At 35.6% G+C, this 72,089-nt stretch overlaps 3 protein-coding genes and 2 pseudogenes across 8 annotated transcripts; 2 read left to right on the top strand and 3 right to left on the bottom strand.

Annotated features, from left to right (window-relative positions):
- Positions 1–4,092: 4,092 nt before the first annotated feature.
- Positions 4,093–4,946, top strand: LOC107612442 (uncharacterized). The gene is made up of 2 exons (XM_016314142.3): positions 4,093–4,405; positions 4,854–4,946. The coding sequence occupies exons 1-2, from the start codon at positions 4,093–4,095 to the stop codon at positions 4,865–4,867; spliced, it is 327 nt and encodes a 108-aa protein (XP_016169628.2). The 3' UTR covers positions 4,868–4,946.
- Positions 4,947–6,537: 1,591 nt separating this feature from the next.
- LOC107613601 (chaperone protein dnaJ GFA2, mitochondrial) lies at positions 6,538–14,196 on the bottom strand. 3 transcript variants are annotated; one of them, XM_016315678.3, is made up of 18 exons: positions 13,923–14,196; positions 13,714–13,804; positions 13,431–13,517; positions 13,116–13,198; positions 11,896–11,979; positions 11,732–11,770; positions 11,356–11,445; positions 11,158–11,208; positions 10,958–11,045; positions 10,774–10,838; positions 10,601–10,675; positions 10,284–10,356; positions 9,549–9,640; positions 9,255–9,326; positions 7,481–7,537; positions 7,349–7,397; positions 7,132–7,198; positions 6,538–7,002 (listed from the first exon to the last, which is right to left on the bottom strand). In XM_016315678.3, exons 1-18 carry the CDS (start codon positions 13,989–13,991, stop codon positions 6,903–6,905), a joined length of 1,332 nt encoding a protein of 443 aa, XP_016171164.1. In that variant the 5' UTR covers positions 13,992–14,196; the 3' UTR covers positions 6,538–6,902. The 3 variants fall into 3 exon arrangements, with proteins under 3 accessions (XP_016171164.1, XP_088352376.1, XP_088352375.1); XM_088496250.1 differs by having other exon boundaries at positions 13,623–13,804; positions 13,923–14,149; XM_088496249.1 differs by having other exon boundaries at positions 13,729–13,804; positions 13,923–14,149.
- A 22,493-nt stretch (positions 14,197–36,689) lies between these two features.
- On the top strand, positions 36,690–40,850 carry LOC110270122 (beta-adaptin-like protein B). Of its 3 annotated transcripts, none has more exons than XM_088496799.1 (6): positions 36,690–36,975; positions 38,479–38,561; positions 38,724–38,823; positions 38,963–39,110; positions 39,563–39,643; positions 40,281–40,850. In XM_088496799.1, exons 3-6 carry the CDS (start codon positions 38,789–38,791, stop codon positions 40,644–40,646), a joined length of 630 nt encoding a protein of 209 aa, XP_088352925.1. In that variant the 5' UTR covers positions 36,690–36,975; positions 38,479–38,561; positions 38,724–38,788; the 3' UTR covers positions 40,647–40,850. The 3 variants fall into 3 exon arrangements, with proteins under 3 accessions (XP_088352925.1, XP_088352927.1, XP_088352926.1); XM_088496801.1 differs by having other exon boundaries at positions 38,914–39,110; XM_088496800.1 differs by lacking the exon at positions 38,479–38,561.
- Positions 40,851–41,266: 416 nt separating this feature from the next.
- Positions 41,267–49,269, bottom strand: LOC110266008 (uncharacterized; annotated as a pseudogene). The gene is made up of 6 exons (XR_015896378.1): positions 48,305–49,269; positions 44,444–44,576; positions 43,513–43,630; positions 43,033–43,204; positions 42,783–42,923; positions 41,267–42,685 (listed from the first exon to the last, which is right to left on the bottom strand). The product of XR_015896378.1 is annotated as an uncharacterized LOC110266008 (transcript).
- A 6,809-nt stretch (positions 49,270–56,078) lies between these two features.
- LOC110266007 (uncharacterized) lies at positions 56,079–60,493 on the bottom strand (annotated as a pseudogene).
- Positions 60,494–72,089: the final 11,596 nt, after the last annotated feature.

The following is a 72,089-nucleotide window of genomic DNA, read 5'->3' as shown; positions in this document are numbered from 1 at the left end:
TATTTATTGGGTCAGGGTATGAACAATTGTATATACTAAAAATTAGCTATTAAATTAACCATTGTATATTTATGTATATTCATATATAGGTTCATATATATATTTTCTCACTGAATGAATAATTAGTTATAAGAGGAAATAACCAAAAAAAAAAAAGACTCTATTATTAAAAATGATGACTAAGTAAATAGAAAAGAGATTTTAAAAGAGTTCTACCAACAAAAATTTATTGTTTGCTTATAAAAAAAATAAATTAAAAAAAATCCAACTTCTATATTAATATTAATATTTTTATAAAAATAGCAAGATTAACGTAGAAGTCCCGAAATGATTTTATATATGAAATATCAAGTAGTGTAATTTAAATATCATATTTTTTCCTTTAAATGCTAAAATTGATGAACATAGTTAAAATAATTAAATTCTATAAGTTTTTGTGTGTTAAAATATCTAAATTAAGAATAATATTTTATTGAAATTATCATAAAAAAAATTCTATTAGAAAAATAGCAAATTATTTCTAATAAAATAAAATCTTTTTTGTTTTTAAAATTATAAATAATTTAATTCCTCAATAATATTATTTTTTTTAAAAAAAATGAGAATTAATTTATACTTTATAAAATTTTACAACAGATTATTTTTTAAAATAAAAATCTTAATTTTTAAATTTGTATTATAAAAAGGTAATTTATATTATCTATATTATTTATTAATTTTACTGTACATACTAACAAATTAAGAAAGAAATGAGTATTTCAAAAACACAAACTACAAAATTATAAAACAACAAAAAAAATCACTTTTATTTTTGCATGTTATGTAAGTAAAATCATATAGTAAAAGATATTCTAATCATAAATTTTAATAAAAAATATTTCCGTTTGTATTTAAATAAAATAAAAAGTAAAAACTAATACAAATTAAAATCTATTTTTTTTAATCAAATTTATTTATAAAATTATGTTTTTTTATAAATTTATAACTTTAAATTACACATTTTGATTTTAAAATAATTTATCTAATAATATATAACTTTTTAAGGTGGCACGGGAATTTAAACTTAAGAGTTTAGAATAACAAATAATTATAATAAAATAAAGTAAAAATACTAACTAAATTTATGCAATTATGATTTTGAAAATAATTAAAGCATAACATTAGTTAAATTACTATTTAATTTGTAAAATAAATATAGTATAACAAATATTTAGATATTATTATATATTAGTTCAAACTCTAAAAATTTTAACTTTAAATTTATATGTCATATGTAGGATTATATGTTAGGTGTATCTATTTAAAATAAAAAATTTTGGTAATGATTCCATGGATGATGATAAATTAAATGATGATTTATAATAAAACTTAAAAAATCATTATGAATTTGTTTTAAATTGATAAACTTATAAAAAGTATCATTTTTAATGAATTTGAATTAAAACACAAAATTTAGCTTTTTATTATGTAAGGTCTCACAACGGTTGGAGAGGGGAACAAAGCATGCCTTATAAGGGTGTGGATACATCTCCCTAGCATGACGCATTTTGACGAGTGAGTGTGGGGGGCTTTGGCCATCATCCCTATCGTCAAAGACAAAACCGTGAGGCCTTGTGTGCCAAAGCGGACAATATCGTGCTAGTGGGTGGTCTGGGCTGTTACAGATGGTACCATAATATAACACCCTAACTTTTAGCACGTCATGATCGTACCAAAAGTGAGGCGTTACTTATTATATTTTATTTTTATATTTTATTTAAATTCAAATAGAAGTATATATTTTTTTATTGATATTTATATTTTAAAGGTTATAAAAAATAAATGTTTAATTTAAAATAATATTTTAATATAATTAAAATTTTTTTTATGTGATTTTACATGTATAGTCTGTGAAATAAAGATGAATTTTTTGTTTTAATTTTTAATTTTGCAGAAAATACTACTTATGAAATATTTTTTTTTTAAATTTATCAATATATCTCAACAAAATAAGACTGTTTGTTAAATAAAGTTACCCACAAAATTAACAAATAATATGCATAAGACTATAATAAATTTGTTCTTTTTAACACAAATTAAAAAATATTTTTTTTTAAATAAAAACTCCTAATATGTTTGGTATTCTAAAAAATTAAAAACTAATTTATTTTTTTTATTAAAAACTACTTTGTACAGAAAAAATTTATTTAAAACCAATTGAAGTATTACTAAAAAATAAATGAACGAATTAAAGTCTTAAAATTAATGTTTTCTAATATAAGCCAATGTTATTTTTTTTATTGTGTTATGCAAATTTTGAATATTTTATCAATTGAAAGTGTTATTATTAGTCTATGAAGCACGAACACTTCGCTGAATTTTCGTGTTCGCGTGTCGGACACATTTTGGACACGACACTCACCGACACTCGTCCGACACGCGTGTCTGCTGTGTCCAATCGTGTCTTAATAAAAAATAAAATATTCTTCTTCGGACACACTTAGACACACCTAAATACCGTGTCAGCGTATCCAGTCTTATTCTTAACATATATTCTTAAAATAAATTTAGATATAGTATATATTATTATTTATTAAAATAAAAAGATATTTTAAATATTTGATATAATTAAAATAAGACATTAAAAATTATTAAAAAATTAATTTATATTTTAATATCAATAAAATATTAAAATATCATTACGATTTATCTAAAAAAATACTTTATATTTATATGTATACGTGTCTCCGTGTCTTATAAGATTTTAAAATGTGCGTATCGAGTGTCCCGTATCATGTAGTGTTTCATGTCCGTGTCAGTGTCCGTACATCATAGTTATTAGTTGATAAATTGTCAATATGTGTATAATAAATTGAGTAAAGATGCAAGAGTAATGGGAATTAGATGAATATGAAATTTGTGATAGATATAATCGAAAATTGGCTTAAATGGACAAAATTACAGATTTTTTCTGTGTGTTTTTAGGAAAAAAAAATTTAGTGATTTTTTTAAAAGGTAAAAATAATTTTATATTTAAATATTTTTTGCAAAAATATTTTATTCTTTGTTTGATACGGTAATATAAAAATATTTTTTATTTATTTATAATATTAAAATTAAAATATTTTTTAAGTCATTTTTTAAAAATTATAAATTATAATTTAAAAAATATTTTTAAAGTTTTTTAATTTTTATTGTTAAAATTTTATTAAATATATTAAAAAAATTATTAAAAAATATTTTTATTTAACAATTTAATTACAACCAAATAAATTTTGGCTCACCATTTCATTGTAAGCCAACTACAGGCACATGACATAAGTCATAAGCTAGTCCACATCATCACACCGTAGTGGATATTATGGACTTTTTCCATACCTATGAACTTGACAATGAAAAAACAGGTTAACGGTCCACCATGCACCCATTTATCTCATTTTCACAACATTCCTCTCTCCCATAATCTCATTCCTTTATATATTTTATATTATATCTTAATGGTTCAGAGGCATGGCGCACTAGACTTCCAATATAGTACAATGCCTCACCTGAAATGCTTCCTATACTATTTTTTAATAAATTCCTTATTCCTAATTTTTTTTTAAATTCTAAAATGTATATCAATATCTTTCCAAGATAATCCGAATATAAAATACCAAATAAGTCTCTTAATTTACACTAGGGTATTGCCCATTTTCTCACAATTATGCATTCAACTACTGTATTGAAAGACTATGGTAACCAATCATAAATTTAAAATAATAGATCTAATTGGCACTATATCCCCATCTTATAAGTGGCATCACAAATTTGTTATATATACTTAATCCATATATACCTTTAGCATAATGTTCCCAAAATTCAATGCGAACAACTTTGCCATGGGAGAAATCATGTCATCTGAATCTTCTAACTGCAATCAATAAAACACCAATTGCATTGATGCTGTTCTCTCTCTCGATCTCTGCCATATAATGAGCATGAGTAGCATGATAACTTTCTCTGTTAGAACAGCTACGGTGCATGACTAAAAACAACTCTATAAATACAATAAGTGAGTGGTTCCTTTTTCGGTGGCGAATTAATTATATTAGAAGACAAAATAATTCAAAGATGAAGCTTTTCAGTTATAGAGCTTTTTCGCTGGTATGGTTTCTTGTTTTCATGGTAGCATTGGTAGTAGTGGCACAAGTGGATAGCACTTCATGCACAAGCACATTCTTCTCGGCGCTTGTGCAGCTGATTCCTTGCAGGGCAGCGGTTGCTCCGTTCAGCCCAATTCCACCAAGCGAGTCGTGCTGCAATGCCCTTAGAGCTCTTGGCCAACCATGCTTGTGTGTTCTTGTCAACGGCCCTCCAATTTCAGGTGTTGACCGTAACATGGCCTCACAGCTACCAGAGAAGTGTACTACAAACTTTGAACCATGTACTACTTCTTTCTCTCTACCATTTCTTCTTGACAAATGTTCAATTTAACTCTTAAAGTGTGATTTTAAAGATGCCACAAATCTATTTTGTCATTCAATATCTCAATTTGTTCCTTAAAAGATGAATCACACCTCAAACTCAATTGATAGATGATATATGAATCAATATTAAATAAAAAAAAAGTAAATTTATTTATTTCTTATTTGAATCATAATATTTTTTTCTAAAAGTCAAACTATAGAAATTATTTGATACGAAGAAATTTTTCATAAGTTATACGTGTAATTTCATACATAAAATTTTTAAAAATAATTTTATTTTGAATTTGATGATAAGTTGTTAGAAGTGTGTCTCATTCAGCATCGCCATCCTCACATAAATCCAAAACTGGCTGGCTTATATAGTGTGCCATTGAAACAATGATTAATATTCTTTATTTTTTGCAGGTGTCATTATATGAGATGAAGTTAGAGCGCGAAGCTAAGTTACAATTAGAAATAAGTGTTATTAATTGAAGTGTGATTTATATATTGCAGGTCACAGTAAGATTACATTATCATTAGTAGATGACATTAATATTCAATCTATATGTAATTTTTAATTGTTCTCAATTTCAATAGTAAATTGTTAAATTAATAAAACATGCAATTGCCGTATGAAAAGCAATCAATTCTCCAGTATGATAGACCAAAGAATTTTAAAAATGTTTCTAAATAAAAATTTCATATAAATTAGAAAGTGTAAAAATGGAAAGATTTGCCTATTATATATGTCCTGCTCAACTAGAATGAAAGGAACTAACCTTGTCAGAAATGGAAGTAGGATAAACTATAAACCACTTTATTGCTATATGAATGTGACGTACCCACAGTAAACTAGGATGAAATATGAAAGTTAAAATACGAAATCTTCTATAATTGCTTTGACAAAATGAAACTCTTCAACGATTCCTCGAACGTGAGATTATGGGTAGCCAACGACTCCACGAACGATATATTATGGGTAGCCAGCATCTAAAATCAAGCCATAAATCAAATCATGGTCAAGCTTAAGTTCATTAAAATATAACTACAAATTTTCAAATCTACACCCAGCACGCACTAATCTATGCTTCAAGAAAGAGAAATATGTCATAATGATCCAGTTGCCGAAGGGGCACATATATAAAAGCACAACCAAGTTAGGGAAGTATCACACATCTTTAATCTAGTTCAAATGCTTTGGATCTTTGGACATACCTCAAGCATCCCGACACACCACAGAAAAACCACATAAATTCTCTTGTTAAACAAAAGAAGTCTAGATAATCAACATTCTTTTCGGCCAACATTTTAAAAAATTAGCTAGTTTTATAATAAAATGCTGAACAAAAATAAAATTTCAAAATTATTGAAAAAAATATCTAAAACTTAACAGAAAAACATCCAAAATTATAGAAAAAAAAGCTAAAATTTAACAAAAAAAACCATCTAATATCGTTGAAAAAAACATTAAAAATCTAACAAAACAAAAAATCTAAAATCATAGAAAAAAAAACAACCAAAACCTTTAAAATTTAAATATCCAAAATTTAGAAGTATTGTTTGTTTTTTACTTTTTAATGTACATTTGCCGAAAAACATAAAAACCTCTAAAATTCAAACATCTAAAATGCAGATATAAGAAACATCTGAATGATACATTTTTTTTAGTAGTTTGCTATTATTTATTTTTTATTGTACATTTCCAAAAAAATTCTCAAAACCTCTAAAATTTAAAAATTTGAAATCTAAGTATAACAAACATCCAAAAATGATGTTTTTTTTGTTACCATAATTAAAAGAGTTATTGTGTTCAGATTTAGGATGTCTTTCGGCTAGGTTTTAGATGTTCTTTTATAATAATTTTAAATGTTTACTTTTATTATGTTTTGAATATTTTTTTTGTCCAATTTTAAATATTCTTTTTACAATAATCTTAAATATTTGTTTTTTTATTTGATTTTAGATTTTTTTTATATTAAATTTTAAATTTTTTTTTTACCTAGCATGATTGTAAAACAAAAATTTTAATGTGGTAACAGAAACAAAAATGGTAACAGATGACTCCATGATCTACTCAATACAAAAGGCTCCTGAAGAAAAGAGCAACAAACGTAAAAGTGGTAATATTTTTATTCCAATTGAAGAACTATCTCGTTGGCGTATAGCCCCGGATTCAAAGATGAGTAAAGTTTTCTTGACTTGCACCCATTCTTATAGGGTTTTATTTACAGACTAGATTACTATGGTCTACATGTGCTTCAAGAGCTTGTATTATAATTCAATTGAAATTGTGAACATCACTTGTTATGGAAAAAAATGATATAATATTATATTACTACATACAATCAAAAGTGGATGGGATCAAAAAATACCAATCCTTAATTCTCCTACAAAACTTAAACGGCAGGTTGCTTCCCCGCCTAGTTGAGCATGATTTGTTAATAAATGACTAATTTTAACTCTGCAGAAGTTTCATCCAGAAGCAGAAGCAGCTCTCTCTTTGTTATCGAATTCCCCTTGCTCTTCCTTGGCAAATTCCTCAATCAATTCCCGTTGTCTCTCTGTCAGGTTTCTGCAATCATAAGGAAGGTATTTACAGTAAAATAAACTTGTATCACCTGGGCCTAGGAGGCTTTCGTTCTTCGGAAGAAGATTTAACAGTTTATAAACTACACCGAGCAACATCAAATATAACACTCACGCTGGGATGCCGACGTTAAAATGAACATATTGATCCCCAAATGTATAAGAATTCCGGGACTTGATCCCTGAAGCGAACAAAACGGGTTAATAAATAATAAAAATAATGAAGAGACCATGAATTTTAATATCTAAGAAACAGTTATGGAATTTCAACATCTTCAACCAACACTTCCTTAATATGTCTCAATTTGCATAAATGATATCCAATTGCTTACCTTTCTTTTTTAGAACCACCTTTTGACCAGGTTGGGTACCAGGACGAACCTGCAAAGCATGGCCAGTCATTCAAGCTTCAGTTAGCAAAACAAAAATGATATAAGAGATGAAATTATAATGGCAACACAAACCTTAAGAACAACATCTCCAGTGAGTGTTGGAACATGGATGGTTCCACCCAAAATTGCCTGAAAAAAGTATTTTTTGTTAGTGTTAAATCATGAGTGTAATAGTACAAAATGCAATGACAGAAGCGAACTACAAGTATATTTGAGATCCAAAATATGGCAAGACAAATCAACAACAGAAGACCCAAGATCAGCCACAAACACCAAGACAAACCATACGAATATCATAACATTTACCAAAATCAGACACATTCATGATTGACAGAATCCCAAGTCCCCAAATCCTATTACAGGTCAATAGCCTAAAAGACAAAACCAGGAATTTCTGAATGACTTTAATTTAAACCAAAGAATTGAGATTATTTCTTCTGAATTTTTTTGTTAATAGCCATTTCATGATTTCTATAAATATCAAAGAAACAATCACATATCTACATTTCTTTTGGGTCATTTCTCTTCCCCAAAACAGGGTCCTTCCCGCTATCAAATAAAATCTTGAAGCATAAGACCAAGCTCAGATTTAGTAGCAGCTATATTTAATACTGAAACTAGCAAAGGAACAATATAAAAATGATTTTACGTATAACTTGTTTGTATTGAAAATCAACAAGTTTTCAAGTTGATCAAACAGACAACGTTTGTCAATTATGTATGAATTTGTCACACAATGGACTTTCTAGATTATGCGGCTTAGCAGGCCGTCATAGAATAAGCATTCCTTGCCTATTTTCTGCAGAAGAAAGAAGGGGAAGAAAAAGGGTGCACAAATGCAAACCTCAGATTGGCAGGCAAGGGAAGGGAAACTATCCTTTACATGGGGAATGGTGAGTTTATAAAAATATTGAAGAAATCGGACTGTGGCAAGGATCATTCCCCTTTTATCTTTGTTCAGGCACCTTGTTCCCAGAAAATTGGAGATTGCCTATGGAAAAATAATTCTAAAGTCTAGCCATTTCCTATTTCAATCCAAAAAATTAAACTTTCTATAAAGGTTATATAGATCTTGATACTTAACTCTAAAAATTTCACATTATTTCCTTATCAAAATTCAAACACAGGGAAGCTGACCTTTTCCCATCCCTTTGTTTCTATTCCCTTATCTCTAAAACCTCCAAACATATACAAGGGCAACACACTTATGGTTGAGCATCAGGAACTCAAGTCTCGCATTCAGTGGAAGAATACAGATGAAATTTGAAGCACAACAGTTTATTATGCACTTCTTCAAGAACACAAATGTTATTCTTTGCTGTAATAGTGTTGGGAGAAAATAATCTAACACAGAACCAATTGATCACTTTTGTAAAGGAAGCAAACCATATTTCACATACTAAAATCACAAAATATGTCAGTCAATGAATGCTCCCTGATAGTTACAAATTTAATTAATTCCTCTCACAAAATAATAATGATAATAATAAATAAATAAATAAATTCATATTATGGAAATCTTAATTGATATTTCCTAAAATGGATCACAATTAGGTGAAAAAATATTCCCTGCAACCTGATAGGTGAACAAACCATTACACCTGATCCTAAAATATAACATGTCTACGGAGGAGAAAAACAAAATCATCCAAGAGAAAAAAAAATAATAGAAGAAAAGCATATTAGAAAGGGGCATCTTATTCAAAAATTTTGTAAACTGAAGAACCAACCAATTTGCTCCCCATTTACTACAAACTAAAACCACTACTTAAATACACGCATAAGTTAATTGATGCAAAACCTCAACCATAAATTGGCACCGCATTTGTATTTTAAGGCGCATTACCTGAGTAATACTTAAAACAGCATTTACATGAATATCAGATCCTTCTCGACGAAAGACAGGATCTTCTCGGACCTGCAAGTAGTAAAAGAGAGAAAAAAATATTGGCTTTATAAAGAGATATTAAAGGAAAAGAACACTGTTCTTCAAGCCATTTAAGTTCTGAGTTGAGTTTTGGAAGGGAACAGAGGGAAAGGGAAGGCTTGTAAATTTTACACCACAAGCCCTCCATTTCCCTTCCCATCCCTCCAAACTCCCAACTCACAAAAAAACCCCTCAAGAGAATGAGTCTTTTACCTTGAGAGTAACATAAAGATCACCAGGGTGATCCCCATCAGGATCTACACCACCACTTCTACATATTTTTAGAGTTTCATTGTTGTCCATCCCTGCAAATGTATAAATATGTAGAACCTTCACCTTTTCATATAAGAACTAAGGAAAATGAATCAACAAGAATGAAATGCATCATTGCATCGTGAATAGCATCTACTCATGACTGTCCATTTACCAGCATCTATGGCAGACTTGATTTTAATAGAAAGGCATGATAAAATCCACATTTATCCAGATTATTCCAAACTATGTTCTAAATTTTTAAACTTTACTATGCTAAAAATTAATAGTTACTTTTCTGTGTATATGTTAATTTTAATATTATCTCATATAATTGATTTGATCTCTTCACACCAAAATTTAAGCTGAACAGCATGAAGTAATATGTAATGGAGTGATCTTTCATCCTTCCTATAAATATATATATTAACAATCATGCATTAGGATAAACTTCAAAAAATTGTCTAGATAGAAATAGAATAAGAGGTAGAGTGACATACATTGATAGGTAATTGACTATAAATTATGAACCTCAGTAGACAGTGAGACTATAATACAAGTGGCTAGAACAATTAAGAGGAGAATCCCAAGAATGAGAGAAGCTTTTTCATTTGACATTGTAACTTACTAACTTTGTATGCCAAAGGAACAGGATTTACTTAACTAAATCCAAAACTTCCAAACAATAATGCTTACCAGGCGCAATATCCAATTTGACGGACTTTGTTCCTTTAATTACTTTTGCACCTTTGCATGACTTGCAGAAATTCTGATGCCAATATGAAAACAAGATTTTAATAATTTTTCCAGAAAACAACTAATGCAGCATGTGGTAAACTTAGTGTGATTCATCACATGATTTATTGATAAAATTAAGGAGGAACTATAAGAAAATAAGATCAACTATAAGCAAGTTACATGAATCACAGCTAAGTACATCATATCTGAACCGTTAGATACTACAATGTACTAAAAGTAATAGAATTGATCTAAACACATTGTTTACATCATACCTTTACAATTTTGCCCATTCCCTTACATGTACCACATGTTTTCTCCATCCTAAATATGCCAGCTTGTACATATGTCTGGACATGCATATCGAAACAATCAGTTTAACAGGAAATTATTTAAACTTATAACATGATTGAAGAAGGTTACATTCAAATTTCAAAATGGTACATACCATTCCTGTCCCTTTACAGCGTTTACAAGTTTCAGGTTTTGTACCAGGAGGAACACCACTCCCACCTGCAAATGTTGAGAGAATCTGTGACAAGTGCACTAGCTTTACAAACTATGGTGGTGAATAAAGTGGTTACAAGGGGGAAAAAATTCCTGTATAAAAATTAGTGTGCTGATGCACATACCACAAGTTTGGCAACGCACATCTGTTTGATATGTAATAGTTTTGGTACATCCCATGACTGCTTCCATAAATGATAATTCCACAAAAGTCTGAATAAAAAGAAAAAAATAAAATAATAAAAAAAAAACACATTTGGACGCATTTCCTCAAGAAATTCCTTAGCATATAATAAAGACATCCAAATATGAAGAAAAACAGAACCTTGACATCCTCTCCACCAATATTCTGATGAAAAAAGTTCTTGACAAAATCCTGATCACAAGTCATCATTGACAAAATTGCAAGAGAATTAAACGAAACCAAATTAGATATCAAACATGGGGTATATAAATAATTCAGAGATATTTATATTTCTTTAATGATTGGTTAAAATGAGGGGAGAAACTAATAACGAATTACATGATCACGGAATATCTGCTCAAACGGATTAAATCCACTGCTATCTCCAAAACCAGTGCTTTGTTGGTTTACATAAGCATCATGACCAACCTACATAATGAGATTTAAAGCATATAAATAAGAGACAATAACAATACTCTGAAAAGAGACATGTGAATTGTTTCCCCACCATCCCAACCATCTGTTTTGTCAAATATCTATACATCAATACATGAGCTTCTTGTGCACCACAGAACACCCCAGTATTTCTTTGTAATACTAATACTGTTATTACTCAACAAAAATCAATAATATATCCTACAGTTTTTCCCAATACGGTATATGATTCAAAAAAAGTTCAAAGGAGCCAAAAGAGATATCTGGAAAGAAGTAATACCTCATCATACTGTTGACGCTTCTCTTCATCCTTCAAAACCTAACGAATTGCCAAAAGAAGGGAAGCAAAGGTCAGGAAATTAGTTCTCATTTCATTAGTCATGTGATCAAAAACTCTGTAGTCAGGATGATAACAAGAAATTTAAAAAAAAAAAAAAGGTAAACCTCATATGCCATTGAAACTTCTTGAAACTTCTTTTCAGCTTCAGGATCATCTTTGTTTGTGTCCGGATGAAGCTTCTTTGCAAGCTGCAGAACATGAGGAGAATTCAAGACACAGCAGAAATAAAGGTAAAATGATGAAATTTTTCAAGACAAATAATTCATGCTTATCGAACATGCTTGAAGAATTGATGTAAAGAGAAAAGGAAAGGTGAAGGGAACCAAAATATCATTCACAAACTGACAATAGTATTGCCATAGAACATGAGCAGATATTAAAAGAGTACATGGCGGAGCATATTCTGACAAAGAAATCATAAATATAAATAGACTGTAAAATTTAGACATCAAAAAGTGAAAAGCATATATGCATAATTGCATATTATAAAATAGATAAGTGAGTGCATACTTAACAAAATGCATGAGCAACATGACAAACAAATTTCACTATTATTTTCAAGTGGTGCCCCTAGGGAGATGGCTCAAGTATCTACTTAGGGCCCATTAGATAACTCTCTTAGGATAAAAACACAAAAACACCAAGAAACATAAATCTGTTTGGAAAAGGAGACAAACATATAAATAAACAAAAGGTCTCAGGTGTGGGACAAAATATTCCCAATTCTCTGTCCACCAAAAGACTAGGGACAGTAGGAACAAAAACAAAGACAACTTTTCTTCTATCTTGTCTCCTGTCTGTATATTTTAGGATTGGAGTTGTCATTAATTGAATAGAAGGGAAAGGGGAAGAATAGAGTTATATATCATTGGTTGTCCCAGCTTTTAAATGAGTAGAATTCAATAGGGTATAGTTTTATTTTCCAACTTTTATATGTATTTTTATGTATCAATGAAGATTAAAGAGTAAAATTGAATAGCTAACAACATCCAGTCTCCTCTTGACCCCCAGACTTGGGGTTACCAAAATTACTGTTCCCAGTGGCTTGGGACCTATTCCTAACCCTCTCAACACCTTCCTTTCCCTTGCATAAAATATCTCCCAAATGCATCTAGAGCCTATAGACAATGAACAGTTTCCTTAACACATGGAGAAGACATGAAATTGACAAACATAAACCCAAAAAGAAGGCATGATCCCACTTGACCAGGATACGCGTCTGAAACTTTTAGCTCGGAAATAGGCTACATGTTTGTTTAAAAAACAAAATTCATATTCTGCTATCTAGATACATTTATATTCACATTGGTAAAGCAAAACCTACCCCATAGTATGCTTTCTTTACTTCAGAAGCACTTGCATTCCTACTGACACCAAGAATATCGTAATAGTCTCTTGCCAATGAAGCTGTAAAGGAGTGAGGGAAAACGGAATGTAAATAAGTGATGGGGAAAGAAGAAAATGCATACTTCAGGCTCCTTCCATTTTAGAGCATAACACCACTGAAGAGTGAAAATTCAAATGCAAAATAAAATCCATTAATTTGCAAAATTAGAAAAAGTAATTTCCAAGTTTTTTCCCCTTGTAATTATTCCATTAAGAATTAAAAAAAAGTCAATCATAATCTAACAATTAGTACCCGTGCCATGAATGGTCCTAGATGTTCCCCAATATTTATTTGCTGCTCCCAGTGGCAACCAGTTCTTCAAATTAAAACCACCTGCAGCTGCAATTAGAAAAGGAAACGAAAGCTCAGAAAAAACAAAAAATATCTCACATTGCTTCCCAAAAAAAAAACGAAACAGAACCCTTAATTCAACGTTAAACAAACCAAGAGAAACAGTCATTGGACCAGAAATGACAATAAACTTTACTGCACAACCAAATAACAAAATCACAATAAACTTTGCGTTAACAGGAACCGTTTGGAGGATAACTTGCGATGACTCTAGATGGATTGCAAAGTCCTGAATTCAGTGTCCTATAACTCCTTTGGAACACTGTCCCATATATCTGGAACTCATCCAAAAAAAAAAAAAACACAAAATTGATAAATCACAGTTCACAGAAAAACGTCAAAGAAAAACAATCTGACTCCGTCCGAATCGAGGAGAAGAGAAAGTGTGCATACGGGTTCTTTTGCCGAGAGACGGCGACGAGAAACCAAGCGGAGGAGCCTGGCGCCATTGGAGCGTACCATTGGGAAGCTCTACACGGGTTGTAATCGGGAAATGGTTAAAGGTTCAGAACGAGGGTTTGGGTTTTGTGGTAAGTTTCAATGGCCCAAAACCCCGTCGATAAACCCTAATTCCGAAGTGGAAGCTTCTAGTGTAAGAGATTTTGAGGGTGTGCAGGTGTGAAGAAAATAAAAGTAAGAGAAAGGGACAAATAGTTCCTAACCTTTTGTCTCGCGGATATTTTTATTTTTGATCATTGAAAAATATTTTTAAGTCTTTGACCTTCATAAAATTTGGATGGATCAGTTCTTGACGGAGGCATTTGGATGGCATTTGGACGGAGGGACTGATCCATCCAAGTTTTGTGAAGGTCAGGAACTTAAGTATTTTTCAATAGTCAGGAATATCCGTAGGATAAAAGGTTAGGGATCTATTTGTCATTTTCTCTAAAAGTAAAAGACCAATTCGGTCCAATTCTCTTTCCAGAATGACAACGGGATCATGGATTTTTTTTTCTAAATAAATAAAATAAGTGTTTTAATTAACGAAATATAAATTTTGGAGCGATTTTATCAAAAATATCGTATCTTTTATCTTATTTACGGTATAAATGAAATAAAATAACACATATCTGACACATTATAAACAACATAAGAAAAATAAATACATATATATATATATATAGCCTTCAGTCAAATCATTTAAATTTCTTTTTTTAGCCTTTTCTTTCACTTTATCATTTTCTAATCATATTTTCTTTTTTTAGCCTTTTCTTTCACTTTATCATTTTCTAATCATATTTTCGAATTATTTGAAGAATATGGCCCAGTATTAACGCGATTTGGCACATTGTAGGGACTTCCGACTTTAAAGTTAGTATTGTTTTTCGTTTTATGATTATATTAAAGCATGTGTTATCATAATTAGGGGTACTTTTATGGAGGCAACATGCAGTATATGTTAGGCTAATGAATATGGATATGTTTGGCAAACACGTTGAAGAGAAAAGAAGTCTGTTTGAGCTTTTTAAAAGTTTTACTTTAATGTTTGGCAATTTTTATTTTTCTGAACGCATTCTGCCAGTGAACGCACGTTCAGGAGAAGCTAAGATTTGTAGCTTCTGCGTTTCACGTTCATGGTTGTTATTACCCTTACAAAATTAGGTAAAAAATTTATTTTTTTTTACTAACTCTACCCTTTATTTTCTTCTATAAAAATAATACCAGTAACTATTACTTCTTTGTAGTTCTTCCTACTTCTTCACAATTTTTCGTTCCAATTTTTTTTTCATCAAAATCATTCAAATTTGTTTCAATCACTAGCAAATTGAATATTTTAATTTTTTATTATTTTTAGTACTCATTTTCATATTTCAACTTTTATGTTTTTTATTGTATTTTTTATTTATATTTTTTATTATATTTTTATTTATATAATAAATATTTTTATATTATTTGTGTAATATTCTTATTTCTCATGTTATGTTTTTATATGAGTTTTTTTATCATTTATTATATTATTTTTTATATGTATATTTTTTATGAAATCTTTTTTTTTTATTTTTGTTTGGCTTTGTTCATATGATTTTTTATTTACTTTATTGTATTTCTTTTATTCATATAATAAATGTTGTTGACTTTTTCTTATTTTTTATAATGCTCTAATTTTTCAGATATTTTATTGATTTTTATGATATTTTTATTATTTTTTCATATGAATTTTTTTTCTATCCTTTAGTGCATTGTATTTATGTTGTGTATGAAATTTTTTTATTTTTTATTTGATTTTATTCATATGAATTTTATTTATTTTTTATTGTATTTTTTTGTTCATATGATATATGTGGTTGATTTTATAGAATTTTTATTATTTCTTATTTGTATATTTTTGTTTCTATTCTTTGATGTACTCTAATTTTATTTTGTATTAATTTTTTTTTATTCTGACTTTGTAAAATTTGTAACTGTAATTATTATATACTACGTTTATTATTAAAAATTTTTTATAATATAAATTATGATCCTATAAAAAAGGACAAAATAAATAAAAAATTAATTATAAGTAACAATAGAGCCATAAATAATGAAAATTTATAATCCAAAATAATACTAAATTAAAGAGTACTGACAACACTAGAAAAATTATATAATATTTTCTTTTTGTCTGACATTATAAAATTTATAGTACTCTCTTTTATATTTTTAGTTTTTATTGTTTATTTTATTTATATGATAAATATTTTTTATATTATTTTTTATAGTGTTCTGATTTTGCATGTATGTAAAAAAAATTATTTAAATTGATGTCTCTTTTAGTAATTTTTCATCTAAAAGGGATTTTAAGTAGTATAATTCAAACAACATTTATTTTATTATAATCAATTTTGATATAAAAATTGCCAAACATAAATCACGTTAACCCAAACTTACTTTTCATCAAAATTAATTTTACAAAATCAATTTTATGCAAACTCCCAGTTTGCAAACCGTCATTCAAACACACGTTAGGATTGGTTTAAATGCTAAGATATGATGTTAGGCATACTTTAAAATAGATGTTAGTTAAATATTGGTTAAGGCTAATTTTTCTTTAGTCTAAGTTATTATTAAGCATATGTTTATTAATTTAGTTATTAATTAAGGTTATTAACAATTTGTAATAAGCCTAATTAAGTAGCAAAATGTTTATGTTTGTATTTACTAAATATCAAAGTAAATTATTTTTTGTTAATTTTTTTTTGTTACTTAAACTAAGTTATCAAGTTGATGGTGTAGTTGTTGGTTATTCAAGTAAATGTTTTCACTTAATCTACTATATATAGAAGATGTGAAATGAATTTTGTTATTCATTATTTAGCTAAATAATTTGATGAGTTTGGAAAACTCTAAATTAAAATTAGTGATGATTAAATATTATTAATAGAATTAATTGTAAAATTATTAATTTGAGCTTAAATTCCAATTTCCTAATTAATAATTTTGATTACCTGCAGATTGTGTCTTGGGCCAAAAAGAAAAGAAAAATATAGCAAGCCCAATGAAATATAATTTTCAGCATTGATGCAAAAGTATTTTATGATGGCTGAAATAATGTTTTGTTAATTGGGCCAGAATCTAGACAACCAAGCCCAATACAATCAGCCTTGTTCAAGAAAATGTTTAAATTGTTAGTGTGAAAGTTGGGCCAAATTCAATTATTATTAGCCCAAATCTATTTTGAAGAAGAGATCCACTAAGCTTGGTTCAAATTGGAAAAATGAGAAAGAGGGAACCATGCATGCTTCCACGGATCCCATTCCCTTCTTATGGTGGATTTCAAAGTTATTAAACTTGCTTTAATTACATTGGAACCATGAGAGAGAAAATAGCAATTGATTTAATTGCTATCATTAGTGCTACACGCTACTCAGCAAAGAGAAAGTGGGAAACTTAATTCATTTTATCAATTCCATTGATTATTGTTCAAATTTCTCTCTCTTCTCTCTCTTTTCTCCTCTAGCTTCGGTCACTTCACAGTAACTATGGAAGAAATTTTAAGCTATCAAAAGAAGGTGGAAGAAGCTAGTGTCATGGCCATTGTGATGATGGCGGTAAGAAAAAAAAATCTTTGGTATGGAGTGGCTAAGATTTTTACCACAAAAGGTAAGATGTGGTGAAGTAATCTCAAGCCTTCCATAACCAAAAATGGAAGAAGATCAATTTGGTCAGAGGAAGAAGATCCTTGGAGGGATGGCTTGTCTCTGCTTTTGCTCAACCACTACAGGAGGTAGCCATTGTAGCTACGTGGTGGATGAGACAGAAGTTGGAGTAGATGAAGCTGTCATCATCAAGAACTCATCAAGGGCTAGGAATCCTTCTTGGAGTGCAAGTCAAGATGGAAGGCTCGAATTGATAAAGCTTGGTGCAAAGGGAAGACACAGAGGTAATTGCATGTTGGGTTTTACATTCGGTCTCCTCTCCTCTCTCTCTCTCTGGCCGAACCGATTTTTGTTTGAAGAAGAAGAAGTTTAGCTTGGTTCAACAGTTTCAACCGTGGAAGCTTCCCCTTCTATAAATAAGGGAGAACAGCCAGGGCTTGAAGCAAGGAGTGAGAGTGTAAGGCATAGAGTTCTCATAGCTACCTAAGCTAACAGAAGTTCTTCTCCTTCAATGTTCTTCATTTTGTATTTTTCTGTTTAATTTTGTCTGTCTTGAGTCTCATGGAAAAAGGCAAACAATGAGGTTTGTAAGAAAAAGCCATAAAGCGGAAAAAGGCAGAGAGTGCAAAATTAAAAGAAAAAAGCCATAGATGTCCTTAGAGGTCCTTTGTACATCTGTGTTGTATTTCATGATTCTGTGGGAATCCCCTAGCAAGTTGGGTTAGTACTTAGCAGTTGAAAGCTTGGCTGTGACCAAGTCAAATTCAGGATTGGGGTTTAGATTCTGGACTTGTTCTGGATAGGAAGGATAGTTCCTAGGGAGAATTGGTGTATGTAATCATGAAGATTATAGTGAAATTTCATCATTATTGTGATGAAGACTGGATGTAGGCTACATTGCACTTGGCAGCTGAACCAGAATATTTTGTGGTGTGATTCTCTCTCTTTCTTCTACTCCATTTCTGTTTCTGCTGCATAGGAGATAAAACTGAAAAATATCTCGTGCCGGGTTACGAGATAAAAAGAAAAAATCTCGTGGCTGGGAACGAGACAAAAATCAAAAAGTCTCCAGAAGTTGTTTCCAAGACCAGCAAGTTTTAAGAAGCGAAAAAAAGGGGCTAAGATTCAACCCCCCTTCTCTTAGCCACTGAAAACCATCAATTGGTATCAGAGCTTGGTCTCAAAGAGATCAAGCTTTGCAGCTTGGAGAAAAGATCCAGATGGCAGAGAACAGTGGCTCAAACTTGGTGTCCTATAATCTGACAGAATGACAGTCAAGCAACAGACCTCCTCTCTTCAATGAGAAGAACTATACCTATTGGAAGGAGAGAATGAAGATTTTTATGCAAGCTGTAGATTACAGACTATGGAAGATTATCCTGGAGGGTTCTCAATATCCAACCACCACAAGTGCTGAAGGAGTAGTCTCCCTTAAACCAGAAGTCAGTTGGACCGAAGAAGACAGAAAGAAGGTGTAACTCAATGCCAAGGCTATCAACTTGCTCAACTGTACAATCAGCTTCGAGGAGTACCGACGGGTATCACGATGCACAACGGTAAAGAAAATCTGGGACAAACTTCAAGTCACTCATGAAGGAACCACCATAGTAAAGAAAACCAGGATAGACATGCTGAACAGAGAATATGAAATGTTCTCAATGAAGGAAGGAGAATCCATAGATGAAATGTTTGAAAGGTTCAACATCATCATTGTTGGCTTGGATGCTATGGGATTAAGTATCCTGAATCTGTGGTTGTGAGAAGAGTCTTGAGATGTCTCACAAAAGAGTGGGAAACGAAAGCATTGATAATATCTGAGACTAGTGGTCTTGATTCCATGACATATGATGATTTGAGAGGAAACTTACTTGCATTTGAAAATACATATTTGAAAAAAGATACAAAAAAAGAAAGGAATAGCTTTCACATCTGTTACTAACCCCCTGGATGATGAATCCAGTGATTATTCTTCTGAAAATGAATTTGTTCTGTTTGCCAAAAAATTCAGGAAAATGGTGAAACTCAAGGAGAAAAGCAAAGAAAGCAGTTCTAGGAAACAAAAGAAAGATTTCAGCAAGGTGACTTGTTACAACTGTAAAGAGACTGGCTATTTTAAATCTGATTGTTCTAAGTTGAAAAAGGAAGAGAAGCCGAAGAAGGGAAAGAAGAAAGGACTGATGGCTTCTTGGGAGGACTTGAAAAACAACTCAGAAGATGATGAAGAATCAGAAACAAAGTCCCAACCATGTCTCATAGCGGATCACATTGAACAGGTAGTCTCTCATAACCCTGACACTGAAGATCTTCATCTTATGATAGACCACCTTTCTAAAAAAATTAGATGCTTCTTGCTTGATAACTAAGATCTTGAACAACAAATCACCATTCTTAAAGTTGAAAATGGTTTTCTCAAAGATAAACTGAGGGAGGCTGAAACTGCTGTTGAACTTGTTGAAGAAAACAAGCAGTTAAAGGCTCAACTTAAAGGCTGTGAAAGTAATCATTCTGTGGTTGCATATGTAGACTGTTTTAAAAGAAATGAAGAGTTGCTTAAAGAGGTCAATAAACTTAAAGAAGACTTAGCTAAGTTCACTCAAAGTTCTGAAAACCTAAATCAAATATTGGCTAGTCAAAAACCTCTTTATGATAAAGCTGGCTTGGGTTTCTTCAAATCTGTTGAGAAACCTTCTTTTAAAAATATTGTTTCATCTTTTAATGATACAAGGTTTCAAAACCCAACAAGCTTTAGCAAAACAGCAACTCCAAGATTTTGTAGACTTTGCAACCGTAATGGCCACTTTCCCATTCAATGTTTCTTTGGTGAAAGAATGATTGGTAACAAAGTGTGCAAAATTATTTTTGACTATAATGGTTTAGGACAAAGAAGATAGTTTAACGTGAAAGGATCCAAGAAGATTTGGATACCTAAGGTTACTTGAGCTCATTTTGTAGGTATGCCTAGCATCCATGCAGAAGGACCATATGTGGTATATGGACAGTGGATGCTCTAGGCATATGACCGGAAAGGCAACCTTCTTCATAAAGCTTGATAAGTATGATGGAGGGTTTGTCACTTTCGGTGATGATGGTAAAGAAAAAATAGTGGCCGTTGAAAAAGTTGGTAAAAGTTTTTCTTCCTTTATAAATGATGTTCTTCTTGTTGATGGTTTGAAACACAATTTACTAAGTGTAAGCCAATTATGTGATCTTGGATATGAAGTTGTTTTTAGAAAATTGGTGTGCTTAGTTATTTGTGAAAAATCTGGGGATATTTTGTTTGAAGCTAAGAGATGTAATAATGTGTATGGATTGACTCTTGAAGATTTAAAAGATCAAAATGTAACATGCTTTACCTCTCTTGAATCTGAAAAATGGCTATGGCATAAGAAATTAGGTCATGCAAGCATGTACCAAATTTCTAAACTTGTTAAGAAAAACTTGGTAACAGGAATTCCAAATATTAAATTTGATAAGGATATTACTTGTGATGCTTATCAATTAGGCAAACAAGTAAAAACCTCTTTTAAACCAAAAGATGGAATTTCTACCAAGAGGCCATTAGAAATGTTTTTGGTCCAACAAGAATACAAAGTTTAGGAGGTAAACATTATGGATTGGTAGTGGTGGATGATTACTCTAGATTTAGTTGGGTACTTTTTCTTGCTCATAAGAACGATGCTTTCCATGCTTTCTCAACCCTTTGTAAAAGAATTCAAAATGAAAAAGATTTGAAAATTGCCCATTTAAGAAGTGATCATGGAAAGGAATTTAAAAATCAAGACTTTGAAAAATTCTGTGATGATTTTGGAATTGCTCACAATGTTTCATGCCCTAGAACACCTCAATAAAATGGGGTGGTTGAAAGAAGGAATAGAAGCCTTCAAGAGATGACTAGGGCTATGCTATGTGAAAATGAGATTCCAAAATTTCTATGGGCTGAAGCTGTAAATATAGCTTGTTACATTTTGAATAGGACCATTATTAGAAAAGGGTTAAAGAAAACTCCTTATGAGCTATGGAAAGGAACCCCTCCTAATCTTAAGTATTTCCATGTTTTTGGATGCAAATGCTTTGTACTTAACAATAAAGAAATCTTGATAAATTTGATCCAAAATCCTATGAGGGGATGTTTGTTGGATACTCCACCACTAGCAAGGCTTATAGAATTTACCTCAAAGAACATAGAACAATAGAGGAATCCATACAAGTTTCTTTTTGTGATACTAACTCAATTCCCAGTGTTGTGATAGAAAATGATACAGATTGTGAAAATGCTGTCAACATGGAAATCAGTAAAGAAAATCCCAAGTCTGTCCAAAATGACGAATCTGTCCGTCCAATTTTTCTCATTAGGATGGAGGAGACATTTCTGTTTTGTCTCCTGAGCCAGCAAGAGAATCTGGAACAGAACAACCAATTGAAACTCATCAAATCTCAACATCACTCCGAAAGCCAAGAGAATGGAAGTCCATGAGGGGTTATCCTCATGACTTTATCATTGGTGATCCCTCTCATGGTGTAACAACAAGATCCTCAACCAAAAGGCAAACCGAACCAATAAATCTCACTTTCTTGTCACAAATAGAGCCTAATAATGTGAAGCAAGCTCTTGAAGATCCCTCTTGGGTCAAAGCCATGCAAGAAGAGCTTGCTCAATTTGACAAGAATGAGGTTTGGACACTAGTACCTCATCCGGATGGTAAGAAGGTAATGGGTACTAAGTGGGTTTTCAAAAATAAGTTAGATGAGGATGGAAAAGTTGTTCGTAACAAGGCTAGATTAGTGGCCCAAGGTTACGATTAAGAAAAGGATATAGATTTTGATGAGTCTTTTGCTCCGGTAGTAAGAATGGAAGCAATTAGGTTGCTTATTGCCTATGCTGCCCATAAGGGTTTTAAAATGTTTCAAATGGATGTCAAATGTGCTTTCCTTAATTGTTTTATTGATAGAGAAGTATTTGTGGCACAACCTCCCGGTTTTGAAGATAAAGAATTTCTAAACCATATTTTCAAACTCTCAAAGGCTCTTTATGGTCTTAGGCAAGCTCCAAGAGCTTGGTATGAAAGGCTTAGTGCCTTCTTGTTGGAAAATCAATTTCAAAGGGTACCACCGATACTACTTTATTTATTAAAGCATCTAATGATGATATCCTCCTAGTTCAAGTTTATGTGGATGATATAGTGTTTGGATCGGCCAATGAATCCTTGTGTGAAGAGTTTGGAAAACTCATGACTAATGAGTTTGAAATGAGTTTAATGGGAGAGCTAACATTCTTTCTTGGCCTCCAAATTAAACAAACTCCTAGTAGTACCTTTATTCACCAAGGAAAGTATGCTAAAGAATTAATCAAGAAATTTGGCCTAGAAAATTTCAAACCAATGGGAACACCAATACATCCAAACACTAAACTTGAAAAGGATTATGATGGCAAAGATGTAGATGAAACAAGGTATAGAGGAATGATAGGTTCACTCATGTATCTTACTTCCTCTAGACCGGACATTGTTCAAAGTGTGGGTGTATATTCAAGATTTCAATCTCACCCAAAAGAATCCCATCTTTCGGCCGTTAAACGCATCATTAGATACATTAAGGGAACTAGTAATTATGGCTTATGGTATCCAAAATCTGATGATTTTTGTGCAGTAGGGTTTTGTGATGCAGATTATGCGGGAGATCGGGTGGATAGAAGGAGCACATCCGGCATGTGTTGCTTCCTTAGAAGCTCACTCAACATGTGATCAAGCAAGAAACAAGCAACAGTAGCTCTATCCACAGTCGAAGCTGAATACATTTCTGCATCTGCATGTTGTTCACAATTAATTTGGTTAAAAACTCAATTGGAGGATTACAAATTAAAAATCAATAGTATACCCTTGTTTTGTGACAACATGAGTGCTATAAACATTTCAAAAAATTCTATTTTGCACTCAAGAACCAAGCACATTGAGATCAAATATCATTTTATTAGAGAACATATGCAAAAGGGTACTATTGATATTCAATTTGTAAAATCCGAAGAACAACTTGCGGATATTTTCACTAAGCCCTTGTGTGAAGACAGATTCTGTTCCTTGAGAAATAGTTTGGGAATGATAGAATTAAGTTATGTTGATAATTAGTGAAATTTTTTGACTCTGTTTGATTTTGTCTCGTAGGAAGGAAGGAGACATTTTTTATGACGTGAGGAATGGGCCATGATTCAGGGGGAGACTGAACTGATATTAATTATCTTGGGCCCACCAAATTTATTTGACCTTACTCTGACCCGTTTTGAATCTCTCATTGTGTTAATCATACTTTTGAAAGTTGTCATATCAAATCTTGTAGGAAGGGGTTGTTGTCAAATCAAATCTTTATCCTTCCCTCATCCCTTGATTCTAGGAGCTAACCCTTCAAGTTTTAATTTTAAAATCTTTTCTTGGTTAATAACCGCACCCCTTAATGGGTAATAAATACCTCACTTCTCTCTCCAATCAGTATTTAATGCTTCCCTAACCTCCCACATCTCTCCACTCACTTCGGCCCCTCTCTTCATCTTCCATCTTCCTTCTCCATTTTCATAACATGAAAAAGAAAGTTGCTCCAAGGAAGAGTAGCCGAACCCCTCTACCAAGACATCCTCCATCTTCAACTCCTCAAACCCATACACACATTCATATTCATTCTACCTCTTCTTCATCCCCCTCACCCTCCTCTAAACAAACAAACACTATGAGAAGAAAGGTGATAGCAAAGAAAACCTCATACAGAAGAAAGCTGGGAAAAGAGAAAGATCCAATCGAAGAAGAAGAAAAGGAGTCTCACACATCCATACCTCATTCATCTCCAGAGAAAGCAACCCCACACACTGCTGCCCGAAGCTCCCAGAAGACCAAAGGTTACGTGCTACGTAACACAAAAGAACCACCAAATCTGGAATTCCTGGACTTCAAGAACAAATACAACAAAAATCATTCACATTTTGATCCAGGAAGATTTAATTCTTGTGCGTCTTATGAGTTTCACAAAGAGGTGTTGAAGAAACGTCACTTGTGTGCTTCATACATAGTGAACCTGGACTCTCTTGCTGCTAAAGGAATCAACTTCATCACTCTTTTTGAGAATATGAAGTGGTCTCCCTTGTTCAAAATTCAAAAACCTGTATACCTTGCCTTGGTCCGAGAATTTTATGCAAACATGATGCTGGTGCAATTCATTCCTATGTGAAGAAGGTTTACATGACTCTGAGCATAGAAACAATAAGCGCTGCCCTAGGTTATGTTGATGAAGGTCCGACAGCTTATATGTCAGAAAAATGGGATTCTTATGTTGGAGTTACATATCAGATTGCTCTGCAACAAATCTGTGAAAATCTGTCTGGGCTGGATGGCACGGTTCCAACTCACAAGGCCCTTGGTCCAGAAAGAGCATTGCTGCACAGAATTATTACTCACATTCTGACTCCACAGACTGGCTCACACAATAGAGTAACCATTTCTGATTCCTTTGTGCTTTTTGCCATTATTACTTCATCTCCTATTTCCTTTGCATATCTCATGATAAGGCATATGTGGGAATGTGTTAGGAGCACCAAAAAGGCTAACCTTCCCTATGGCATATTTCTTACCTACATATTTGAATACTTCAATATTGATCTAACTAATGAAGATGTAGAGAATAAAGTTTCATCAATTAAGGGAGGAGGAGTTTCAGGTACTATGAAAGGCACCAAAGGCAAACGGTCAATGCCCTCTGACAGTGATCTTGAGAGCCGCCCAGCCGAACCATCCAAGGTGACAGAATCGATTAAGGAAGTCCTCACTGAATTTTCTAACATGTCCAAACTGATGGTGGAATCCTACAAGACCGCTCGTAAGCAAGCATACAAAAATGAAAAAGCTTGGACAAAGTGCCAAGAAAGAGTTGGTCTGATACTTCAGAATTTTGAAGAGGAGATGGGGCTGTCGATAAGGATGATAAATCTGGATCTGAGTACAACCTTTCTGATGATTAACTTACTTGTTTCTTGTTGAATTTTGGTTTTGTTTGGTTTATTTTGGTACTTTGTAGGCTGTTTGGATACTCTAGACCTCTGATATTTTGTTAAACACTGGATATTTTGGCTTTGGTTATATCTATGTGTGTTGCATTGTCACTTTTTGCAGGTTCCCCTTTGATGACAAAAGGGGGAGGAAAGCTGAAAAATTGAAAGAAAAGAAACAGGGACTGAAATCTCTTGTGATTCATGATCATCCCTGTTCCAATGATTATGATCTGTTTTGTTGAAATAGTTGCTGTATTTGGAACTTGGTTATTTTTGACATGTTCTGCTGTGTTGATGCCTCATGCTCTGTTTTGTTGAAATGTTTGTTGAATTTGGGATTTAATTGTGATTTGAATTTAGTTGTGATTTGATAATCTCTTTAAGCTTTGATACATTGATATATTCCTTATGCTCTGATATGATTCTGTTTAAGTTGAAAATGTTTTTCTTACTATAAACTGATAATTTTTGCTCTGATATGATGGCTGAAAAATGTTGTTCATATAATCAAATTATTTGGGAATTATCAACTGCTTTTCATGTACTCTGTACTCAAAGTATTTTTTTATTGTTATTGAGCAAAAAATTATTTATATGATAACAAGTCAAGCTGTGTGTATCATGTTGTTTCTGCTCATAAATTAAGTCATTCAACATCTCAAAATTTCATATATTGGATAACATAGTTGCCTTAAGCTTGATTTCAAAAGTTACAGGAAAAGCTTCCCTTGGTAAAATGGCATATATTAAGGGGGAGCCATGTAACAATTGGAAAGGTGAAGGAATCCCAATATTCAAAGGGAGTACTCTAATCTTTGATCTCTTTCCATTTCAATTTTTAATAATGTTTGTCATCAAGGGGGAGATTGATGAGTTTGGAAAACTCCAAATTAAAATTAGTGATGATCAAACATTATTAATAGAATTAATTGTAAAATTATTAATTTGAGCTTTAATTCCAATTTGCTAATTAATAATTTTGATTACCTGCAAATTATGTCTTGGGCCAAAAAGAAAAAAAAAATATAACAAGCCCAATGGAATATAATTTTTAGCATTGATGCAAAAGTATTTTATGATGGCTGAAATAATGTTTTGTTAATTGAGCCAGAATCTAGACAACCAAGCCCAATACAATCAGCCTTGTTCAAGAAAATGTTTAAGTTATATGGCTGAATTGTTAGTGTGAAAGTTGGGCCAAATTCAATTATTATTAGCCCAAATCTATTTTGAAGAAAAGACCCACTAAGCTTGGTTCAAATTAGAAAAATGAGAAAGAGGGAACCATGCATGCTTCCACGGATCCCATTCCCTTCTTTTGGTAGATTTCAAAGTTATTAAACTTGCTTTAATTGCATTGGAACCATGAGAGAGAAAATAGCAATTGATTTGATTGCTATCATCAGTGCTACACGCTACTCCGCAAAGGAAAGTGGGAAACTTAATTCATTTTATCAATTTCATTGATTATTGTTCAAATTTCTCTCTCTTCTCTCTCTTCTCTCCTCTAGCTTCGGTCACTTCACAGCAACTATGGAAGAAATTTTAAGCTATCAAAAGAAGGTGGAAGAAGCTAGTGTCATGGCCATTGTGATGATGACGGTAAGAAAAAGAAAATCTGTGGTATGGCGTGGCTAAGATTTTTACCACAAAAGGTAAGATGTGGTGAAGTAATCTCAAGCCTTCCATAACCAAAAATAGAAGAAGATCAATTCGGTTAGAGGAAGAAGATCCTTGGAGGTATGGCTTGTCTCTGCTTTTACTCAACCACTACAGGAGGTAGCCACTGTAGCTACGTGGTGGATGAGGCAGAAGTTGGAGCAGATGAAGCTGTCATCATCAAGAACTCATCAAGCGCTAGGAATCCTTCTTGGAGTGCAAGTCAAGATGGAAGGCTCGGATTGATAAAGCTTGGTGCAAAGGGAAGACACAGAGGTAATTGCATGTTGGGTTTTACATTCGGTCTCCTCTCCTCTCTCTCTCTCTCTGGCCGAACCGGTTTTTGTTTGAAGAAGAAGAAGTTTAGCTTGGTTCAACAGTTTCAATCGTGGAGGCTTCCTCTTCTATAAATAAGGGAGAACAGCCAGGGCTTGAAGCAAGGAGTGAGAGTGCAAGGCACAGAGTTCTCATAGCTACCTAAGCTAACAGAAGTTCTTCTCCTTCAATGTTCTTCATTTTGTATTTTTCTGTTTAATTTTGTCTGTCTTGAGTCTCATGAAAAAAAGGCAAACAGTGAGGTTTGTAAGAAAAAGCCATAGAGCGGAAAAAGGCAGAGAGTGCAAAATTAAAAGAAAAAATCCATAGATGTCCTTAGAGGTTATTTGTACATCTGTGTTGTGTTTCATGATTCTATGGGAATCCTCTTGTAAGTTAGGTTAGTACTTAGCAGTTGAAAGCTTGGTTGTGACCAAATCAAGTTCATGATTGGGGTTTAGATTTTGGACTTGTCCCGGATAGGAAGGGTAGTTCCTAAGGAGAATTGGTGTATGTAATCATGAAGATTATAGTGAAATTCCATCATTATTGTGATGGAGACTGGATGTAGGCTGCATTGCACTTGGCAGCTGAACCAGGATTTTTCGTGGTGTGGTTCTCTCTCTTTCTTCTACTTCATTTCTGTTTCTGCTGCATAGGAGATAAATCTGAAAAATATCTCATGCCGGGTTACGAGATAAAAAGAAAAAATCTCGTGGCTGGGTACGAGACAAAAATAAAAAAGTCTCGAGAAGTTGTTTCCAAAACCAGCAAGTTTTAAGAAGCAGAAAAAAAATGGGCTAAGATTTAACCCCCCTTCTCTTAGCCACTGAAAATCATCATAATTTTATTTAATTTAAATAAAATAGACCTTTATTAGTGTAGTCATTATTTATTTTAGAAGACATTTTCATTTGTATTGTATTATATAGACGTTTAAATTAATTATTTTACTAAATACTTTCATTATTCAAGTAAACTTTTTTATGTAAATAAATTTATAACTTAAAGATTTGTAGTTATTTGCTTAAATAGTTTACTTATAATTCAAATTAATTCATGATTTAGTATTTTTATTGTTTACCAGAGGCCTCGCCTACTGCTTCCAAGGAGAGTGAGTCACATACTCCCACCACCGAACGTCATTGTCCCGTACTTGAAGGAAGCCAGGTTTGGTGATGCGTTGCCACTCAGGGATTTTGTGTTCGACAACTCCCTGATCACGACATTCGTTGAGCGTTGGCGCTCAGAGACCTGCACCTTCCACCTGTCGTGGGTGAGTGCATGATCACCTTACAGGACGTCGCATACCACCTCAGATTGCGTGCTAATGGAGATCCCGTGGGTGGTTGCTTTTGTGACTTTCACACATGGTATGGAACTGGGGACTGGGGCTGGGAGTTGGTTGAAAAGCTACTCGGTGTCAAGCCTCCTGTAGTCCAGCAGCAAGGAGCATGTCTGACAGATGCCGCCCAGTACTGATGACCCAACCATTCTCCGACAGTATGCGAGGTGCTACATACTATTGACGATAGGGGGTTACTTGATGATTGATAAGTCCAATAATGAGGTTCGTCTCCAGTGGCTCCCACTACTTGACGATTTTAAGAGGTGCCGAAGTTTGTCTTGAGGATTTGCAGTGCTAGCATGGACGTACCATTCCTTATGTTCTGCGGCCCACCGCTCTACCACAGACATCGCTAGGTGCACTCCTCTACTGGTATCTTGGATATACCAGAGGTTCCCTAAGTAGTGTCCACCTGAGCGACAGAGTCACATGTTCCCTATGGCTGGGAGGTAACTATTTAGTTTGGTTTTACTATTCTTCATTTTTCGCATAACATTATTAAGACAGATTGACTGAATGGTGGTTAATGTTACAAGTGTCCACAGGTTGATCGGCATGACACAGCAGAACAGGGACCAGTACGAGCATAGGGTCTGCCGATGGTATTAGGAGTTGGATCAGTTACTCTGGGATGAGGTAAGCCATTTACCCTTTTATTTGGTTCAGTTGCATAGATTAGTCAACCTTTTATAGCAACTATCATTGACATCTCTTTCGATGCGTCCATTATAGTTCACGTGGATACTGTACGACGACCCTGCACTGCAGGATATGTGCCCCCTATGGCTGAATGAGGAGGTAGAGTGGGGACATGGATGTCTGTTGTCCCCCTCGTATGCTTCAATATAGTGGAATTCTACCATCCCAATTGTGTGAAGTGTTAGTTCAATGGCGAGAAGGAACCCGGTCAACGTTGACAAGTTCCTGACTACGACGGGCCGTGGTGAGGACGTCTGGTTGCCGACCAAGCTTTGTGGGTGGTACAACCGGTGGAGGACTCGGTTTGGGGAGGGACACCACATACCCATTCAGCCGTGCTTTGACTATCGGCCGACGCGGTACTATTGGCCTACTGGGATTGGTATAGAGTAGCTTGCCATGTCAAACACTTGTCGAGGTAGGACGTACTAGATTACCCCAGGCTGGTCGATTTTACCGGGAGACGTGCAACCTACTGCCAGCAAGTTGAGGGACGTCCTAGACCTTCACTGGGACGTCCTTGACCGTCGTAGGCAGCCAGGGAGGTTCGACCGAACACCAGGAGGCCTACCAGCCGAGAGAGGGGTGTTAGAAAGCACGAAGGTGCTGCACGACGCCGCAAGGATAGGGTCATGCTCCACAGAGAGCACTTGGACGTGGAGTCCGAGGAGGAGGAGGAGTATCACCAACTGGAAGAGCACGGTGATATCCCAAAGGACCAGGGTGACTCGCTGCCTTCTCCACCACATCCGCCATCCGGGTCAGGCTTATAGGTAATTGTACATTTTTTGTTATTTTAAAAGTATTGTTATTATTGAAGAGTAACTAATATTTGTGATAGTCTAAAATTGAAAAAATAAAAAATATAGAGAAAAAGACAAATCCGTCCCTGACCTTTTTTTAGAAGACATTTTCGTCCCTGATGATTGCAAAATACAATGATGTCCCTGATCTTTCAAAATTTTGGACAAATCTATCCCCCCGTTAATCTCAGCCCGTTAGCCCCGTCGGAAAGTGCTGAGTTGGCTGCCGTGGCTCTGACGTCGATGTAACGGGGGGACACGTTGGCATGAATTTCTGGAAATAAGACAGATTAGTCCCCAGCCCCCTTAAACGACGCCGTTTCTCCCCCACCCCCAATCTTTCAAAATCTTGAACCCTATTTCCTCGTCTGCACAGAAAGGGAGAAAGTGGTGAACGAAGAAAGGGAGCATGGCATCGGATGGGGTATCATCTTGCTCCCGAAGGAGTGGAGGTGTAGTAAGGGAAGAGCAATTCGCCGAAGGTTCTGGTCATAAGGGGAAGGATGGCAAAGATGTCGTGGCACCGAAGTGCTTCTGTGGAGAACACGCCATCATGTTCATGTCGAATACCAGCAGCAACCCTAACAGATTATTTCTCGGATGTCCGTTTTATAAGGTATGTATAACTGTTTGGGAATCTGTTAGTGTTAGGGTTTTGGGTAACCCAGGTTTTCATGGTAATATATGTGGAATGAATTTGTGCAGGTGAGACAACCCCATTGCAAGTTTATTTTGTGGTTAGATGAGCACATTGGAAGGCTTGGGTTGAGTGATTCAAGGTTCCAGGCAGAGAAGGAATTAGGTGACGTTGAAGAGCATGAATGGGAGCATGAATGGAAGCATGGCATGGAAAAGAAGATCAATTGTTTAGAGAAGAGGATTGTAGGTTTAGAGTCCAAAAAAAATCCAATTAGATGGTGTATGTATGTGATTATAATTGTCCTGATTGCTGGTATTTTATGTTTGTAAGAACTGATTGATGGTTCAATATGATAAATTTTGTTACATGTTGCCTGGAAAAAATTGAACATATTCTTTCTAGAAATGTTTGAATTTTGTATCCTGTATATTGCAATGTAATGCAGAAAATGAAAGCTGGCTATATCACAGGTAATCAAACCCTGAGTAACTGGCATTAAACCTTTGAACCCAAACATTGTTCATTGTAACTGACAACCCAAAAAAAAAAGGACGACTACTTGGCTAGTAATGTCTGCACATGTATGGCATGCTACCAATGACAAGTTTTTCCTTAACCACAAACAGGTTACCAAAAAAACAGGCTAATACCCAAAAAAAAGATAGTTATATCTGGGAAATACAAAAAATGTTTACAGCAGGACACATTTGCCACAAAATAACATAAGACATGAGTTGCTTCATTCGTTGGACTCCTTCGACGCTGAGACAGTTGGTTTAGATGCTTGTGGGGGTGGGGCCTGCTGAGGCTGTGCAGCTACCTGCGTGCTAGATGGTGCTTGGTGAACTGGTTCTTGGTGCTGTGTGCTACAAGGTGGTGGCCCTTGAGCAAGTGGAGCAGGTGGCCTGAAAATCTTCTGTTTTGATCTGAACTTTGACGGTTTAGGGCGACCTGTGCTGGTGACCATGGATGGAGCATTTCCTGGGGGCCTAAAGGGCTGGTTTAAACTTGGGGCGGGTGGCCTGGCACTGGATCCCGTTGGGGTAGGTGGTCCTAATACAATTGTTGATCTTGTAACTCTTGTTGGAGCAGGGGCAACGTTCATCGCAGCTGAACCAGCTCCGCTCGGAACCTGCCATATATGACGCCAACATAATCAAGCAGTAAATACTCAGAAAATATACTAAACAGGAAATAATGACAAACAATTAGACAGTTACAGTAGGTTCTTGCTGCTGGGGTGTTGAGCTGCTTGATTGGCTGTGTGAAGCATCCTGACAATTTAATATGAGGACATATTAGTTCCTAAGGATTCATATACTAATACAGATCCATCCTTGAAGATTCAGATACTAAGACATACAAATCTCTGAGGTTTAAAGTACTAAGACATTTTAAAGCCTGAACTACTTGCATTAGGGACAGAATAGTTGCTAGATCTTATAAGCAAATATACCATTATTAAGCAACTGATTTTACCTCTGGTGGTGGAGCAGACTGTGACAAAGGAAGACAGACAAGTGCTTGGGATGTGCTCTCTTTCTTCTTCTTAGGCCTTTTGGTCTTCGGTTTCCAATTCGGGTTCGATGGTGCTCCTTTGCAAGTTTTGTAATTATGGCCCTTCTCACCACACTTGCTGCAAGACACAGAGAACGACTTCTTCAGCTTACCCCCTTGCATCAATGGCTCTGCAGGGTCTTTCTGCCAATTGTGCACCTTTGGGCGCCCAATCCCTCTTTTGATGATGGGTGGGTCTGGCTGTGTGAATTCAGTTCTGGCCTAGAACTCTGAACTTGGCACTGGTTGAATACAGTGTGCATAAGTCCTCCTGATGGACTCCATACACAGCCAAGGGTGCACGTAGTCTTGTGGCTGGTCCCGTCTCTTTCTAATGGCAGCAAGTGCATGTATGCAAGGCATGCCTGAGGTGACAAGGGAAACAGTTTTAAAGATGTGCAAAATAACAAAACAATCCAGGAATCATTCTGACTACAGAGAGAAAGAGGTTACCAGTAAGTTGCCATTTGTTGCAGGAGCAAGTGTATTTAATTAGATCTACATCAACCTTGCTTGCCTTCCGGCTCACCTCAAACATTTTCCTCTCGTTGTCACCAACCCATTCAGCCATCCACTTAGTACTAAGATTGACTAACCTCTCCATCCTCTTCTGCTGTACTGGTACTAGCTTTCCAGTGTGGTTATCCAGGATCCGTTTGTGATTCACCATCCTCCTCATCAGATAACATCTGATTTCTTCACACATGGTGAGGATGGGCTTCGTACGGTAAGTAACTATTTTTGCATTGAAAATCTCACACATATTATTTGTGAGGTTATCAACCTTTGCCGCATGAGAGAAATATGCCTTAACCCAACTTTCTGGTGGAAACCTGCTGAGATATTCCCAAGCCCCATGGTTAACTTGCTTCAGTTTGTCCATACATTCCTTGAATTCTGCAATGGTTGTGCATCTAGCACACTCCCACACAACCTCCCTAATGTACAAGTCTTTGAAGCGATTGATGAAATTCTTCCACATATGCATCACACAATTGCGTAGCTTTGCATGTGGCATAACCTCCTTTAGCGCAGGCAGTAAACCCTGCACCATAAAAAGGACATTAAGGAATGTTATGTGAAATTAAAACCTTCATATCTGAAACTAAACTAATTGACTAATCATAATTAAATCTTACTTTTTGTTGGTCTGATATGAAGGTCCACCCATGGCTGGCACTGTCACCAATGTCTTCCTGGAGATTATTCAGGAACCATTTCCAAGCATCTTTGGTCTCACCCCTAACAACTCCATATGCAACAACGTAGAACTGATTGTTGGCATCTTGGGAAACTGCTGCTAGAAGCCAACCCATATAGTAGGTTTTCAAAAAATAGCCATCTAGGTGCAACAAAGGTCTGCACCCATCCTTGAACCCTTTCTTACAAGCATCCAAGCATATGTATAGTTTATCAAATACGGGAGGTGATTCTGGAACTGGCATAAGCTCCAACCTGGCCGTCGAACCTGGATTGCTTATCAGAATCTACTCACAGTAGTCTCTGCTCCGTTTGTATTGGTCCCTCTCATTGCCCATGATCTTCTCCCTGGCCTCAACTACTGCTCTGTACATCATCTTAGGGTGGGGACATAATGAAAAATCCTCTCTTAGAAAGTCAGTTGCCTCCTTCGTGTTCATGTGGGGTTGGGTTGCCATCCTGTTTTCAATCTTCTTGCTAAGCCAATGCTGGTCAGCTGCATTGCTCCCTAAATCCCTTGCACAAGTATGTTCTTGCACATATGTCTTTACTTGATAACACTACAAGGTTTTGTTATAGGACAAATGAACCAGGAATGGACACTCCTCATCCTTGCAACCCACCCTTACCCTCTCCTTGTCATTCTTTATCCACTTCAGCTCCCTCCCTTCAGCTATGAAGGAATCCTTCACCACCTCCTTAAACCTTTCAACAGTAGCAAATCTGGTTCCCAACTCAAATCTCCCCTCACCGTGAGCATAGCCATCGTCGAATTCAGGAAATCTCCTGCTGCTACCTTCATCATCAGATGAAATGGGTGTATGCAACTCCTCGAATTCATACTCAAATACGATTTCTTCCATTTCTGATGGCAACTCACTAATGTAGAAACCCCTACCCCTGCATTGTTCGGCTCCACACCAGGATTACCACCACCTCCTCCTTCATCATTCGGACGAGCAGCCCCCTGACCACCAGTATTAACCCCTGAACTATTTTCTCCCCTAACATTCACCCTGGCCCGTTTCTGAACCCTCCTTTGTTCAACCTTAGCTTTTCCCTTTGACCCTTGCCTCCTTGCAGCTGGCTTCTTCGGGGTGACTATCTTTTTCTACCATGTGTTGATCTTTTTCTCTTGCAACTGGCTTCTTTTTCACTCTCAGAACTAGAGGTCTCCACTTCAGCTGGTGGAGGTTTGTTAAGCACATCCTCCGTGCTTTCGTACCCGTCATCTGATGAAGAGGATGTCTTCAGTTCCTCTAATATCTCATCCACATCCACCTCCACATCCGCTGCCCCATCAGCATCCCTTCCAGCATCTTCAACAACCTCAGGGACATCTACTCCATGATCAAAGTATATATGAAACTCAGCAGAGTTTTGGTTCTTCGATATGTTTTCTCGCATTGCATTTATTCCAGCATCCCCAGTTAACTTGTTCAAACCCGACTCAATGTCGCTACTTGTGGGATCATACCAGTATACTTCCCTGTATGACTGGTATCCCAAACCCTTGAACAACGTAACAAGGTCCCCAAAGTTCACAAAGTCCAGGTCCATCTCAGGGAATCTCTCTTCCTTCCCATTTTCATAAACCAGGGCTCCATCAATCCCTCTGACAAACTTTCCTCCATGGTGAAAAACCGGCACCACAAAAACGTCAACCATCTGAAATTAACCAATGATCAACAAGGTCTCAGTCCATAAACAGTTACCAAAATTTTGAACGAAACCCCTTTGCCCGAACAAGTTCCCCCCTACTGATCATACACACAACGTTTTCAAAAGAAATAAACCACTACATTATACCCCTGTTTCCCACGCTCTCAACATGCACACACACTGCATTCACCCTTCCTTCCCACACAATAACTAAAACTTAAACGAAAAGGATCACGATCTTACCTTCTAAGGAAGACAGCAAGTACGCCCTCAACGAAATCCTCCTTGTTGGCCTCCCACAGCAACTCCACAACGGACCGATTGCTCTTCCACGTAGTGCAATTTTTGGAGGGAGAAACAGGGGAGGGGGACTTTGATCGTTACTCTTCTAGGGTTTTCAGTAATTCAGACGAGAAAGCATGGGTGTTATGGGTATTACATATGGGGATTAAACTGTGTTTGGAGGGGCGGGGGAGAAACGGCATCGTTTAAGGGGGCTGGGGACTAATCTGTCTTATTTCCAGAAAGTCATGCCAACGTGTCCCCCCGTTACATCCACGTCAGAGCCACGGCAGCCAACTCAGCACTTTCCGACGGGGCTAACGGGCTGAGATTAACGGGGGATAGATTTGTCCAAAATTTTGAAGGGTCAGGGACATCATTGTATTTTGCAATCATCAGGGACAAAAATGTCTTCTAAAAAAAAGGTCGGGACGGATTTGTCATTTTCTCAAAAATATAAGATATTAATATAAGGTGTTTGCATCGATACAATGGTAAATTTATACGTACCGATACGTTTAAAATATGAACAAATAACAAGCCATGTAAAATTTATTTTCCACATCAGATTTTTTAAAAAAAATATATATCATATCACTAATTTTACTAAAATACTCTTATAATTTAATAAAAATAAAAAATATTTTTTATTTAATTTTTTAAAAGACTTAAATATCTTTTTTGATATATTAGACAAAAATTATTCTTTTAAATTAATCAAAATATTTAATTTTATTATTTTAAAATTTAAATAATCTAAAAAACAAAAACAAAAACACATCTAACAAAATTATTTATCTTCATAAACCCTAATCAATCATTGATACCAAAAATATTACACAAATCTAAAAAATACTAAAAAAATCACTTTATTGATTTATTCTTTGTTTTGCTAAATTCCTCACCCGACCTTCGTATCTCCTCAGTGTTTGTATCTCCCTCTCTTTCTCTTCAATCTCGTCTCTTCTCCCTCGGAAAGAAGACAAAGAGGCTTCCTCCACCACGCCCTACCAAGGTCACCGCAGCTTTCGCGCGTGCCTCACCTAGCCGAGAAGAACGTCGTCGCGTCAGAGAGCGTCGCCATCTTGTGCGCTCCAGAGAGCGTCGCCGTCTTCTTGGTTCCAGAGAGCGTCGCCGTCTTCCTCGTTCTTCATCACCGTCGTCAGCCTCTCCGATCCGGTAACTTCCTCCCTGCACTATCCATTCCTTCTATGCAAATAGTGTTAAGACGTTTACCTGTTGGGAGAAAGCATAAGCGAGTACTCTTTCTCTTCTGGTTGATGCCTCCATTCTGTTCTGCATTAGCATTTTTTATACATAGCTACTCACAGTGCTATCATCCCATTCTTCCTGAAAATCTCATGAACTATGCTAGTTAACAGAATTCGATCGATGGCGAATTATAGCTAAATTGATAAGCTTAGCACCTTCAATCACTCTTTTAACACTTTTTTATTTATGCAAGAATAAGATGAGCTTTGGTGAATTATTTTAAGCTTAATCTGAATTCAAGTCTTTGAATTTATGACAACATTTCAAGTGAACCAAAGTTAGTTGTTTTTCTTCTAACAAAATCATGTTACTTGCTAGTTTCATGAATTTAACATCGTCTTCTGTTATACCTTCTGCTTTGTTTTCGCCTTCAACCGTCGGCTGAATTTTCAGTTTGAACTTCAACTGAGGTTCCCATGGACTTTCTATCTGGACTTTCAGTTACTAAATTGAGCTGAACTTCACCATTATTGCATCCGATTTCATCCTTTCGACGCCTTAACTGAAATTTATAGCAAAATAATCATAAGAAGAAGGAAAAAATACTAAGCATAATATAAATAATGAATTTATTGATATAACTGATGTGAATATATGCAAATTGATGTTATTTAAGTTTATTGAGCTAACCAGAAAGCTTCTATATGCTGATTGAATCCGAATTGCTACTGCTTCTCACTCAATAATGTAGAACTACTTGAATTTGGCATTTCTTCTTGTTCTATTATATTCTCCACAGTTTCTTCACTTTTGGCATATTCTCTATCACTCAAGTTCTCTTGTATTATTGGTTGTGTAACTGTAACTTCAGAACTCAAGTGAAGCTGAATCCTCCTCTGCCACAACCGAATTGAATTCATTTCCACACAAGTATAATCTAACAGAACCCCATCTTCGATTTTCTGTTGAATTTCGCCTACCCTGAGAAAAAGTTACAAAATTTGTGATATGATCAAGAATTCTTGCAGCATATATATATATAGCATTTTTGAGAGACTCACTTTGCTTTCGTATGATGCGGCAGAACCATTTCTGGAGAAGACACCTCTTACCAATTCTCCAGTAAAACCCATATCTTAACTAGCTTTATGAATTTGAGAAGAGATCAAAAGAAATAAGAATTCTGAATGAGATTTATATTAATATGGACAATGCATAGATATAGCATATAGAGGATGATGCTACTAACTTTAGCATTTCTACATTATTAGATAGTAAAGTGATAAAGGCCAAGCTACATTCTCACTTGTCCTCTGTGATAATAAATTAATAATGTAATCTTAGTCTTAATATTTTCTTAATATGTGCACCAAAACTTTAAAGACACTTATTATTGTTACTTGCTTTATCTTATAATATGGTGAAATCACATGTTAGCTAGAATTGAATATGATCGTGATCTATATACAGGGATTTGCAGAGCTGGAATGCTGGCTCTAAATCAAGGAAACAAAATAATAGAAGCTGGAAAGTTAAAAAGAAAAAAAAGAAGGGTATATGGATTTAAGTGCAATATTTTTATTGTTGTCATGTACATCATCCTGTCATTTCTATTTCCGTATTCAATTTCATATTGTTCTAAGTTAAGCTAATATCTCTTGTTTTTACTTAATGACCGGATGGGGTCAATTTTTTATCTTGGATGTTCTCTCTAGATACAAGGCAGCCAATGCTCGTGAGGCTGAAAACATAGTAGAAAGAGTTACTCCAAGGTTACAGCATGCCAATTGTGCAGTTGTACTATCAGCTGTTAAGGTAAATTTTGTTTATTTATTTTTTTCCCCTTTACTTATTATCTTGCATTGCACATTAGAGATTACATTTTATGTTGTTTGCTAACTACAGTTTTTAATGGGATGTACGTGATCCTGCAACAAATGGAGCTCATCACCAGCACTGATGTGGTTCGAAATCTCTGTAAAAAGATGGCTCCTCCTCTTGTGACATTACTCTATGCAGAACCCGAAATACAATATGTAGCCCTGCGGAATATCAATCTTATGGTACAAAGAAGACCACCAATTCTTGCCCATGAAATTAAGGTGGTGATCTAAAACCGATTTTGTTGAATTCTTCATTAAGAAATAGCACATTTGGGCACTAGTGAAGAACTTCTCTTCTCTAGTTTGGAGACTGGGCTTATTATATATCTGCAGGTGTTTTTCTGCAAGTACAATGATCCTATCTATGTGAAAATGGAAAAGTTGAGATTCATTTCAAGCTATTTTTACTTATTTCTTGTTTTATGTAGTTCGTATTTGGACCTTCTGTCCTTTCATTAATGAAATGTGTTCTTTTCTGTATTTTTTTTTATAAATAGCAAGTTATCTTGTTTCAGTGATGAGACTTGTATGTCTTTCATTCGCTTGGTGCTGAATTGCAGCTTAACAGTTGCATATTAATTATCAGTGGCTGCATCCTCATGTATTATATTAACTTGTTAAGCAAGGGGCTAGTTTTGATTTCTTTAGTCCTTTGATGTCGATTTTTTTAGAAAGGCTGTTCGCGCTATTGGTCGTTGTGCAATCAAATTAGAGATGATTCAGGTACTGAGGGCCCACAACAGATGATTCAGGTACTGCCTCATATTGCATACAACATACTTGTCAAGAACTGAACCCCTTATTTATGGACCAATTGAAGTTCTCGAAAAGATTCTAAAATTAAAAGTTTTATGGAGAGCATAGTGAAATTTCTTGATATATTATTATCTAGACAGTACTTTCACACCCCATTTTCAGTGTCCTCAAAACGCCATCTTTGAATTATATAGGAAGGGTGTCAAACAAACTGATCTTTCTCTACCAAAATTGAGTTGTAGGACCTCTGTTTTACTTAGTATGCAAACCTTTATCTGTGAGATCTTTTTCTTTAAAATTATAGTCTAAATTGATATATCTTAGATAATTGTGTGTATTCCTTTGTCTGTATGTTATGGACTATGATACTTTCTTCTTCCTCAAAAAATCTAAGAAATCTCTCTCTCTCTCTCAACTTTATTGACTAGTGTATTCCTAGAAAGGTTCCTAAAATTGTTGGAAGCCAAACAAAAAGTTTACCATTTTGTTGTTAGTTGTATAAGATGGTTCTGGGAATCTACTATTAAGCACATACTCCTATGATCAACCTTTAGGTCAAATTCTTACTTGACTTCTCCTTTGAATATCAATTTTGAGCTGTAACAATTAATGGTCCTAACTTGTCTTTCTCAGGCAGCTAAGGATGTTGTGTTAGCTGAGAAACCTATGATAACTGATGACTCAAACCAACTTGATTTGTCTCTACTTGATGAGATCCTTGTCAACATTACTACATTATCTTCAGTTTATCACAAGCCTCCAGATGCATTTGTAACCCGTTCACACACCTCAGCCCAGAAAGCTGAAGATGAAGAGTATCCTGAGGGAAGTGAAACAGCATATTCTGAGTCATCTTCTGCAAATCCTGCCAATGGTGCTGTTTCAACCCCGGCATCCGTTGCACCGCCATCACCTCCACCTGTCGTGCCTGTGCTGGATTTACTTGGTGATTTGATGAGTCTTGTTCCTAGTGATGAACCAGCTACTCCTGCTGGGTGAGTTAAACATGGATAATTTTGACAAAATTGTGGCTTGCTTATTTGATATTTCCTATAAGATGATTGGCTATATTTTGTTCTAATTTTTTGCTTGTTTAGAACGTTATTACTTTTGTATTGAAATGGTGGCCGACAATGATTTACATGAAGCTGTGATGTATTATAATATGATAAAATAGGGTTATGTGCATTTTGGATAAATAAACATATGTAATAGACAGTAATAAAAGCAACAGTCCTTTTCTACCGTTGATTGCTTTCTAAATCAAATGTATGGATTTGTATATGAAAACTTTTTTTCTTCTTTCAACTCTCTCTCGTCTCTCTTTTACAAAATTATCTCCTCTCTGTAAATTTATTTTATTTAATTAGAAAAGGAAAAATTAAATGTTTAAAATTAACCGGAGGATAGGTGTATACTAGAGCAGAGGAGGGTCTTTGACAGATGTAAAGTTATCGTTTGTTTATTCACAACGCCTAAAAGATATAAATTATTGAATGAAGACACTGGGCAACACGTTCTCGCCTACAGAAGCAACATTAATGTATGTGTTAGGTGGCTGAACCCAAATTTGAGTAACTCGAGGACAAAAATATTTCACACTAAAACGCCTTTGGAGGTAGAGTGAAATATTTCACAATTCACACTATAAAACTGAACCAATACTACAAGTAATTACAAACCAAGTTTGGAAAGCAAGACATGTCTAGCAGTATTCAGTAAGGTGGTAATCTAACATTGGGCAATCTCATATCCACATGATACATTGATGCTGAAAGCTTTTATTTTTAGCACCACAGCAAATTTATATCCATTGGGAGTACCCAGCAACTGAGAATTCAAGGCTTCTGAACTATCGCCCACCATCATGCAAATCTAGCCATACTTTGTTCCGTGTAGACAAGAAAGTAGGGACTTCCGTACTCTCTAAAATTAAAACAAAAATAATGTAGACTTTACATCTGGCATAAAATGTAAACAACACTCGGGAGCAAGACTTCCAGAGTCAAATGAGTGGTTGAATGACAATTCCCTGTCACATATCATGAGTGGAACGGCTACTATCTGAATGATGATTCTGTGATCCTACATTTGAGCTATGCCGGGAAAATAAGTTGGGGTATGAAAAATATGGATCATCATCTAATGAAGGCAATCTATTAGGCTGGTGAGGAGAGAATTTCTCTCCCACTGAATGATTTTTTGGTAAAGAAGAATCAAAATCTGCTTTGAGTGTATCGAATGAAGGAAAACTTGGTGAACCAGATAGAGAGTCTGAAGCAAAGTGATCCTGGTTAAGTTCAAGAGTATTTCTGCCACTGCCATCGGAGGTACCTCTAGAATTATGCTTAGCTAGATGTCCCCTTTCTGTAGTAGATTGATTGTCATCCCCTGCATAAAATGCGTTCACAGAGCTGCTATCAGGTGACTGTTCACTGTTTTCCCTGGTAAGCTCGCTAATTCGGACTTGAGCAAGACTAGCTGCTGAGCGAGCTGCAGCTGTAGCACATTCAGCAGATTTTGTGGCAGCATGAGAAGCAGCCAACACATCCTGCAGGTCCACATTGGCTTCAGATTTTGAGCTTGACAAGGAGTTCACATTGGCTTCAGTTTTTGTGCTCAACATGGGGGGAGGAGAATCACTATGTCTAGTAGAATATGATCCAGCCGGTAGTGGAGGGGAGATGAACGGCACAAACTGCTTGCTTTCCATTTTACCAGATGTATTATGGGGTTCATCTCTCTGAATAGTTGACATCTCGTGAAGTTGCTCATGCCTTATGTCTGGGATATCTCCAGACTCCAGAGTAGCTAGATGAACGAAGATTAACTTCAGGAGGTGGAACAACTGGAGCTGTGGCAGTATTTGCATTTGGCTGGACCGATACCTAAGGCACATCAGGGAAGTCCAATATGTCTGAATCGGAATCAGAATCAGGTTGTTCTTTATTGAAAGTATCAGGAGCAGTGTTTGACTCTTCATCTTGTTTTTCTTCAGGTGGTGGCACGTTTGACCCAACAAATTGTGTGGGGCCATTCTGGCAATGAAAAATCATTTTAAGATTATGGTGCAAAGAAAGGAAAGCCAACATGAGATTGTTACTGTTGCACTAGTCACTACTGCCTAGTACTTACCAGCAAGTCCTCGTGTTTCTTAAAGAACTCGGTTTCTGAAGCAGCCGGATCCCATTCTATCTCATGCTCAACAACAATTTCTTTTAAAAGGTTCAGTTTCTTTTCAGGTGATGGAGCACGAACCAACAGCAGCTCTATTAACTACAAGTGAAATTCACAAAGAAAAATGTCATAAAAGAGAATAACTTCCATCCTTGATGGTAAGTCTATATAAATGGTTTTCTCCACATAGGATGAAAAGTTAAGGAACCTGGCAATTAACACCATAGTCCGGCCTGAGTTCAGTAGCAGCAGATAAAAATTCCTTCCCATATTTGGCAGCAAATGCCTGCTGAACCTACAATAACTTCGGCAGATCTGCACATCTGGGTGCAGCAAAACATACACTAGATATGGCTTCCTTCAAATCTAGGGGACATTCCCTGAGAAACATTAAAAATTTTATGAGACAAAATAACGAGTCAAATGGCATATAGAAGATAGACAAAAACATATTCTAATCCACATGGATATTGATTTATATTACTAAAAATCCTAAGAGATAAGTGAAAGATGAATAATTCAGAGAAAAAAAAAGGGGGGGGGGGGGTAGTGCTACTTTTAGTGAGAAAAAAAATGAATGCTTCATGTTAACAAATGCATGTTCTACACATTGCTACCTTAGTTGTAAATCATACTTGGATGTCAATGATGTAAAGTAAATTCAAACAAGCAAACAAAGCTAGAATACCTTTGTGCCTCGATTATTGGAAGTCTCACAGCAATTAATTCACAGAACAGTTCAATGATCTCCTGGGCAGCCATCATGTTCTCCTCTCTGATAATATGCTCCACCTGCATCAATAGCCCTTCCAAGAGAAGGTTTTAGTATGTTAACAGCATCAATAGCCCTTTCAGCTGCTCCAGCTCCAATTAGAGTGTGCATTTCATCGATAAAAAGTATTATCTCATCACTTTGTTTAATTTCCTCCATCAGTTTCTTCAACCTCTCCTCAAACGCACCACAATATTCAGTTCCAGCAACAAGCAGACCCATATCTGTATTTGTGGATACACTAGAAATCCTACTGCATAGGATAAATTAACTCCCTAAAAGCAACTCATATATAAAAAAAACTACTATTTACTGATATGTATGGTTCTGAATTTACTGATTATAATGAAATCAATCCTAATACCAAAATGGCATAATAACAAGCACCACTAGAAGAAAAATCATAAAGGATCATAAAACCCAAAAGTAATAATGATGGCCAAGAAAATCCACCTTTGAGAATAATAATAATTATATCTCTAGTCAAATCGAAACATTAAGTAATCCGGCAAAACAAAAAAGAATGCAAACGTGAACAAAATATGGTGCGTATGTCACTAGAAGGTTTAAGTAATCAGGTTTTCTAAATATTTAGATTTCTCCTAACAATTTAAGGGCATGCAAGCTAACAGGGGTCATTATATTAAGTATTGACAATGTCAGACAAAGCAAATGAAACTTTATAGAGCGATTGGCCAGATGGCTCAATCTATCTATATAGAGAAATACAATGACTTTATCTTTCAAAAGCAAAACCATGCATAAAGAAACTATCATTATCAGATTCCAAGGAACCATTTCCAGTAAATCCACACAAGGTGAAATAACTGCTCAAAAGAAATCGTACCAGATGTATAAGCAAAGTGTATGTGACTTGTTTGTGCCAATACAGCCTTCTCCAATGGCGGTAAGGAAGCCTCAATATTTTGAACACGAACGATCAATCTATGGCTCCTAGAAGCAGTTGTCATTACTTGTTCCTGCAACCCATGAAAAACCTCTGCTGCAAAACTAAAATATGGACCTTCTATCCTTTCATTAATGAAATATGTTCTTTTTATGTTTTCCAAACCACAAACTAAAATGATGTTTAGAGAAGGCATAAAAGTGCGTTGACTATTGTAACTTTAGTGTGTAATGGCAACTATGTCCCTGCTATAACGCTATTCTCTTTTCTACATCTTTGCTTGGATCCTCTTTCCTTTGATGTTTTTATATAACTTCCTTTTGTTTTTGCCTAATTATTTTCCCTCTCCCTATATTCAGACATGCAACAAGCTTACAACAAAAATAATATTTACGGCCAAATCACAATTTTTTGGAATTCATGATATATTCTGCTATATATGCTCTGAAATATTTTATCATATGAATAGTATTTTTCTATATTATTTTTTTGTTACGTTGTTTTCCTTACTTTGTTAACATAATTTACCACAACAACAAATGAAGTGAATGATTATTAGTGAGCTTACTGATTTTTAGAGCTCCAACCAGAGTAACCGGCAAATTGTGTTAACACATGTCTTCATGTTCTAACCTTGTCACTTTTTTGTTTGAATCTTTGTTCATGTTTCATGAAAGCTTCTCCGAAAGTGCTTGACATCAGAAGGCTCCACACCGTAGAACACCGCTTCGACGTATTGCCCCAACTTATGCTTCATTCAAGGATCTTCTGGAACTCGTTTAAGCACCAAGTGGAGGAAGCGTAGTTTGGTGAGAGAACAATGATTGCAAACATGGAGTCTTCAATTGCTGTGAGAAATTCATGTGAAATAACGTCACCTTTGCGAAGGTTGGTCTCATCAATGAAGGTAGTGATTCCCTTCATTGTGAGTGCGCATAGAGATGGCTAGTGAATCCATTGCGAGGGTCTTCACCCTGAAGCTGTGATGAACACATCATACTTGCATGATCTTGAAGAAGTAGAAGCCATGTATACAGAGAAGACGATTACGAGCAAAGAAGAAAGATAACTGGGTTTGTGTTAGAGTGAATAGTATAGTAAAAGCAGCTAGACGGAGAGAAAAGCTTCTATAATACAAAACTGGAAACTGGAATTTAATGTAATATTAGAAGAAGCAAGACCGAGAGATGCCGAACTTAAAAAGTTTATATAATGTTGGGTTGAGATTGACTTATATTCTGTTTCATTCTCACTCTGAAAAAGTGAAAATACAAAACCATTTGTTTTGGCGTTTTGCCGTACAAACCACTTTCCCTTTTTGCGATAAAAAAAAATAGCCAATTATAGAGTGAGAACGAAACAGAGTCTACACTATAAATCAATCTCAACCCAACATTATATTAAATTCCAGTTTCCGATTTTCAGTTTCCATATTATAGAAGCTTTTCAAGTTCGGAATCTCTCTGTCTCTCATCTTCCGATATTACATTACATTCCAGTTCCAGTTTTCAGTTTCCAGTATTATAGAAGCTTTTCTCTCGCTCGCTGCTTCTACTATCCTATTCACTTTCCGCATTATAGAAGTTTTTCTCTCGCTCGCTGCTTCTACTATCCTATTCACTTTCCGTATTACTCTAACACAAACCCAGTTTACTCGTAATCCTCTTCTCTATATACATGGCTTCCACCTCTTCTACTTCTTCAAAATCATGCAAGTATGATGTGTTACTCAGGCAATGGATTTACTAGCCATCTCTATGCCGCACTCACAAGGAAGGGAATCATTACCTTCATTGATGAGACCAACCTTCGCAAAGGTGACTTTATTTCACATGAACTTCTCACAGCAATTGAAGACTCCATGTTTGCAATCATTGTTCTCTCACCAAACTACACTTCCTCCACTTGGTGCTTGGACGGACTCCAAAAGATCCTTGACTGCAAGGATAAATTGGGGCAACACGTCGAAGCAGTGTTCTACAGTGTAGAGCCTTCTAATGTCAGGCACCAGAAAAGAACCTTTGGAAAAGCTTTCATGAAACATGAACAAAGATTCGGACAAGAATATAATAAAATATTTCAGAAAGGGTAGAAAGGGAGAGGGAGGATGAGGAGATTTGTTGATATATGGTGGGTGGTGGAGACTTGTAAATGTATGAAAATGGAGGAGGGGGAGACTTGTACATATAGGGTGGGTGAGGTTCATGTGCAGGTGGCGCCGCTTGTGGAGCTGGGTGGTAGGGAGAGTTGTGGCATCCATAATAAGGACTCTGATCATCATCAGCAGCAACATTGATAGCAATTAAGCAAAATGCTAATGCATAAATGAGTGGAGGCAAATGCTTCCATGTCATTGAGGTTCCCATAACAACTAACTCTTGCGGCAGCTGCAACCTCAGCTCCAAACCTCTTACGCAGCAACCACAACAACTCTAATCACAACATAGAATAACCAAGAATCAATCTTATAGCCAAGGTTCTGAGAACCGGACCAGTCATTGAACCAATCAAGTGACTGGTTCAATGGTTCACTGGTTCGACCAGAGTCGAACCGTGGTTAAACCGGGTTAATTAAATATACAGTGAAATTATAAAAAAAATTCAATATACAAATCACAACATTGAATATAGCATTCAAAAATCCAGAGCCTCAAAACCCAGAATCCAAAATATTCTATATAGCATTCAAAATAAATAAAAAACTCAAGCAAATTTTGAATGAACATCGGATTGCAAAAGAGCCTTTTGTACTTTCTGTAACAAACAAACCACACAAACAACAATCAGCATCCACTGTACTGTTATAGGGTTTGGACCAATAATGGGCCTGAACACACTTTATCAATTGACATAGAAATTAGAAAATTATCTACCCGAGTACAAAGTATAGCAATACTATTGCACAGTAAACAAATTGAAAATTTCTGTAAAACGCAAATAAAAAATCCAAATTACAGAATGATTAACAAAAAAATTAACAAAATAAAAAAACTGAGAAGTTCACGGCAGCAGAACAAATTCCCTACGACTCAACAACTTCAAATAGTAAATCCAACAAATCAGAATCACAGAATCAGTATTATACTAACTCAGCAACTTGATGGAATCAGAAGTGACAGCGACGAAAAGGGAAGCAGAGAGAGAGAGCTCGAACAAGAGAGAGAGAGAGAGAGAGCTCGGACAGACAACTACCTATGGACCCAGCAATCCTTCGCGACGCGATGCCAGGAGCTCAATGCAGCCCTTCTTGCGACGGCCAGGAGAAGAGGAACATCGAGAAGATGGTTAAGCAGACTTTACCACTAGCGACGATGGCACCCACAGCGAGAAGAAAGGTTCGACGAAGAGTGTGAGTGATGGGTTTCGGATGATAGCTAGTGGGTGGTGGGCTGGTGGCTGTTGGAACTTCGAAGAGAAGAGAGGGAGTGAGGGGATCAAGGGACAAATTAGGGATTTTTGAGTGAAAAGGAAAAAAGGGAAAGGAGGGATTTTTGGTTTCAGCGTTTTAGCTATTTATTTTTTTTTCAGCGTTGGATTTTGGAAACCGGTGCTTTTAAAAACCCATCTGGTTCATCCGGTTTGACGGTTAATCGTTAGTTCGACCGATTTTTTATTGATTTTTTATAAGACGGTTTTGAGAATGGACTGGATCGACCAGATGACAAATTTCCGGTTAACTTGATTGAACTGACTAGTCGGATCCGGTTTTTAGAACCTTGATTATAGCAATTAAGGCCGCAAAACCTTAGCTTAAGGTAACAAAATAATGACTAAAGGACTTTTCGAAACGGAAACGCTTACCGTAACAGAGAAGAAATTACTGAGTGAAGTAGCAACAGTTCCGGTGTTGGTGTATAACAGAAAACTCGCGGTAACCATAAACCTAGCACAACAGCCTCATCAACACGCTCCGTAATAACGCACTTAACAAACAGGGAGATTTAGAAGTAAGGTTAGAGCTTATCAAGACAGAGAATTCAGAGAAGCGGCGGTTTCCGACAGCAGAGGCAGCGGTGGAGCAGCCGCAGCTCCGGTGACAACTCCTGGAGAGCAGAATGGTGACTGAGCTCCGACGGGGTGCTTACACCGAAAGCAGAGGCAACCACCAGCCATTGCGCCAACTAGGAACGGCCATGCATGGCGGTGCACAGTCCGACGACGGCTCGGCAGTGGCGAGGAGTGGTGACGGCATGAACGGCGATGAAAGTGGCTGGCTCCAGCGACGGTGACAGGTCGCGGTGAGAGTGACGATAGCGACGGCGGCTTCCCTCAATGGACGACGCGGCGACACGAGTGGCGGCTGAATAGGTCGCGGTCCCCCCTTCCTCGCGGATCTCTCTCCTCTGCTTCACCCATGGATGACGGCGATGCTAGCTCCCTTCGGCGAGGACGATGGCGCGAACAGCTGCAGCCATGGCGACGGACTTCACGGTGGTGGTTGCAGCTCGCGGCGACAGAGAAGCTCCTCCGCGACGGCGCAGCTGGCAGCAATGGAAATGAATCAGCAATGACACCCCTCTCTTTTCTGTGTCGGTGTAAGGGTGTGTGTGGATGAGCAACGGCGTGAAAGTGGGCGAGGGGAGGGCGTCTGTGAGTGTATTTGCAGGAAGACGGTGTGTGAGGAGGATGGGTGTGGGCTCGACAGCGTCAAGAAGGAAAAGGAGGAGGAGGGTTATGGCGGCTGGGAGATGAAAATGATGTTGGGGTTAGGGTTTTGCTATGTTAAAAATTAGGATTTGTGAATTAAAAATAGTAAGGGTAATTCTTGGTAATTCTAAATAAAAATAGAGATAATATAATAATTGAAAATTAATTTTAATCTAACAATAATAATGTATAAAATATTATTTATTCATCAATTTATAAATTATTTTTTAATAAATATTTTAATTTAAAAAAATTAGACATAATATAATTAATTTTTTTGTTTATAAAGATAAAAGTATTAAATTCTGAAATCTTAATTATTTAAATTAAATTATATAAAATTTTTATTATTTTATATTTACTAAATTTTATAATTTAAATATAGAAAATAATTCGATAGTTATAAAATCAGATAAAATCTTAAATTATTTTAAATTTAATTAATCAAAATTTATTTTAATTATCTTTAATAAAATAATTTCTGAGATTAAAGTACTTAATGAATAAATAAATCAAAACTAGCTTTTAATAAGATTTTTTTTTTTTTTGAAATTTTTGAGTCTTACACCACCTCTCAATGAATGCATTTATTATAGGCTCATCCACTCAAAAGCGATGAGTGTTCAGCCAAATGATACAAATCATCTCTAATATGATCTGATCATGCAAAGACATATTTTGTTTTCTCTTAATACTGTAAATACACCTAATTGATTGCATTATACGAAAAAAATAACTACGCGCTAATAAAATTCTAAAACATACAAACCTAAACCATAAATTATTTATGAAAATATCCTAATCAGATTTTAAATACATAAATGAGTGTTTTCTATTTAATCTTTTAAATACACAAAAATTATATAGATGTTACGTGAAAATAAAAAATATAAAAATTCTAAAACATGCAAGCCTAAACTATAAATCATTTATAAAAAAAGTCCTAATTAGATTTTAGATACACAATGCGTGTTATTTATCTAATCTTTTAAATAAAACTGGATATATGCTATGTGAGAAGAAAAAATATAAAAATTCTAAAACATAAAAGTTTAACCCATAGATTATTTATAAAATATCCTAATCAACAAATAAATATACAAATGCATGTTATTTATCCAATCTTTTAAATATATAAAAATTACAAAAATATTAGGTAAGACAAAATATAAAAAGACTTATATATTTAAACAGCTACAACTAATCTCTTAATACAATGACAACTCTTATAGTTAGAGAAAGTCTAGGAATTCAGCAGTTTTATTAAAATTGAGTTTTGCTAAGGAGACAATGAGATATCTATACAATTCATACAATGGGCTGTTTATTTGGCCCAATCTAAATTAATAATGTAATTTAACCATCAGTAACCCTCATTTCATATGGCCTTTTACTCCTAATTTTTACCTAATTCAAATTTTTTCCCTTTAACCCTTTTATCCCCGTCGTGACCCTCCCCCCTCCCACCCCCCCAAAAAAAACCCAATGGTCATTCGACAAGACCCCACCCACCCCAGCCGCCGCCCAGTTGTCCACAAAGCAACCTGCAGCCAATCGATCCGCTCCTGTGCGACGTAGAGCCTCTGATTCCTTCGACCGGAGCTGTAGCACCCAGCTTCGTCGCACCTACGCCCTTGCGGGAAGGAACTCCATCGCTCCTCACGCGACTGAACATCCGTCTACTGAGGAGTCAACATCCATCATCGCCGACTCAAGAACAGTGCTGGAGTAATATCCCATGGCAAGAGAAGCCCAAGAAAGGGCGGTTGCAATAGACCTCATGCTCCATGGCGCTTCAGTGAAGAAGAACTCCATCATCCCAGCAAGAGTGAAAAGATCAACAGAGCCAAGAAACAAGTACTGTAACACCACCCACAAGAACATTATGGGAAGAGGCTCCGTTGAATCCGTTAGACCATGAATCAACGCCGTTTTCTTTCTCTTTGTTTCGACTAACGCGGCAACTGCCATGGCCACTATGGAAAGAACCAACCCTGTTCCAATTCTTTGTAAATGCGTGATTTCGGTTTCGGTTCTGGTTATTTTTCTTGCGAATGGGAGGATGGCGTGGTCGTACATGGGGGCAAGAACCATGATGAAGAGAACTGGGAATACAGGGAGAGAAGCTGGTGGGACCTTGAAGGAACCAAGATTTGTGTCCATGGTGGATGATTGTTGGATTGAGAAGGTGGAAAGTTGAGCTAGGCAACAATTTAGCATTATGGTTGACATGAAAATCGGGAGGATTCTTAGCATTGTGGACCCTCTTTTACCTTTTGTAATTTTGTGAATATGTTGGTCTTCATTCACTCAGGCATGACATTTTAAAAAATGCATGAAAGTGAACATCCATTTTCTCTGTGAAAGGAACCATCTTTATTCTAGTTAAAACGAACATCCGTCTAACTATGTCTTTATTCAGGGATTTATCTTTAGTTTTCCAAAGTGGAACGACTTGAAATTGTTAAGCTTTGAGTTCTTGAAATTTAAACTTGATTCGAGTTTCCATGAAGTATTCTGAACATATGTTATAGCGAAAGTGAACATCCATTTTTTCTGTGAAAATAACCATCTAGTTTCTTACTATAACGAACATCATGTCTTTATCTAGAGATTTATGTTTACTTTTCCAAAGTCAAATGACTTGAATTTGTTAAGCATTGAGTTCTTGAATTTTGACATTAAGCCAAGATTTCATGAAGCGTCCTGAATAGACGCTATAGTGACCACGATCTGAACATCCAGTTATATGTAAAAATGAACATCAAACATTTGTAAGTAGCAATAATCGTGTAATTAATAAGTGAGATCATATAATCAGAATGAACATCCGTCTTGTCTAATAAATTAACCATCTGGATGGATACAATAATGGTGAACATCATTAATATTTAGAAACGAACATCCAAATTTTTTTTAAAATAAACCCATTCTTTCCAGACCAGATAATCATTTTCGTCTATAGTATCTAATACATGAATTACGTACTTAAAGTCATGTCCAACAGAAACTAACTATTGTCGAATGAGTTTAACAAAAGCATGAACCCATTAAATTGGTGGGGCTCATTGCGGCCAACATGAGCACCGACCTCTAGAGTCCAAACCTCGTAACCAAGATCCATCTCTTCACTTCCAACCTCAATAACATCCGATAGTTACATGGCCTACAATTCCAAAAAAAAAATAATAAGATAAATCCTTAGTATATATCATTTGTTTGAAACCTCACTAACCAGCACAAACAATGCAACCATAAAAAACAAATCAAGTCAATCATTCTACCAAGCTCGTAGACCAAAAAAGAAACTTCACTAACCAGCACAAACAATGTCACTATACATCACATACATGAACATGCAGTAGATACAACTACCAAGCACATAGTCCAGACATCGGTTTCAGAGTCAATGGTGACTAGAGTTGTTCTTTTTATTCATTTAGTGTTTATTATGTGTGATCATATGTATATTCCAAACTAAACATGCAGGAAGCATATTAAGTCGTCCATCCGTTGATAACTAACTCTTGGCTATTTAATTTTCATTATCAAATTAAATCTTAATAATGATAATAACATTCGCTGTTTTTCATATTCAACAATCTCATGCTTATACATACAATTTACATTAAATCATATAAATTCATATACCAATAAAAGTTAATCCAAGGAAGACCTAGTTTCATCCAACGTCACATTAATATGCCATGCTTAATTAACACATACAAATTTCTCATACATAAAAGCATACCATGAACATAAAACCTTCATAAATTTGGTTGAATCATGAATTTTTATGATGCATTTGGGTAAGCATTAAACATAAAAATAAATACGCCACTTGGATTGAGTATGAACATCTAATTCACATGAAAATAACCATTCATTATCAGTACATTCAACGAACGTTGCTCACTATATTAGATTTCTCACCCTCGACGACATCATGGTTTGCTACGTGTTCATGTGTATGTGAATTGAGGCTGGAAAGCTTAGTTATTGCAATTGTGTATTGAATTTGCAAGGGTTAATCAAAATTAGCACAAAGAAAATAATCAAGACAATAATAAAGAAGCCCACTTATTCATGTCAAAGAGTACAAAATAATCACATACACACAGCTCTTTGTTCAAAAAGCAATAATTTTGATGAAATCTAATTTTAATTGCTCAAAAACTTCAAAGAATGAGTGATGATGCATGTGATCATTTATGTTCAAAACCAACATGAATAAACCATTTCATTCAAATCACTCAATAAAACATGGTATGCACTTCTTAAAAATATACCAAACAATTGATAACATCTGAATTTTTTAACCAAATTGGTGTTTTGATAAAAAATCACAAACAAGTGCATAACAAAATTCAAGCTCAAACATCATTAGAAATCACATGAAACTGCACAATTGTAAATTATAATGCTTCATGAAAATAGAATTTAAGTCAAATACTGGCCATACATAAGAATTAAACATACAGATTTCATTTAAGCATTTCATCGAGCATATGGTGTGCATCATGTGTAAACAGAGCATTGAGTTTAATGGAAGCAGCAATCAACCCATAAAATTCAGCCAGCAAACACATTCAATCTAGCAACAGATATTAACTAGTCCTAAGCCTAATCTATATGCAGGAACCAGAATTAAAAGCAATGAAATAAATAAAATAGAAAGAACCGGGAACAAGAAAAGGGATGGAACCTGCGTTGATGAAGGAGAGAAAGAAGAACGGGGGCAGTGATGGTGTCGCAGCGGCACAGAACTTAGCCGCTGTTGGATTGCATCGGGGTGTTGCTCGCCGGAGCTGGCAGGCGCGAACAGGGGCGTGGGGCAGCGAACAAGGCAGGGAGAAATGGGAGAAAGAGGAAAGAAAGAGAAGAGAGATAGGGTGGGCGACGGTGGTTGGTTGGCTGGGGGTGATGGTTGGGGTGATCTGGGTTGAGAAAACGAAGAAGAGAGATAAGGGTTGGTTAGAGAAGAAGCGATGGAGAGAAAGGAAGTAATGGCGGATTGAGAGAGGGGTTTGTTGTTTTGATTCTATGACTTAGGATAATCCTAATTTAATTCAAATTTCAAATTAGAAAGAATTCAAAATTAAATAACTACCTATAATTTAATTTTAATTACAATTAAACCCATTGTACACATTGTACAATAAGGCTATTGTCTCCTCATACTTTTCCATTAAAATTTGGCCAGCACATAACTATCAAACGAAAAATGAGTAATCTTACACCATTAAATGTAATATCACACCATTATATACCATTTATTGTTATTATTATTGATTGACGGTTTATTTTTATTGTTATGTTATTCTGACAAAATTATTTTCTTAGTTAAACGCCTCGTTAATTAGTATGTAATTTTCTAATTTATTTTAATATGAAGATGTAAAGAATGCAGAATATAATTATTCAGGTGTATAATATTTCGTCATCTGTATACACAAATTATGTGTGCAAAAATGAATAGAGAATACAAAATTTGATACGCTGATTCGATGGAATATATAAATGGTTATAAATAATTATTTTTCTAATGTTTTACGCTGAATATTTTTTAAATCAATAAAGATTAAATTTTAGATCTTTAAGTCATAAAAATTTTAATATTATGTCATAAAATTATTTTTTTAAAAATTTAAATTAATAAATAGAAATATAAAAATAATTACATCTTAACGCTAATTAATTATTTGTCAAATTTAGCTGACCTTCTAAAAATCTTTATTAAAATTTAACTTTTAGATTTGGAAGATATATATGTGATGGAAAAATATTTTCTACAAAAAAAATTGATAACATGAGAAGAATTGAGTCTTAAATAACTATCGAGTTTATAATTTTTATAATATGAGTTTTATTATTTTGATTTAAAGGTAATCAGATATTTATTATTTTACTTTTTTTTTTTACTTTAGAAAAGATTAATCTATATTGGATTATCTCAATTCAATTTGCAGTTACGTTTAATTATTTAATTGAAATGATATTTATACAATAAACTAAAAATAGTTCAAAATTATTCATACTAAATAATTTTTAATTGGTATACATTAATAATTTGTAAATTTAATTTTAAAGTTAACCTTTATATTTTTTATAATTTTAGGGAGAAAATGAGATAATTAAGATAAAGTTTAAAAAAAATGAAGAAAGAAAGAAGAACATGTTGAGAAGAAAGAAAGGAGAGAAAAAATATAAGGAAGAAAAAGAAGAGAAGAAGGAAAGAAAGAAAGAAAGGAGGTGACAAAGAAAAAGAAAACTCCAAAAAAAAAAACAGCTATGTAACAAAAAAAAAACAAAAAGGAGAAACAAGGGGAAAAAAACCAAGCAGAAGAGGAGAAAAAAGAAAAAATGTTTAATTTGAAACATAATTAAAAAATAACTTAATATTCATCTAAAATAGACAATAATTTTGAAATCAATGTAACAAAATATAATAATTTACCACTTAAAAACAAGTATTCGATCATAAAGTACAAGTCAGAAATGAAGAATAGTAGAGGTAAAGAAGAAAAAGAATACTTTATTTTGGGCCTACATCGTTTCTTCTCTCTTCATATACAAAGCGACGACATTTCTAACTTGTTTGAGTGCCAAGGGTAAACGAAGTCGTTTACTCATCATCGAGCGTGGCAACAAGGGTGCATTCCGTTTGTCTAGTCATCGCCGGAAAGAGTTGAGGGACCACATTGGTGCTCAGACTTGAATCTGGAGGACTAGTATAGGTAATTTTGAATTTCGGGGACCAAAATGGGTAATCGCGTGAATCTTAGGGATCAAAATGGGAATTTAGTCGTATTACAAATTGTAGCACTAGCGATCCAACAGCTTTTGTCAACAAACATAGCCATCTTCCGCTAATGACTTGTGTACACAAACATTCCAGGCAAACACCAAATCTAACCTTTCTGCCAAATCTTGTAGGGGATAACAAAGAGAATTGAACAAGGTAGGGGTCAGATCCAGACTCAATGCTTATGAGCTAGCTGGTGGACTCTACAAATATTTTCGGGCAAGAGCTCGGACTTTCGTGTCAAAATGTGATGATGTGATCCGGGAGCCAGGCAAGTACAGGGGATTAAGAAGTGTCTGCAATTCGATAATTCATAAAATATGACGAGTTTAGCTTCGAGGGGAAAAAATATCAAATATCAGCATATTCATCTTCAACATTGAATCAAAAGGACAGTTAGCAACTTCCAAGTTCAGTTGTGTTATCAGGACCCATTCTTTCTTAGACACCATAGTAACATCCACATCCAATCCAATGTTGAAGGGGAGTATGTCGACTTAGTATTCCAGGAACAATGGGTATAAGAATAATTTCTCTGGATGAAAACCAAACAACTAAACTTATTTATCAGGATGCTGATTCCTGCACAAAGCACTTGTACTAGAGAAAGATAGAAATGGAATTTGGCAAACATCTGACAAACCCCAATTTGAGGATTTATCTTGTGATGATTTCAGGGGTTTTATCAATGATTCCACACACCTTCTATATGAAAATACAAGATTTTGCATTCCTTTCCTAGTTTCGCCTCATGAATGAAAACATGCTTATTTCGCACTAAAATGGATACATTCTTAATCTCCTCTTGATGCCATTCGATGCCGTGACTTGTGTGTTAAGTGGTTTCAGGATATAGAGTAGGAATGGACCGAAAGAGAGAAGGAAGGCGGGTACAAAGGAAGGAAGCATGAGGATTAAGCTTTGGAAATCTCCGCATGGGCGCGTGCGCGCACCTTGCGCGCCCGCGCGGATAGGGCAACGTGGAGCCAAAGCCAAGAGCCGGCTTGAGAAGCGGCTAAGCCAGGATCTTCATGGGCGCGCACGCGTACATCACGCCTTCGCGCACATTACAAGACGTCTCAACGGCGCGTGCGCGCCGATTTGCGAATATGATTTTTTAAGAAGTCACGTGACTTAGGCGTGGAGGCAGTTAAGGATCCCACTCTTGGAGAAACACCTTGGCGGGAAAAGCTCAAGAAGACCAAAGGAACAAGGGTTAAGGACACTTAGTTAGTTCATTTTCTAGATCTAGATATTTTAGGGAGAGAGGAGAGTGAGTTACACTTTTTGGGAGAAGAAGAGGGAGATTCCAAGCTTCACTAGGGTTCATCCTCATCTAATTTCTGAATTTTCAATGACTTTTTGGTGAGATCCATTGCAATTCTCACTCCACTTTGTTCATGTCATAGATTTTCTTCTCCAATTTCAAGTAGTAGATACAATTGATCAATTCTCATAGATCTTGAATTCAACTTTGTAATTTTGGATTTCATCTCTATTTTGGATTTTCATTGCTACTCTTTGAGATTTGTTGTTAGATCTTTGTGTTGCAATACTTTCAATTTGACTTTCCCTCTCATTTCACTATGACTTGCCTTCTTGCTCATCACATGTTTGATAAAATGACAACACTAGTTATGGAGTAGAATTTTCACACTTGGCATAGGGTTTGGTCCTTGGAAGAAGTTGAATAGTTGTCTCAATAGTTGATTTGGAATTAGGGATTGCTAGTTGGCTTGGAGTGCACTAAAGCTAGATTCCCATAAGGTGAAGCTAGGACTTGTGACTCAAGTTGATTGCTCTCATTTGACTTCCCTCTATACCTAGGGGATAACTAAATGAAGCAAGGCCTAATTGTCGTCAACATTGGATAGACTATAAGGATAGAATTTCTAATGCCAACCCTAAGCCAAGTCTTTTGATAATTGATTGTTTGTCCCTCATTACTTTGCAAAAAAACCCTCAAAGAATTCCAACAAGGCTTACTAAACCAATAAGATGCACACTTTGGCAATTCCAAGGGAGAACGACTCGGGAGAATAGTACTCTCGGATATAGATTGTAGATTTGTTTGATGAAGGATTTTGCGTCGGTTTAGACTATACTACGATTGATCATTTGATAATTTCTATACCGGCAAAAATTCATTTGTCAACATCTATGAAAATCCACTCTTCCAATGCAAAGTAATTTGCAAAGTATGTAAAGGAAATAAGAGTATAGGGTCTATTGCAATGAAATATTGAAACACTGTTTGGAAAAAACATCAATAAATCCAGAAAGAAAAACTGCAACATTAAGTTTATTCATTTACTGTGAAGGAATCTGCAATGATTTATATTGAATTTCACCAATTTAATACAAATGTAACTTTTACTCTTTTATTCATAACAAGAACAAAAACTGTTTCATGTTCACATTTCGAGAGATGCAATTTTTACAGAATAAGAACATGACTGAGAGGGTTTTGACATTATCAAACTAATTAACAAATAAAACAAGGAAAGATTCTATGATTTTGTTGGGTTTTTTTCTCTCTTTTGTGAGGCCCAAGTCCAATATTTTGGGGGTGTATTCTTGCACCCTAGTGTAACAATTCTAATTCAGATTTTGGAGGTCATTTGAGAGAAAGAGAGTAGCCACCAAAGAGAGAAAGAGAAGGGGAAAAATAGAATTCTCGTTTTTGCCCAAAGCAGTAAATTTCAAATGGCAGTTTCTCATTTGTTCACCGTTGGATCGTCTTAAAATTTAAACTGTGTGTTTCTATCATCTTGTTCTTCATTCTGGTCAGTGAAGATGTTGATTGAAGATTTTCAGTGAGAGAAATTGGCTTCGCAAGAGATAAATTAGGTTTCCCGTTTTTACACAGAGCAGCAATCTTGGAACGGCAGTTTCTCATTCTTTCACCGTTGGATCGACGTGAAATTTGAACTGTAAATTCTTCATATCTTATTCTTCATTCTGGACGGTGGAGATTTTAATTGGAGGCCTACAGAGGGAGAAATTAGCTTCGACAGCAGCTCTATTTTTTGGGTATATTTCATCTTCTTGCTTTTCATTTGTGAGCATTGGTGCTTTGATATTTTGGCTGGTTATATGCACATTTTTGTGCTTTATTTGAGACTCTCTTGTATCTCATTTGATTATAGTGGAGCTATTTCATTGGTCTGGACGACTCGTGGTTTTTACCTCTCACATTGAGGGAGTTTTTCACGTTAAAATCTCGGTGTGTTCTTATTATTGCTTTACTTGCTATATTTGCTTGTTATAGTTGCTGCCATATTGTGTTGTGAGTGTTTTCATATTGTTCTTGTGTTGGACATTTGTGTCGTTTCCGCTGCTAGGCTCTTTCATACTGGTATCAGAGCTTGTTGGTATTTTTCTCGACTTGTGATTTTGTGAACAATGAAAGCTAATACTGATACTAGTAGGATGATCACTCTTAATGGTCCTAATCATCATTATAGATTACCTTTATGTAAAGTTCGTGTACCTCTTGGAAGAAGCTCTTAATGCCATCATCATTACGAGCGTCATGAAGCAACATAAACCAGGTATGTATGATGCGTCAAGGAAAATATTAGAGAAAACATAAATCCCTTAAAGAGTTTACGTAATTAAGTTTATAAAGTTCTTCACTATTGTGCATTGGCTCTTCCATTTTGTTCCCCAGCCAGATCAGGTAAGGGAGTTCAGAGTAGAGAGAATGTATAGCCATACACACTAGGAAAATAGTTAGTTCTAAAAGTTAAGTTCCCCAATACTTCATCGTATGAACATAAAAAAAGAACAGCAATTTTTTTTATCAGAGGAGCAATATAATTTTTATCTCAAATATAAAATAATTCTCAATAAAGGATATGACCAGCTGTGACATACAGAGACCACCAGATCATTAAACCTATCTACCGATTTTAAGTATCTATATCAAGAATGTTAAGAAATACGCTGCTGAGTAAAAGAACATTACAAATAAAAGCAGTGCACAACCAAAAAAGGATAATCATAAGATCAAATTTTTTATTTAAAATTGGATTCTGTATCAACTTGTAACTCACATAGCGCTGGTAGTCCATGCTAAGTCCTGAACAATATCGAGAGCAGCATGCAGGATAAACTGATGCAGCTGAGCGGCATCCTCTTTCTGTCATAGAGTAGCACAGGATCACAAACGATGAATATTTTGGAAGAACAATATTCCCTTCTTTCCAAAATGACACAAACTAAAGTAATGCACTAGATTCAATTATTCAAATAAGTCTGTACATTAATTCTTTAAAACAAACTATTATGTAAATTAAATTCCTCTATAGCATTTTCAACCATCAATGAACCTCTTGAATCATATGAAAACCACTTCTATAGTTTGAAGGACAAATATCTAAATTCTAACCATAAAAATAAATAAATAAATTCTTAAACTTTAGCATAAAAAAAAAGAGAGGAAAAAATCATACTTTAGCAGCTACTCCAACTTCAGCTTCTTAAATAGGAATATCATTTCTGCTAACAATGATGAAACAAGCAGTGGTTGCCATTATATAATCCCTGCAAGAATGGCAAAAACGCAAAAGCATTACACGATGATATTATAATCAAAATCACAAACAAAGCAATAAAAAAATCATAATTTTGGATAAGATCTAAGCTCAAATAGACAGCGAAATAAAAAATCAAACCTTCGAATAAGAATGGGAAGCAATCAAGGATTAAGTTATCGTCCAATTCGGTCAATTTTGGCAGTTGGCGAAAGTGCAGTGGAGCAATTGCGATATTGTGATGAGTGAAAAATTGGAATTTCAGAAATAGCAAAATTTATATCACATTTAATTTAAATTGCAAAAAAAAAAAACATTAAAGATTGAAACACAATAATAAAAAAATTAATATTCAAAATTTATATATAACTTGCAATGATTTTTTTTTAAGCTTTTAAGAGAGTAGTTTTTTAAATTATTTTCTAAGATTATAAAATTAGCATTTAATATTTTAGTTGGTTGTAGTATTATAAATTTTAATAACTTTTTATTACACTAATCATCAGATTAAAATTAAATTTTGTTATTTTTATTTATTCTGCATCCATAAAATAATATATTTGGCAAAAAATTAATAATTATATATTTATTTATTATTTTTATTTATGTTTATATTTTTAGATTTATTATATTAAGATACTGTAGATATAATCCTAATATTTGTATGAGATTAATAAGACGATATAGAAGTTTAATTGTGCTAATTTTTTTAAAATAGTTTTATTAGTTTTTTATTTATGTTCTTTTAAAAATATAACGTTTTTGTCTTATTACTATTTGTTTCTTAACATTATTATTATTATTATTATTATTATTATTATTATTATTATTATTATTATTATTATTATTTAAAAAAAAATAAAATATACATAAAGAGCCAGTTTACCAGTCAATTTTCTTTATACATTTTATTTCAATAAAAGTAATTTATTCAGCATAAAAATAATTGTCATAAGATCTTTTATTTTTTGAAAATGTTTATTTTGTATTGAATAAATAATATGAAATATATATTTTTTAAATATAAAAAAATAAATAAATAAAAATAAATAAATAAAATTAAAAATATTATTTAAATATTCTAAAGAATAAAAAAACAAAAAAAAAATAATCATCTTAAAACAAAAAAAGACATACAAAATGTTAAATAGTAATAGTTTCCATTATGTTGTTAAACTTAAACTACTACTCTACTTCTCTTATTTTGTTTCATGCATTATATATACTTTGTTCCTATGTTAAAATTTTTTATATTCGTCACCGATAGTATATGATATGATAACATGACATAATATAAAATATAATATTTTTTAAAAATAATAAAATTATAGATAATTAAAGATATTTAATATAAAATTAAAGATATATTCTTTTAGAAAGTTAGTAAGATAAAAATACCTAAAATATTTTTTAAAATTTTTTAACAATTAAAATTTAACATATGTAATCGATTAAACTGCGTACAATGACAGAACTTGAATGAAACTTTTGGAAGGACCAGAAAATTTTAGCAAAAAATTATACAATAATATTTATATTAAAATAAAATTTATAAATATAATTATTTTTAAAATGTGTTATTAATACGTAAGATTGCATATAATTAAAGTTAACTAAAACTAAATTTGATTTTGATTAACAAAAAATTTAGTTTAGATTAATAAACTAAACTAATTTTAAATAACAAAATTAATTATTAACTGATTATAAAATTAATAAATTGATTTTAAAAATAAAAATTAATTTTAAAAAATAATTGAGTTTTGTATGAAAAATTACTTTTTCATATTGTTCTTGCCTGTAGAATAGGTCGGCTCCTCGTATGGAACGTCATCCGAGCTTTATCTTTGGAAGGCTGCACTGCTAACTCGTAGGTTCCGAGCTTTTCCTTTCAACTTGCGTAGGTGTGGACAATGAAGAAGAAGAGAGGGGGGAGTGTACCTGCAAAGCACTCCAATGCTTAAGTCAGTATGAGATTCAAGTCGGAAGTGTCTGAAAAAGATACTTTTACTTTGCTTTTATATGATCGGTTCTTCATCAGTAACGACTTCTCCTCAACATCTGTCTTGGTGAGGATTGATAACGTATCTGGTCATTATGTCATCCTTTATTCGGCGGTTTTGATCCATAACGTCGGTTTTGCCGAGTTATTGCTCATGAAGACCGTATTTATAATGTGTATTTATGGCCGAGGTGTGACGTGTGATGCCGAGTTCTGTAGGTGTAACGACCATATCACAGCCCCCAAGCTTAGCCTGAAATATTTTTAATGAAGCAGGTTGAGCTTTTTGATGAGTTATAACTCGGTTAGATTGATTAGTTATGGAGCCCCCAGTTCAACGTTCTTCATTAAAAAGAATGTTAGTGGGGAAAGTGGGGAGTCGTGTCAAGCCATTAGTAAGGAGAGAGAAAGATGTTGTGTTTATTAAATGGCTTTTTACATTTCCAACACAATCTGTACCGTTTGATGTGATTGAGTTTTGAGGGTTAAGTTTAAATTTGGTTACCCCTGACCCTTGGTCTTGCTTCTTTGGAAACAGTATGAGTAAAAGAGGTATGCATGTTCTTTATATCCTTTACTGATTTCTCATTTTCTTCTTCTTCTTTTGTTTTCATTGTCTGGGTTTGCTTATGAGTTTTGAGAAGGATAAAAAGAAAAGTATTGATTGGTCTTATGATTGGGTTAGTGAAGATGTTAAGTCTCGGGTATCTTTATTTTGTGATGAGGCTGCTGTTAAAGAGATTGATGCTGGTAAGGTTGTGAGGGTTGGGTTTGGGGTGCAGGTGGAGTTGTTGCCATGTAGTGTGGAAGATAGGGTTTATCACTGGGGTCAGGGGTTTGAGTACTTCTATATGTATAGTTGCGTTTTGGAGGAATTGAGGGTTAAGTTGCCTTTCACAGAATTTGAGTGCCAAATTCTGAAGCAGCTAAATTGTGCTGCTTCACAATTGCATCCTAATGGGTGGGTGTTCTTGAGGTGTTTTGAGATATTAATGGAAATTCTTGAGGAAAGGCCTTCTGTGGATTTATTTTTTTCCTTGTTTCAAGCTAAAGGGGTTTGGAAAGGGGGGTGGGTTAATCTAAACAGTACTCCTGGATTTGGCATTTTCAAGTTGTATAAATCTTCCTTTAAAGATTTCAAAGAGATGTATTTGAAAGTGAGGAGTGTGGAGAAGCAGTTTCCTTTTTACACGGACGAGTTTGTAGCGGAGAGGTTTCCACTGTGGTGGTGTTCGGAGCCTCAAAATATACTCGGCCCCGAGGTGATAACTCCAAGGAATGTGTGCATTATTGAGTTTCTCGTGGAGCAAGTTGATCGGAAGGATTTGATATCTATGTTTGAAATTTTAAAGTGGGAGGAAAATAGGGATTCGGTTATAGAATATTTGGGTGAGTTTTGTTATTTTGTTTGCTTTATCTTCGCTTGAAATGTTGCTGACTTTGTTTTTGTGTGTTTGTACAGGAGGTAAGTATCCTGGTGTCTCAGCTGCTTCCTTAAGGTCCAGGTTCAAGAATAAGAATCTGGAAAAAGAAGTGTCCTCATCTAATAAGGAGAAGATTACTGTTGCCGCGGAAGTCAGCAAGCCTGTAACTGGTCGGAGAAAAGTTCTTGCAAAGAAGAGGAAGGGTGAAGTTGTTGACCTATCCGAAGAATCTAGTCAAAGGGGGGATGACATTTCGTTGGAAGAAATTCGTGCATTTCTGATGAACCAGAAGAAACTTCATGAAGTTTCTGAATGTAGTGGTGGGTTATCAGTTTGGGGAGGTGATTTTTCGTATATGTCTGTGGCCGATGATATCTGCCACTCGTCGGTCGATGTTTCATTGGCTAATGAGGTTGGGAAAATAGCCGTCGGGCAGTATATGTAGGTAAATGTTTTTCGTTTTTAATTGCTATTTTGGAGTTGTATGTGATTCTAATTTTGTATTAGGTTGTTGTTTTAACCTATAGGTGGTTGGGTTTCGTATGGCGAGCTTAGGTCGTAGTCAAGAAGTGAAATATAAGAAGTTAGCGATGCAGAGAGAGGAGGTTGAGGATTTGAAGGAGCAGTTATCTCAGAGTAAAGGTACAGTTGCCGAGTTGCAAATTAAATTGGGTGATATTGAGAAACTACTAAAAGAAACAAAAGACAGCTATGCTAAGGATGTGGAGGACTTAAAGAAAAAGGAGGCCGACTTGGCTAGTACGGAGACTCGGCTAATTGAGGTTACTGCTCAGTTGAAAGATATGGAACAAAAGAAGCAAAATGAAATCTTGGATTCGTTTGTTGAAGGATTTGAGAGGGCTTCAATTCAAGCAAAATTTATGGCTCATGAAGTTGATTTTTCTGAGATGGATCCTGGGAAGATTGTTAGAGATGGTAAACTAGTTGATGATGATTGTTTTGCGGAGGATGAGGCTGAGAATACTTAGTTATGTTTGAAATGAATTGTGTGTTTCTATTTTGTTTAGGATTTGTATGTTGAAACATTTTGTGTTGTGGATTTTTTTGCTTTTGAGGCAAAAAATGGTGCTGTATTTTGAGATGGATTAAGTTATAATCCTTGTTTTGGTAATTTCCTTTTTGTAAGTTGTATGCATGGAAAACGAGAGTAGATTTGTTGATAGGGACATCTTGTTAAGATGTGAAATGGTTTGCCGAGCTGTAAGTATTGTTTGGTGGAAATGCTTGTTCCCTTTTTGAAAAGCTTTTCGAATTGTTAACTCGATTTACTGATTGATAAATAATAGTGAATATCTGGAAAGTATTTGGTTTGATTGATGAACCTTTATTTACAACAGTGCAGGTAGGCTAGCCTCATTAAAACCTCTCCAAGCAAAACCCTTTGTTTTGGGAAAAATCTTGGTAGTAGGAAAAAGAGTACTTGCTTGGCCCTAACTTTTAACTATAAAATTTCTTTAAAGAAGAAACATTCCAGGTATTAGGTAAGCTAGTGCCATCTATGGATTCCAATGTGTATGCTCCTTTGCCGAGTACCTTGGATATTCGGTAGGGCCCGTCCCAATTTGCGGCGAGTTTTCCGTGGTGTGGAGGTTTTCAAGCTGATTCTGTCTTCCGGAGGACTAAGTCTCCTTGTTCAAATGATCTGTTTCTGACGAGCTTATTATGTCGCAGAGCTGTGGCTTGCTGTGCCGCATGGAGTCGGATACTTGTCATATCTCTGACTTCTTCGATGATGTCTAACTCGGCTCGCCGAGCTTCTTCGTGGTCGAAAATCTGTGTATGGACCGAGCCTTGTGAAATTTCTAAAGGGATCATTGCTTCGGATCCGTAAACAAGCCTGAATGGGGTTTCTTTCGTTGATGATTGAGGTGTAGTGTTATACCCCCAAAGGACTTCTGGTATGAGTTCGGCCCAAAGGCCTTTGGCGTCATCTAACTTCTTCTTTAAAGCATGTAATATGACCTTGTTCGCTGCTTCAGCGAGGCCGTTAGTTTGTGGATGTTCAACGGATGAGAAGTGATGATTAATGTTGAGGTTCTGCAAAAAAGATTTAAATTTCTGACCGACAAACTGGCGACCAATATCAGTAATGATATGTCTTGGGAGACCAAAACGACAAATAATGTTCTTCCAAATGAAAGATGTCATATGTTGTGAAGTAATCTTAGCCAAAGGTTGGGCTTCTACCCATTTTGAGAAGTAGTCAATTGCAACAACAAGAAATTTTATCTGACCTGGTGCTACTGGGAATGGGCCGAGGATGTCGAGCCCCCAGTGGTTGAAGGGCCAGCTGATGTCTGAGTAATGTAACTGTTCGGCTGGGGTGTGTATTAATGGCGCATGCTTCTGGCAAATGTTGCATGTCTTTACTTTATTATTGGTATCTTCTTTGATGGATGGCCAGAACAGGCCTGCTCGGAGGATCTTGGAGGCCAAACTTCGAGCTCCTGTGTGGGTTCCGCAGATTCCTTCATGAGCTTCGGCTAATGCTATTTTTGCCTCACTTTTGTTGAGGCATTTCAGGAGTGGTCTGGAATATCCTCGGCGATATAGGGAGCCATTTATTAAAGTGAAAAAGGAAGCCTGTCGACGAAACCGTTTCGCATTTTTGATATTTTCTGGTATGCTTCCTATTTGCAGATAATGTATAAAAGGTGTCTGCCAATCTGTTTCCTATGTAACACTCACAACATCGGTTAGAGTAACACTTGGAGATGTTATTGTGGATTGGTGTAACGTAGATAAGTCAGCTTGTGTGCTGCCGAGTTTAGAAAGAATGTCTGCTCTGTGATTTTGTTCTCGTGGTATGTGATTTATTTCAAATTCAGTGAACTTAGAACTTAAATCTTTGACGAGTTTAAGATATCTAGAAAGAAGCGGATCTCTTACCTGGAATAGGTCATTTACATGTTGTACTACCAGAAGCGAATCGCAATATACCTTAATACTGGAGATTTGGAGATTTAAACAAAGTCGGAGGCCAGCGATGAGGGCTTCATATTCCGTTTGGTTGTTGCTGGCTTTAAAGGATAGATGTATAAAATGTTCTAGGATAAATCCATCACTCCCCTCCAGTCGAATTCCTGCTCCACACCCTTGAATGTTAGATGAACCATCAACATGTAATGTCCATTGTATTTTGTGGTCGTCTTCAGTGGGCATTGTTAATTCTGCTATGAAATCGGCAAGGAATTGGGACTTGATTGGTCCTCTGGCTTGGTATCTGATATCAAATTCATATAGTTCTACCGACCATTTTACAAGTCTACCCGAAATTTCTGGTTTTTGTAGCACCTGACGTAATGGGTGGTCGGTTCGAACATGGATGACGTGGCTTTGAAAGTAAGGTCGGAGTCGTCTTGCCGAAATTAGCAATGCTAATGCTAATTTTTCTATCCTCGGATAGTTGATTTCAGCGTTTTGTAGCGTTTTGCTGACGAAGTAAATTGGATGTTGAGTTTTGTCCCTTTCTGTAACAAGAGCAGAGCTTATTGCCCAGTCAGTAACTGCTAAATACAAATATAAATCTTTCCCTTGCAAGGGTTTTTATAGAATTGGCGGTTGTGAGAGAGTTATTTTCAGGTTAGCAAAAGCACGCTCACAATCGTCATTCCATTGAAAAATAGCTTTCTTTTTCATGGTTTGAAAAAAAGGAATAGATTTTAAGGCTAAGCATGGGACGAATCTTGCTAGGGCAGCAAGTCTGCCTGTTAAGCGTTGAACTTCTTTTAATGTCTTTGGGCTCGCCATCTCCAAAACAGCTCGACACTTGTCAGGGTTTGCTTTGATACCTCTACTTGTGAGTAAGAAGCCGAGGAATTTGCCACCTTCAACGGCGAAAGCACACTTTTCAGGATTCAAGCGCATGTTGTAGGATCGGATCTGGCCGAAGATCTCGGTTAGGTCGTTGATGTGACTGTGGCCGACTTTAGTCTTAGCGACCATGTCATCAACGTAGACCTCTATGTTGCGACCGATTTGTTTAGCGAAGATTTTATTCATGAGGCGCTGATAGGTTGCTCCTGCATTCTTTAGTCCAAATGGCATAAATTTATAACAATAGTTACCAAATTCAGTGATGAATGCCGTTTTATTTTAGTCAGAAGGGTGCATAAATATCTGATTGTAGCCCGAATAAGCGTCCATGAAACTTAGGGTGGCATAGCTAGAGGCGTTATCCACCAAAGAGTCAATAGATGGTAAAGGATAAGAATCCTTTGGGCATGCTTTGTTTAAATCAGTAAAATCGACGCACATGCACCACTTACCATTTTGTTTCCTTACCATAATGACATTGGCGAGCCAAGTAGTGAATATGATCTCTCTGATGAAGTTGGCATTAATCAGCTTCTGAGTTTCTTCCAATGATGCTCGTTTCTTTTCTTCGCCGAGGTTTCTCTTCTTTTGTTGAATTGGTCGGACAGAAGGGTTGATAGCCAGCTTATGGCTAATGATCTGAGGGTCGATGCCGGGCATATCGGAGGGCGTCCAAGCAAATAGGTCGGCATTTTCTTGTAAAAAATTTTCTATCGCAGGTAGTTCGCCCTTGCTTATTGCTGTACCAACAAAGGTGTATTTGTTAGGATCTTTGTTGAAATGTATTTTTCGTAGCTCACCTGTTGGTGTAGGTCGCTCTAGGAAGTCTGCTCTAGGATCTAGATCGGCGAGCTTCGAGCTGCTAGCTGTGCCGAGGACGTTGTTGATTTGAGGTTGCTTTGGTCCGTTTTGAAATTTCATTCCGATGTTGTAGCAATGCCGCGCTTCTTTGTGATCCCCATGAATGGTTACGATATGTTTGTCCTGCACAAAAAACTTGACACAAAGGTGAACTGTGGATACTATTGCACCGAACTTATTTAGAAAAGGTCGGCCTAGGATAAGGTTGTATGGGCTGAAGCAATCCACTACTAAGTGCTGAATATCGTATGTTTTAGATAGAGGGTACTCACCCAGTGTGGTTCTCAACCACACTGATCCCAGTATTGGGACTCGTTCACCTGAGAAACCGATGAGGTCTCCTCCTGTTGGCTGCAGGTTGTTGTCGCTTAGCTTCATTTTCTGGAATGTAGAGTAAAACAGAACGTCAGCGCTGCTCCCTGGATCTAAGAGTACCTTTTTTACTAGTAGATCTCCCAATTGAATTGTAATGACCACGGGGTCGTCCAAATTTTGAATATTGGATTTGAAATCTGCTTGTGTGAACGTCATTTGGGGGAATTGAGGGATTAGCTAGTCGTCCTTCTGTACCCCTTCTACCGAGTATATTGTTCGGAAAGATCTTTTCCTGGCCGAGTTGGATGAGCCTCCACTAGCACCTCCTCCTGAAATACAATTGATGATACCTCGTGGTTGGTCATATTGGGTTGAGGATGGCTTGTCTTTTCCTCGGTTTGGTTGGTCGGATGGAGTGTTGCCTGCCGAGGTTGGAGTACGTTTTTGAATGTGTCCCCCAATATACTTTTCAAGGTGCCCTTGCCGAGCTAAACGTTCCAAGAGGTCTTTGGCGACGACACATTCGTCGGTCTTGTGGCCGTGCTTTTGATGGAAGGCGCAGTACTTAGATTTGTCAACATGTTTTGTATCCTGATATGTCCCCACTTTTCTTGGTGGTTTGATTAATTTGGAGTTCAGGATCTCTTTGATTATGTCCTCCCGTTTAGCGTTGAACTGTGTATAAGAATCAAAACGAGGGGTTAGTTTAAAATTTTTCTTACTGTTGTGCACTTTTTCCTCGTCTCTGTAGTTTGTTTTGTCGGGTTTCCGAGCTTGTCTTAGCTCTTCGATATCAATCTGGCCTTTTTCCTTCTCTCGAAACTCGGCGAGTGTTTTTGGTTTAGATACGGCGATCGTCTCTTGAAATTTCCCAGGTCGAAGTCCGCTTTTGATGGCATGGAGGTGAACTTCAGGGTGGAAATCAGGGATGCTTATGGCGACCTTCGTGAAATGAGTCATATAGTCTTTCAGGCTTTCATTTGGTCCTTGCTTAATTGTGTTCAGATAATCCGAGTCATGCAGATAAATTGCGGAGCCAGCGAAATGATCCTCGAATAGCTTGGCCAGCTGTTGGAATTGCGAAATTGAACCTGCAGGCAAAGCACAAAGCCAATCAAGTGCAGGGCCATCCAAATAATTTGGAAAACAACGACACAAAACAGTATCAGATGCACCGTTGACGATCATTATTGATCGGAATTTCTTGATGAACTTCTTTGGGTCTCCGAGCCCATCATAAGGTGTGAGGGTCAATGGTAAAGTGAATCGCCGTGGTAATTCGAAATTCATCACGTCTGCCGTGAAAGGGCCTACGAGCTCATCTGGTTCCTCATTTTCGTCCCCTGGCTGGGCATCCTCGACTTGAATGGTCTCAGATACATGAGTAGGGTTGGAGTGATGTTCGGCATCCTCTGGCTGAGGTTGACGATTGTTGTTATTTTCAATTCGGTGATCTGAGCGGCCATTCTCTGATTTTCTTCTGCCATACGTTGATTTGCTTGTTGCAGCTCGGTCACCATTCGGAAAAGTTCGGATGGGGTAGGAGGTAGCGCGTCAGCCATAGGTTAGGCGGAGGAATAGAGACCAGAAGAGGAAAAAATTTATCTCTTCGGCCCCACGGTGGGCGCCAGTTGTTCTTGCCTGTAGAATAGGTCGGCTCCTCGTATGGAACGTCAGCCGAGCTTTATCTTCGGAAGGCTGCACTGCTAACTCGTATGTTCCGAGCTTTTCCTTTCAACTTGCGTAGGTGTGGACAATGAAGAAGAAGAGAGGGGGGAGTGTACCTGCAAAGGCACTCCAATGCTTAAGTCAGTATGAGATTCAAGTCGGAAGTGTCTGAAAAATATACTTTTACCTTGCTTTTATATGATCGGTTCTTCATCAGTAACGGCTTCTCCTCAACGTCTGTCTTGGTGAGAATTGATAACGTATTTGGTGCACGAAATTGTGATCTCAGGCAACGGCGCCAGAAACTCTGTACGCACGTCTTAATAAATCGTTTTTCATTCACAACTTCGATACAACTAACCAGCAAGTGCACTGGGTCGTCCAAGTAATAAACCTTACGTGAGTAAGGGTCGATCCCACGGAGATTGTTGGTATAAAGCAAGCTATGGTCACCTTGTAAATCTCAGTCAGGCGGATATAAAATAGTTATGGAGTTTTCGAACATAAATAATAAATAAACATAAAATAAGGATAGAAACACTTATGTAATTCATTGGTGAGAATTTCATATAAGCGTATAGAGATGCTTTCGTTCCTCTGATCTCTGCTTTCCCGCTGTCTTCATCCAATCAGTCTTACTCCTTTCTACGGCTGGCTTTATGTAAGGACATCACCGTTGTCAATGGCTACTTTTAATCCTCTCTGGAAAATGGTCCGATGCGCTGTCACTGCATGGCTAATCGTCTGGAGGCATCACCCTTGTCAATGGCTGCATCCTATCCTCTTGTGAAAATGGTCCAAATGCTCTGTCACAGCACGGCTAATCATCTGAGGTTCTCGATCATACTGGAATAGGATTCACCCTCCTTTTGCGTCTGTCACTACGCCCAGCACTCGCGAGTTTGAAGTTCGTCACAGTCATTCAATCCCATAGTCCTACTCGGAATACCACAGACAAGGTTTAGACTTTTCGGACTCTCATGAATGCCGCCATCAATCTAGTTTATACCACGAAGATTCTGATTAAGAGATCAAAGAGATACTCATTCAATCTAAAGTAGAACGGAAGTGGTTTTCAGGCACGCGTTCATAGGGAATGATGATGATTGTCATGTTCATCACATTCAGGTTGAAGTGCGAATGAATATCTTAGAAGCGGAATAAGTTGAATTGAATAGAAAAACAGTAGTACTTTGCATTAATCTTTGAGGAACAGCAGAGCTCCACACCTTAATCTATGGAGTGCAGAAACTCTACCGTATGAAAATACATAAGTGATAATGATTCAGGCATGGCCGAATGGCCAGCCCCCATGAAAGTCTAAGATAGCATAAAACTGATCAAAGATGTCTAATACAATAGTAAAAAGTCCTATTTATAATAAACTAGTTACTAGGGTTTACAGAAGTAAGTAATTGATGCATAAATCCACTTCCGGGGCCCACTTGGTGTGTGCTTGGGCTGAGCTTGAATGTTACACGTGTAGAGG

The sequence above is a fragment of the Arachis ipaensis genome, chromosome B8, assembly GCF_059453495.1.
Source record: "Arachis ipaensis isolate K30076 ecotype BB chromosome B8, ASM5945349v1, whole genome shotgun sequence".
Lineage (NCBI taxonomy): Eukaryota > Viridiplantae > Streptophyta > Magnoliopsida > Fabales > Fabaceae > Arachis > Arachis ipaensis.
Note: the sequence above shows the minus strand (reverse complement) of the source record. Positions and strands in the feature narration are given on the sequence as shown.

Excerpts from the sequence above, each read along its gene's own strand:
- LOC107612442 (XM_016314142.3), top strand. The coding sequence starts at position 4,093 with ATGAAGCTTTTCAGTTATAGAGCTTTTTCGCTGGTATGGTTTCTTGTT.
- LOC107613601 (XM_016315678.3), bottom strand. The coding sequence starts at position 13,991 with ATGGTACGCTCCAATGGCGCCAGGCTCCTCCGCTTGGTTTCTCGTCGC. Across the intron at positions 13,805-13,922 it reads GTCTCTCGGCAAAAGAACCC|ATATATGGGACAGTGTTCCA; the intron begins GTATGCACACTT and ends GATGAGTTCCAG. Across the intron at positions 9,641-10,283 it reads CAAATTGGATATTGCGCCTG|GGATGGACAACAATGAAACT; the intron begins GTAAGCATTATT and ends ATACATTTGCAG.
- LOC110270122 (XM_088496801.1), top strand. The coding sequence starts at position 38,925 with ATGTACGTGATCCTGCAACAAATGGAGCTCATCACCAGCACTGATGTG. Across the intron at positions 39,111-39,562 it reads TTCTTGCCCATGAAATTAAG|AAAGGCTGTTCGCGCTATTG; the intron begins GTGGTGATCTAA and ends CGATTTTTTTAG. Across the intron at positions 39,644-40,280 it reads GCCCACAACAGATGATTCAG|GCAGCTAAGGATGTTGTGTT; the intron begins GTACTGCCTCAT and ends TGTCTTTCTCAG.